Source organism: Pantherophis guttatus, chromosome 7 (assembly GCF_059756535.1).
Source record: "Pantherophis guttatus breed Tessera chromosome 7, ASM5975653v1, whole genome shotgun sequence".
Taxonomy (NCBI): domain Eukaryota; kingdom Metazoa; phylum Chordata; class Lepidosauria; order Squamata; family Colubridae; genus Pantherophis; species Pantherophis guttatus.
The window spans coordinates 74615090-74687178 of record NC_142069.1 but is presented as its reverse complement, the minus strand read 5'-3'; the positions used below and the strand labels follow the sequence as shown (position 1 = coordinate 74687178).

General features: G+C 39.1%; 1 protein-coding gene across 1 annotated transcript; it reads right to left on the bottom strand.

Moving 5' to 3' along the window:
• Positions 1–65850: 65850 nt before the first annotated feature.
• Positions 65851–70421, bottom strand: LOC132709689 (uncharacterized). Its single transcript, XM_087874258.1, has 10 exons — positions 70327–70421; positions 69866–70044; positions 69246–69406; positions 68630–68694; positions 68348–68453; positions 68150–68245; positions 67942–68022; positions 67613–67694; positions 66810–67120; positions 65851–66693 (listed from the first exon to the last, which is right to left on the bottom strand). Exons 1-9 carry the CDS (start codon positions 70338–70340, stop codon positions 67095–67097), a joined length of 810 nt encoding a protein of 269 aa, XP_087730384.1. The 5' UTR covers positions 70341–70421; the 3' UTR covers positions 65851–66693; positions 66810–67094.
• Positions 70422–72089: the final 1668 nt, after the last annotated feature.

Below are 72089 nucleotides of genomic sequence, written 5' to 3'. Positions count from 1 at the left end.
GTGTCTTAAATACAAAAATATTGTTCAGAGAGGAAATTGGAATATGCCTGCATCAGGCATATTGTGTTGTGGGAAATAAAGCACAAGAAAACATAAAAATCAGATACTCAACAATCTGCTTAATTTCAGCCAGGAATAAGTGTCACTATCTCAAGGTTTCTGGTTCAGTATTAATGAGTCTTCATCCAGTAAATGGAATTTTGATCCATATTCATATTTGTTGTTTTAAATGGAAAAGGTATTATTAAAAATAGAATTCTGCAAACCACAGAAGAGCCTTTACTAAATATTGGAAGCTATAATAATGTGCATACTGGACAGAAATTAAAAGAAAAGGTTGTACACAAAGACCTTTCCCATTAGGGGAAAGAAACCTAGAATAATAGCATTGGAAGGGACCTTGGAGATCTTCTGGTCCAACTTTCCACTCGAGCAGGAGATCCTATATCATTTCAGACAAAATGGTTGTCAAGTCTCTTTTTGAAAACCTTCAGTGATGGAGAACCCACAACTTATGAAGGCAAGCCATTCCATTGGTTGATTGCTCTCATATTAGGAAATTTCTTCTTAGTTCTAGGTTGCCTCTCTTCTTGGTTAGTTTCCAACCATTGTTTCTTATTTTGCTTTTTGATGCATTAGAAAATAGCTTGACCCCCCCCCGTCTTTGTAGGAGTCTCTCAAATATTGGAACAGTGCTATAATGTCACCCCTAGTCCTCTTTAAAGCTGCTGCATTTTTTCTCAATGTTTATATCTTCCAAAGTAGTTTTTCAAAGCACAGACTAAGAAGTGGAGTTCCATGCATCAAGTTATGTTGACATTTGCGGCAAAGCATATAAAACCAAAAGCTACTTCCTCGTTGTGTAACAGTGTCGTAAAATTTACAATACTTTAAGATCAGACAAAAATAATAAAAACAAACTACAGAAAAATTAAATTATACAAAATAATGCACAGCTAATATTAATTGAAAATAAATAATATTTTAACATGTTTTGAATATCTATTATGCATTCCTACTTGGTAAAACTGTGCTGCAACTAAATTAGTGTGTTTTTCAGCTTGCAAATAAATCTCACTGAAATCGATATAATTTCATTATAATCAAACACATCTCTTTTGTATATGTTTGGGATTCAAAAATTAATAAAGCCGAGGTTGTATCTTGAAGTACAATTTATAAAAATGATTGGGGGGGAAGGGGGGAAATTGTATCATTTGTCAATGTTTTAAAGTGTATTGGATTGGTGTCAGCACTTCAAGCTGCATTTACTCTAGTGCTGACATAAGAAGAAGAAGCGGAGGCGTCTGGAAAGGGACGTTTGACTTTTCACCTACTTATTTTCCCTGGAGATAACATCCCCTAGGAGATGGGATGAGAGGAGGGAAATTCCTTTGAGCTGGAGCAGTAGATTAGGGGTAGAGTGACTTGGAGGATGGCCAATGAGTGCAGGGGAGTGGGGAATGGAAAGGGAGGGTTTTGGGTCTGGAAGTCAGTGTTGGCTGCGATGGAGTCGAATTAGAATGTCGTGCTTAATAAATTGGAGTTTTTCTTCAAAGACTTTGTTTGAAATGCAATTTATTTGAGACGACCTCGAAACCTGACAATTGATTTGTTTAGAAATGGAATTTGTAGAGATTGGGTGATTTCTGTGTATTCCTATTACTAACTCAGGCCAAAATGACTGAACAAAATTTTTAAGTTACTGAAAAAAAATTAAGTTATTAGTAGAATCAAAACTGACCCCCAAAATATCCACAAAAAGCTGAGCATTTTAGAATACTTAAGCAAGATTCTATTTGTCTGCACTATGATGTTTTATATTGATATTGATATAAACGATATAAATAAATATATAGAGATGACATACATATGGATATAGTTCAGTGATGGGTTTCACTTACCTTTTCTACCAGTTCGCTGTGCATGCGCAGAGCGTATTTGATGACATCCGGGCAGGTGGGCAGAGCCTCCCGCTGCTGCTACTACTGGTTCACCTGAACTGGGGCGAACCGGTAGCAACCCACCACTGATACGGTTATGATATGGTTTCTTTCTCTTTCTTTCTTTCTTTCTTTCTTTCTTTCTTTCTTTCTTTCTTTCTTTCTTTCTTTCTTTCTTTCTCTTTTTTTCCTTCCTTCCTTCCTTCCTCAAATTTGTATAAGAATAATTCTTATAAGTTACACTTATAAATGTTGTAATATAAAGTCAGAATTCCTTCCTTCCTTCCTTCCTTCTTTCCTTCCTTCCTTCCTTCCTTCCTTCCTTCCTTCCTTCCTTCCTTCCTTCCTTCCCTCCCTCTTTCTCAGATTCAGATAAGGATAATTCTTAACAATTGTGGAATTAAAAATGGAATTCCAGCAAAACTATCAATCAGAGAAAACATTAGGTGAGTCCATCCACCTCCTAGAAAGGGGAACTTAGGTGAGGTGGGTTTGAATACTAAAGGCCTTGAGTTCTAAGCATCTGGGCTAGACAGTAGCTGCCTGCAGCTATTCTGTTAAATGGGTTTTGAGACAGAAGGATGGAAAAGATTATCTTATTCAGTTCCTGGGTTTCTTTATGCCCTGAGAGACTTGCAGACCATCTTAGTATAATTCAGAGAATGCATTTTTTGCTCATCTTCGCATTTCATTCTATGCCTCATCTCAAAGGACTCTTTTCAGTATTTGACTGCTGTGAATAGTTATATTATCAGCTCCAGGAGTTGAAGCAGGTAACTTAATAAGCGCAGATGTTGCCTTGTGAAATCAGGTTTTACCTAGCTCAACCAGATGTAAAGTATTCATGAGTGCCTTTGGGTAATGTAATATTGATTTTTCAGGAAGGAAATATACTATGAACTTCAAACTTGAGTTTTTTAACATTGAGAGATCAACTTAATTTTGCTAAGGCACCTGGTGATTACACCGTACACTTATGAATGTTATTCAGTTACTTATTTTGTTGCTTAATACTACTTTTTCTTTTGTATTATTCAGGTTTGAGAAGGGTGATTTATTGGCACCAGATTCAGAACTGATAAAATGTGGTAAGCTAATAATTGTTAAGAACAAACTAATACTAAGTTAAAATGACATCAATTGTATTACCTTTGAAATTGTCATTCTTTTTTTCCCTTTTCTTTCTTTTTTTCTTTCTTTTGATTTTTTTTGGGATTGTTGGCATTTTTTTAAGGATAAGATGCTGTATAGGCAGGAAATTATTATGGGTGGTTGCACAATTACCCAGATGTTTAGATTGGATTTGACATTTCTGTGTACTTCTAAGGACCTGGGATAAGTAGATGTTGCTTGATGGTGTTAAAGGAATTGTCACAGGGTATAAGCTAATTGTCAGGTTTCGTTGCTATCTTAAATAAACTTCATTCTCAAACGCAAGGTCTCTAATTAATCTTTTTTTTATTTAAGAATAGGAGAACGACATCCCTGAACTCTTTATGCAGCCAAAACTGGCCCCTCCTTCCAAACCCCTCCCTTTCCGTTCTTCAACCCCAATGTCTCATTGGCCATCGTGCAGATCCATCTCTTCGTCCCAAGCACTTTCTTTTCACAGGAATTTCCCCCCTCCCTCTGTCACCCAGGTAATGCTATCTACTAAAGAGCAGGGAACTAGGTAAAAGTTCATCTCAGCATTAAAGCAAAGCTTCTCCCTCTGTCATTCATGTCAGCGCTGGAGGAGAACATAATTTGAAACGCTGACATCAATCCAAATAAAGCTACCTTTTGCAATGGACTGATGGTGTTTTATCAATGCCACTGGTATTCAAGTAGTGCTCCTGTTATTTTAGGATTGCATCCAAGGAGTCTGTTACTATTGGTACTATCTTTGTCACCAGTGGTGGGATTCAAATTTATTTTACTACTGGTTCCTTGGGCGTGGCTTGGTGGTCGTGGCATGGCTTGGTGGGCATTGCTTGGTGGCATTGCAGGGGAAGGATACTGTAAAATCTCCATTCCCACCCCACTCCAGAGGAAGGATACTGCAAAATCTCCATTCCATCCCCACTCCAGGGGAAGGTTACTGCAAAATCCCCATTTCCTCCCGATCAGCTAGAATTCGGGAGGCAGATAATAGATGGGGGCGGGGCCAGCCAGAGGTGGTATTTACCAATTCTCCGAACTACTCAAAATTTTCACTACCAATTCTCCAGAACTAGTCAGAACCTGGTGAATACCACCTCTGTTTGTCACAGTCATTCTACTTCTACTATGTTTCCCCGAAAATAAGACCCTGTCTTATATTTTTTTGAATCCTGAAATAAGCACTTGGCCTTATTGCCATGCACTCAAAAGCCCGATTGGGCTTATTATCGGGGGATGTCTTATTTTGGGGGAAACAGGGTATTTGCAAGTCTTTGAATATTGTGATTTTTCCAGTTCGTTCTCTTTTCTCCTGCTTTCTCTGGAAAGCTATCTACTATCCAGGCTTTTTTTTTGTCTTTCTTACTGACAAGTATTAAGTTTGGGTGTTTATGGGGCAGGTATTTGCCTTTTGAATATTAAAGTTCCAAAGCACTTTAGCTTCCTAATTTTCTATTACTTTGTCTATTTTGTGGTCCCACAAGTTTTTGATTGCAGGAAAATGGTATTTCTTGCAGCTAGTCCAATGCACCATTGTAGCTATTTTGTCATGCTGCTGTTTGTAGACAGACTGTAGCAGCAGCTAACTAGGCAACCCACTATTTCTTCATCTTCTTTACAGAGGGGCATTTATTGTCCATTGCTGTCTTCTCAATTCTGGCTTCGTATGCATTTGTTCTTAAGGCTTAATCTTTTCCTGCCGGAATTAGCTTCTCTATCTCTTTCTTCAACTTTCCTGTTCTTCTCTGTATTCTTTCTCTGTATTTTTTTTTTTTTTTTTTTTTTTGATCATGACAAGCACAAATGGATGCAATATTCCAAGTGTGGTCTTACCAAGGCATTATAAAGTGGTATGAACACTTCATGCATTCTTGATTCTATCTAGTGGTGAAATTCAATTTTTTTTACTACCGGTTCTGTGGGCGTGGCTTGGTGGGCATGGCGTGGCTTGATGGGCGTGGCTTGGTGGGTGTGGTAAGGAAAGGATACTGCAAAATCTCCATTCCTACCCAACTCCAGGGGAAGAATACTGCAAAATCCCCATTCCCTCCCCACTCCTGGGGGAAGGATATTGCAAAATCTCCATTCCCACCCAACTCCAGGGGAAGGATACTGCAAAATCCCCATCCCCTCCCCACTCCAGGGAAAGAATACTGCAAAATCCACATTCCCTCCCCACTCCTGGGGGAAGGATATTGCAAAATCTCCATTCCCACCCCCATTCTGGGACAACCAGAGGTGGTATTTGCCTGTTCTCCAAACTACTCAAAATTTCCGCTACCGGTTCTCCAGAACCTGTCAGAACCTGCTGGATTTCACCCCTGATTCTATCCCTCTGTTAATGCAGCCTAGAGATTCATTGGCTTTTTTGGCAGCTGCAATACACTGCTGGCTAAATTTTATTGATTGTCCACTAGGGCTCCAAGATTCCTCTCACAGTTACTGCTCTTGAGCCAGGTGTAACCTATTCTGTACCTGTGCATTTGTTTTTCAATTGAGAGAACAGCTATTGAGCCAGTACTCCTTTCAAAATGACATAGAGCTGGGTTTTCAGAGATTACAGAGCAGAAATTTTATACAGAAAAGGCATTTTTAAATGCTTCCTAAGTGTATGAAAACCTAAACCTGAGTAGGAAACAGAACAGCAGACACATAAGCTAAACTCAGCTCAGACTATCCCTGACTTGACAATATTATGTTCAGATGGGAGGGCTGAAGCAGAGAATTGTATTCATTCTAAAATCATAGCTCCCCTTCAAACTTGCTAGTTAAACATATCAAATCTTCATGGTCATTATTCATTCATTCATTCTTCATGCCATTATTTGTTCAGGAAAACTTCTGAATCATTTAGCCATTTTGGCTAAGTAAAACTGCACACACATTGCAAAAAAAAAATGCAATATTGAGACAGAACAATTGGAAAGACTTTGTTGTTGCTAGTTGTGAAGTCATGTCCGACCATTGTGACCCCATGGACAACATTCCTCCATGCCTTCTTGTCCTCTACCATCTTGTGGAGTCCATTTAAACTCACGCCGACTGCTTCAGTGACTCTATTCAGCCACCTCATTCTCTGTCGTCCTGTTCTTCTTTTGCCCGCAATCTTTCCCAGCATTAGGCTCTTCTCCAGTGAGTCCTTCCTTCTCATTAGGTGGCCAAAGTATTTGAATTTTATCTTCAGGATCCGGCCTTCTAAAGAGCAGTCAGGGTTGATCTCCTCTAGAAGTTCCCTTTTCTCAATCACCCAGCCATCCTTATTAAGACAATCAGGGATGGTCCAATAAATAAGGTGGTACTTGTTAAGGATATTCTTGGATCATAACCAATGTTGTGGGTTATTGAGCAGAGTATCCCTTGAGTTTATGCACGAAAGTGACTGAGAATGATTGTGGATAATAATAGTTAACATACAAACAAACTGGGTTTTGATAATATTTTACTTTTAGGGAAAAAGCAAAATCATAGTCCAAAAACAATCCAGGTCATACACATATAAAGTGAGATAAAGATCAGTCCAGGGATATTTTCCAATATAAAGTCTTCTTACCAGTTGTAGAAAAATACAATAAAACAGATCTCCTTTAGTTTCATTCAGGAACAAAGTTCAATATATAAACAGTCAATAAATATTAGTAAAGCAATAAATAGCCATGATCAAGCAATGATCATGCAGAGAGATCAAATATAGAGTTACAGCATATCAGCAGGTAAAATGGTGTAGTGTCCACACAAACCATAATTCAGCTTTCCTTAAGTATGTTGGCTACAGAGCTCAGCCAATCAGGATGCATGATGATGCAACACAGTTTTTAAAGCTACATAATACTTTTAGCTACAAACACACAATGTTGGTTTATATATTTCCTGACCAACCAGTTGGGTAATAACAATTTCCTAACAGTACTGATATGAAGAAAGACTTGTCAATCACTCAGTACAAGGTACTGTATGTCTTCCTTCCCTGTTTATATGCTTCACATAGATAGTCAAAACTTTTACTTCTCTTTTTGGCACGGATGTCATTGTATCACAATCTGCAGTATGCCAGAGCTTTGAAAAAGAGATCAGAAATTCACGGAATGTTTAGAATTGAATAAAAATGTATTTCAAATCATCTAGGCTGTTTTGTAATTCAAGCTTCATCTAGATCCGTAACACATGCTTAATGACAAATATAGGAAGACAAAATAGGAGCATATACCATCTTCATAGAATATGAGTGGTAAAAGCAACAAACAGTCTTGACTATAGAAATGAGAAGAAAAGAAATACCTCAGTTTAGGACTAGATCATGGTCTGGATTCCAATATGTTCCATTGTTTGATAGATTCCATTGTTTGTATGAACAAGAAACTTCCATTGTGTTTATTTGACATATTTTTATGGAAGGCTGGGCATGAATAGATTGCACAGCTCCTAATTTTTTTTTTTTTTGGCTTATTATATACCTTTCTTCATATTACAAATACAAGAACACAACAATGTGTTTGTAGAGCACTCTAGGAAAAGGATGTTTATTTTTCAAAGAAGCTGGTATTTTGAAAAGTATGCCAAATGTTTTAAATGATAAAAAGAGTAAGTAGAAGAGAAAACTTGACTACTTTGCAAAGCCTGTAAAATAAGTGCAATCATATTTATTTATTTATTTATTTATTTATTTATTTATTTATTTATTTATTTAGTTAGTTAGTTAGTTAGTTAGTTAGTTAGTTAGTTAGTTAGTTAGTTAGTATTTCTATGCCGCCCACTCTCCGAGGACTCTGGGCAGCTTACACCAAAGACAGTATACTAAATAGCATATTGCCCCCAACAATCTAGGTCCTCATATTACCCACCTCGGAAGGATGGAAGGCTGAGTCAACCTTGAGCCGGTGAGATTTGATCCGCTGATCTGCTGAACTAGCAGTCAGTTGCACCACCTCGGCACCGATCTCTTGACAAATTCTGTTTAGTTAGTATTTAACCATCATGAGATCTCCTGAAGGGGAATAACCAGGTTTTATTCACCAGGATTCCAAGTGGAATTTATTATAATTAGTATGATCAATGTTAAGATACTGAATAAAAATTAGAATCAATATATTTTTCTCTATTTCTCACATTCCTTTAAACCTGTTTTGCCAGTGTGTGTATGTTTGTGTGGGTAATGAAGAATGCACTTCTATCAACTTATTTAAGACAAAATTCACTACCAAAATGGTTACCTACAAAATCATAGAATGTATGAGTTGGAAAGAATTTTAGAGCTCAACTCATCCAACTCCTGGTTCAGTAGAGGAAGTTACTAAAGTATTTCTGATAGATTATTTTGAGATCCCATTTGAAAACCTTCAATGAGGAGGAACTCGCCTGTATTCTGTATTCTACTGTTCCAGATTATGATCTGCAAAATCCTTCTAATATTTTCCTTTCATTTGCTTTCTTTTAGATTCAATCCATGGATCCTTATCCTGGCTTTCATGTCAAGAAAGAACAAATCCATTTCCTCTTGTATGTGACAGCCTTTTAAATATTTGTAGATCAATGTCATTTCTTGTAAGTCCTCTCTATGCCCAGCTCCTTTAATTCATGTGGCTTAGCTTCCATACAATACAGTCTTTGAATCTGGTCCAGTTTTTCATGTCCATTTAAAGTGTGCTGCCTAGAACAGGCCACAGTAATCAGAGGTTTAAATAAAGCCATTTCCTTCCATTATCCAGATATAGTACTTTTGATAATATAGCCAAGAGTGCCTTGGTCTTCCCAAATTGGTACCCAGATGCAAAAAAATGCTTCAAATCAAAAATTAATTTTAAAAATTCAATTTGTGTACAAGAATATTATTGAGGCACCAGAAAGTAATTGCACACAATTGACAAAATAATGTGAGTAACATACTTTTGGGTCATGTTTAAATTTCAGATTTTTTCATATGTTTTCTTAGCTCCTAGAATGATCTAAGGACCACTCTACTTATACAAAGTAGAATCTAGTTAGAAGCAAAACAATTTTAAAAATTTGTACTATTCCTTTGCATATAATATCAAGCTAATTATAAGTAAATATCTTGGTTACAATTTAATGAAAACAATATTGCAAATACTGATTAATTTAGAAAATGTCCCAAATTAGGTTAAATCTGTGCCCTTAAGGCCAAATTGTTTGAAGCAGATATTATAGTTGTTGCTTAAGATTTGCATTGATAATGTACAAAAACAACAGGAAGGTCTAATCCTTTTTTCAGATATTTGTTAGTAATATTATTATCTTAAACAAACATACCTGCTTCAGTGATCCTTAAGGCAAACTCTTCTACTGTAACTTAAATTATGGCCTTAGTGGTCTCTTCTCACTACTCTTCTCACTACTTCTCCTTATTAGCAAAATGTTTACTATAGGACAGAATCTTACTTCTCTCTCTCTCTCTCTCTCTCTCTCTCTCTCTCTCTCTCTCTCTCTGTGTGTGTGTGTGTGTGTGTGTGTGTGTGTGTGTGTGTGTATTCCTATAGTGTTCTCAGCTGTCCTTACCACTCTCTGTATGGACTTTCTATCTGAGGCACTGCTACCACCAAACCAAACAATGATTGTTGTTGTTGTTAGTTGCGAAGTCGTGTCCGACCCATCACGGCCCCATGGACAACGTTCCTCCAGGCCTTCCTGTCCTCTACCATCCTCTGGAGTCCATTTAAGCTCACGCCTACTGCTTCGGTGACTCCATTCAGCCATCTTGTTCTCTGCCATCCCCTTCTTCTTTTGCCCTCAATCTTTCCCAGCATTAGGCTCTTCTCCAGTGAGTCCTTCCTTCTCATTAGATAGCCAAAGTATTTGAGTTTCATCTTCAGGATCTGGCCTTCTAAAGAGCAGTCAGAGTTGATCTCTTCTAGGACTGACCGGTTTGATCATCTTGCAGTCCAAAGGACTCGCACCAAACAATGATGCAGTTTGTTAAAATGTGAATTTGTGCATTGTTCAGGGTCTGGGCTCCTTTAGCTGCTGAGGCCCTTTTGCTGGAGTACTCCAATAAAATAAGCTGAAAATGCCATTCCTCATGTCTGATGGCCTTTATTGGCCTTTACACCAGGCTAGGACTTGTTTTGGGAACAACACACCAAAGTGATACCTATTAATCTACTTGCATTTACATGTTTTTGAACTGCTAAGTATGCAGGAACTGGGGCCAGAAACAGGAGCTCACTTCATTGCACAGTGCTCAGGCCTCAAACCCAGGCTTTCAGCTTTCCAGCTGACAAGTTTAGCATCTTTAAACACTGAGCCATCACATTTAGGAGTTTAGTGTTTAGGAGTTTAATGTTTAGGAGCCTTTCTGAAACTGGACAACAACCATAGATCCATCCAATTAGTACAGCAGATCTCAATTTAAAATCATAGTTTGATTCCTGATCTTAACATTATGCAAGAAAGGTAAAAGCATAGTTCCATGTATACTGTTTCAAACATTATACCCTTCCTTAAACAGTGAAAGTTGGTTGTAAGAAGTGGTTGTAAGAAGTCTTTGGTATAGGATACTGCATCTAACTCAGGAATGAGAACATTTTTTCTGATAAAAATATTTCTCTTTATTCGCAGTTACTTCTCTGCAAAGTAACTGAATAGAAGTGGTAGATGGGACTTAAGCAACAAAAGATCAAAAGGGATCAAAACCATTCATTTTTCTGTTTCTGTTTCTGGCATTTTAATTTTGTCTTTCTTTTCCTTATGTTAATTTTTCATCTCCTCCTTCTCCTTAAGGAAAAAGCTAAAACTCAAAGAGTCATGCCAAAGTTCTCAATTATTTGCATGGGGAAAATGAGCTGTTAAAATTAGCCCAAAGGCTGGTTATGACTTCAGACCACAGTTGCTGACCCCTGAGCTAAGCAGAAAGTGACACATTGCAGTCCATACAAACAATTTCTCAAGTTCATTACCATCAGCAACATTTACATTTGTGTGGGAAGTGAATGCATCTTCATAATCTTCTTGCTCTGCCAACAGATGTTTGCCAAATTTCTGTCTCTTATTACCCTGGCTACATAATAAACTAGTTCTGTCTGACTCCATCGGACAAGCAAGGCAAAGCTTGATGTGGAAGATTTTTCTTCCCCACAGAAGGCACTTGTTTGAGTCTCTGTCCATAATGTTTCAAATAACCTACTTGTTTAATTGGCTCTATTTCTATTTGATTCCTTACTCCAAGGGTATCTTTTGAAAAAGGCAATATGATATGACATTTTCTGCAGGATTACTGGATTACTGATGAAAGGCGGTCTTGTAAATCTCTGGAGAAATAAAGAAATAAAATAAGAAGAAATACATTAAAAATGGATGGGTTATTCTAAACAGCACAGGCAGAGGCTAACTGAGGCACTGATGTATCCTCTGGGCAGACAAAGCCAAGTCACAGTCATGCTTTGTGTTCAGCAGGAGTACTCACATTGATCTCGTGAATGCTATAAAACAAGGTTGACCATGGAGATAAATGCTACATGAATATAAGAAATCTGGAGATCAAAGCCTTCTCTGGAATGATGTAGTCTGTGATCATCTCTCTAGACAGCAACAGTTGAGCATTTTTCTCCAGCTGAGCATTATCAGCTAGCTCCTATCTGGATATCCATTAGCTGTTTCCACATAATGACTAATTTCTGTAGAAATTTCTATAGAATATTACATTCATATCTACATCCATAACAGTGGTGGGTTGCCTCCGGTTCAGACCGGTTCGCAAGACCCGGTAGTAAAACCGGCGAGAGGCCCCACCCACTGTCCCGGATGTCATCATCAGTGATCTGCACATGCGCAGAAGCAAGGTGCGCACGCAATCCTGTTGCGAACCGGTAGTAAAGGTAAGTAGAACCCACCCCTAATCCATATCCATGTACACATATTTACTACATTATATTGACATCATCAATTAATGTGCCTGGCAAGGCATCAATAAAACCAACAATTTGCTGTTTTTTTCTCACTACCATTATTGCCACTCTAAAGATGCCCTTTTTTAGATATTCAAAGGTGATAATGTGACATATCAATTCAGAAAACTAGACATCCATATTCAGAATCCCTTGATTCAGATTGTATGCCTACTTATTATATTCAAAGGGTTTTGTATCTAGCTCCATTTCCCTTAAACATTTTCTGTGAGTTCAAAATAGAGACATAATAATTCTGCCACAAATTCTACTGCGATTAAATACAGGCATTTTATTCCTGGTGAATCTATGCCAGGGCAAACTATAACTACCAGGGGTGCTATTCAGCAGGTTCTGACAGGTTCTGGAGAACCGGTAGCAGAAATTTTGAGTAGTTCGGAGAACTGGCAAATACCACCTCTGGCTGGCCCCAGGAGTGGGGAGGGAATGGGGATTTTGCAGTATCTTTCCCCCAGGAGTGGGTTGGGAATGAAGATTTTGCAGTATCCTTCCCTTGCCATGCCCACCAAGCCATGCCCACCAAGCCACAGCACACCCACTAAGCCACGCCCACAGAACCGGTAGTAAAAGAAATTTAATTCCACCTCTGATAACTACAAGCCAAATCTAGCTAGTGTTCATATTTCTCCGTGGCATCTGGAATGAGGTAGGGAAGGCAAGACCATTAGACTTAAATATCAGGTGGCACCAAAAGATATAATTTATTTTCTTGAATTTAAAATGTGAAGCAATCATTCTGAAAGAAATCCTCATTTTCTACATTTCTTCCTTATCTGTATGAATCATAGGATTGGAAGGGATCTTAGTGATTTTCTACTTCAGTCCCCTGCCTAAGACAGGAATCTCCATACCATTTCAAACAAATTGTTGACTAGTTTTGCTTTAAAACCTCCAGTCATGCAGAACCATCGGTGCTATTCAGCAGGTTCTGACCAGTTCTGGAGAACTGGTAGCGGAAATTTTGAGTTGTTTGGAGAACTGGTAAATACCACCTCTGACTGGCCCCGCCCCCATCTATTCTCTGCCTCCCGAGTCCCAGCTGATCGGGAAGAAATGAGGATTTTTCAGTAACCTTCCCCTGGAGTGGGGAGGGAATGGAGATTTTGTAGTATCCTTGCCTTGGAATGAGAAGGGAGATTTTGGAGTATCCTTGCCCTGGAATGGGAAGGGAATAGAAAGTTTGCAGTATCCTTGCCCTGGAGTGGAGAGGGAATGGAGATTTTGCAGTAACCTTGCCCTGCCATGCCCACCAAGCCACGCCCATCAAGCCATGCCACACCCACCACCAGTAGTAAATTTTTTTGAATCCCACCACTGTGCACAACCCACAGTTTCAGGAGGCAGCCTGTTTCATTGCTTAGTACCTCTCATGAACAGGAAATTCCTCTTCATTTCTGAAAAATGTCTATCCATGGTTCTTATCCTACACTCTATTGTTGTGGTGATATAAATTATTCTTTCTTCTGTGACAGCCCTTAAGTATTGGAAGAGTAGTCTCATGTCATGCCTTGACTTTCTCTTCTTTAGGCTAAGCATACCTACTTCCTTTAACCATTCTTCATAGGATTTAATCCTCCACTACTTTTGTCACTCTTCTCTGCATTTTTCCTAGGACTGCAGGAGGAAGGATCCAGATACAATTCAAACTCGGTTGTCAAGATAATGAAAGCTTATCGTCTGCAGCATTCATGTGCAGCAGAGTATAACAGGGAAAGTCGATTTTAAAGGTATGCAATTGACATCAGTCATAGAATAAATGGAGTTATAGTCCGTCATTTTGGTAATTGACCAGCAAAATTTACATTCTTTGGTAACATTGATGCCAATAATTTAACCAATATTCTATAAGAATAACTTATAGAATGTTAAGGTGAGATTGTCCTTTTTGAGGTCTTCTAATTCGTGGTACTGCTGGGACAAGATTTTGGGGTGGGGAAAGAAGGATGAACAATTGCTTAACTTTGTTTTTAAAATCAGGGAGGAAAGCTCCTTACCAATGATTGCCTGTAGTGCTGTGTTTATATTAGCCCATGGCAATTCATTGTATTCAATTTAGTCCCGATTTATTAGGCATTTGGAATCCTGGGAGTCTCTCTGACCAGGGGTGAAATGCTCCCGGTTCGAACCGGATCAAGCGATCCGGTAGCGATTTTGGCAGGTGGTTCGGAGAACCGGTAGCGATGCTCTGCCCGGGTGTCGTTACTTCCTGGTTAAAACCTTCCTGTTTTTTCCCCCTTCCACTTTTTAACTGAAGAGAATTTTTAGGAGGAAGTATATTCTTCAGTCCTTCACTTTTACATAGAGGATTTATTATGCATTTTGAGTGAGCCAGAAAATAATATCTTAAGTACCTTTGCCCCTCTATTTAGCTGAGGTTCTGGAAGGCATATTCTGTTTCCTCTAGAAAACAGGCACCTTTGTCTTGATTTATAAGACTTTGATGTTATCTTCTCAAAGATAATTTGATTCCTGTCTTAGTTGGGAGGTGTAGTCATTAAAATCGTTGTTTCCCCTCTCCTCTTCTGCTTCAGATTTGACCTCTTAGTAAGTTTCTGCAAACCACAAGACTTTCTGCAGAATTAGATGGAGATGGCAAAGAGATGTCTTAGACATTCTTTCTCCTATCATCTGGATCAAAGCACTAAACAGATTCTGAAGCTCATTTCCAGCACTGATGCAAAATTGACTTAAGTTTTATCTCACAAAAGGAATCTCAGCCTGTATTCTATCTTTATAGAACATGGTCCAACTGCTGAGATAATGCTTTGGTCTTTGATGATTAATTTTGCAATGGAAATGGAAGGAGTTAATGGCCAGCCAAAAATGATAGCCATTAAACTTCTCCATTGAGTTCTAGCTACCTAAGAGCCAAATACCATAAAGCTGGCAGGAAAGCATTGGTATTTTGGAACCAATATCAGCCTTCTATCTTCCTGAAAGTCTTTATCCCTAAAATGTTACAATGCAAATAAGGGAGAGAAAATATTGGCAACCAGGGAGATTCAAAGCATTCGTCACTGCTGAACTTAATTATGAAAATTTCTAATTTTGGCCCTGCTAAATAAATTCACTGGCTTGCAACACATACCCAAACGTGTCCTTTTCAGTATATTGTGACATTTTTTATGATGCAAAAATATGCAATCAGGTGAGGGTAATTGGAGAAATTACACAAATAAATCTATACAGTGATGAATAGTGTACACCAGGATGCATTTTTCCTGTTCTTGAAGAGATGTAAAGAAGTGTTAAAAATTCTGAGGAATGAATTTGTAAATCTTCCATTTTTTGCTAAGTCTTTTCTCTTGGACATAAATAACAGAACTGAATAATTATCAGAGTTGTGAAAACCATAGAACCATTTCACATTTGAAAAGCTCTGAGTCCTTCAGGAAGTAGAAAGAAACCTTAATGAAGATTTTATGAATAGAAAGTAATATTTAGAATAAAGAAAAGAAGGAAGGAAGGAAGGAAGGAAGGAAGGAAGGAAGGAAGGAAGGAAGGAAGGAAGGAAGGAAGGAAAAACATGGCCAACAATGAAGAGGAGAGGAGAGGAGAGGAGAAGAGAAGAGAAGAGAGGAAGAAAGGAAGAAAGAAGGAAGGAAGGAAGGAAGGAAGGAAGGAAGGAAGGAAGGAAGGAAGGAAGGAAGGAATTCTGACTTTATATTACACCAGTTATAAGTGTAAGCTAATCTCTTATACGAATGAAGGCAAATATATGTGTCCCAGCATAATGATGCAAGGTCGAATCTGGGTCAGTCACTGCAACCAGAGATTTACTCTTCCGAGCTTTCAGACTCATGCTGGAGCCCATCTTCAGGGAACTTCTCTCTACTGAAATGCATGCTTTGGGCTATTCTGTGATTTATGTGGGACCTTCCTATAGGAAGTACTTACGGCAGGAGTGAAATTCACCAGGTTCTGACAGGTTCTGGAGAACCGGTAGTGGAAATTTTGAGCAGTTCGGAGAACCGGCAAATGGCACCTCTGAAAGGCCCCGGAATGGGGTGGGAATGGAGATTTTGCAATATCCTTCTCCTGCCATGCCCACCAAGCCACACCACGCCCACCAAGCCACGCCCACAGAACCAGTAGTAAAAAAAATTGGATTTCACACTGACTTAGGGGCCAAGGGCTTGGCAGCACAAGGAAACAACAGCCAATCGCCAGCCATCAATACACCATCTCTTACACTATGGATGCAGCCTAGCTTTTCTTTTTTTCTATAATGCATAAAAGATTTTATAGATTATAAAAGTATATATTATATAATTTTCCATGCATGAAGTTTATAAGGGGTTTCTAGTCAGCATTAAACTTAGATAATGTCTTTGCTTTTCAGTACGATTGGCTTTACCCTTCTCCTCTCCAGGCTAGTCAAATAAAAATCTATTGTGAATTCATCCATCAGCTTTATGTTTCAGGTCTGAACTCAATCCAATGCATAGACAGATATATAACATCTATAAATTATGTAGTCATTTAAGGAAGAAAGACAGCAAAAACAAAATGGCTCTTGGCGACCATCAGTTAATTCTAATTGCAGGGGTCCATCAGAATGGTTTAGTTCACTAATAAATAGAGTTCCATTCTTTTTCTCTACTCCCAGAATAGCAGGTGGTGATCTGCCATTTTAATATGAAAAATGATAATTTTATATGAAGCTTGTTCATGTTGTTCCTGAACTCTAATTGGTTTTAGTCAGTGACAGGGAAGAAAAAAAAATATCATAACCAGCATGAAGGCCATATAAAGCAACACTTTCTGAATAATAATAGAACAATGAAGGGAAATGCTGGCAGAGTATACAAACTGTATAGTAATTGCCATTGATGTTGACATTGATAATTTATTTATGCTGAGATCCCAGTGTATTCCAAATGCTTGAATACAATACTATAGATAATTATGCACTTCTACTAAATGTGCTTGTTAGTAACATTGGAATTAATCTATATATTAATTATAGATGCTTTACCTTTGAGGAAATCCATCAGACTACTATAAAACACCTGTCTTCAGGCAATTTAATGGTGCATCAACCTCATTGACAAAATTTTCCCTAGAGCTTTGCAAAAGTAATTATAACCCTGGGAAGTAAATGCAAATCTTTCTGGAATGAAGCTCTGCATGTATATGGTTAATTTAAGCAACCATCGCTAATTCCTCTTACAATGAGAAATCATATTGTTTTCTAGTTACTAACACCATTTAAAAAGTCCTCAGGACAGAAAAAGGTAATATAACCTGTATGTAATTTAAAGCATATAAGAGAGAAAGTTGGCCTACAGGTTGTCCTTGGCTTATGACCATTTATATAATGACCATTAAAAGTTACAATGGTGCTGAAAAAAATCACCTACAAGTTAACCTCATATTTACAATCATCACAGTATCAAGCAAGCAAGCAATCAGAATAGAGCTGGAAGGAACATTGGACCTCTTCTAGATGTCTCCTCCTGCTCAAGCAGGGGATCCTATATCCTGTACTAGGGGTCATCCTGGACTACCCAATGAGAAGAGGAAAGATCAGGCCAATGTAGTTTCGGCCCTGTCTACCTAATGCAAAGAGGAAACAGGCCAGCAGTTTAGGGAGTGGAGTCTACCCAATGCGAAGAGGAAAGATCAGGCCAGCATAGCTTCAGCCCGGCCTACCCAATGCGAAGAGGAAAGATCAGGCCAGCATAGCTTCAGCCCAATCTACCCAATGCGAAGAGGAAAGATCAGGCCAGCATAGCTTCAGCCCGGCCTACCCAATGTGAAGAGGAAAGATCAGGCCAGCATAGCTTCAGCCCGGCCTACCCAATGTGAAGAGGAAAGATCAGGCCAGCATAGCTTCAGCCCGATCTACCCAATGTGAAGAGGAAAGATCAGGCCAGCATAGCTTCAGCCCAGTCTACCCAATGCGAAGAGGAAAGATCAGGCTGACATAACTTCAGCCCGGTCTATCCAATGTGAAGAAGAAACAAGCCAGCAGTTTATGGAGTGGTGTGAAGCAGCATCCCAGGGTCACATGCAGAGGTGGTATTCAGCCGGTTTGGATCAGTTCAGGCAGACCCCCATAGAAGCACCTAATGGCTCTGCAGTGAATTTGCTAAACTGTATTGATGAATTTCTTCTGGGGTAGGTACCATAATACCTATAGCTGCAGCACAGTCACAGACTACCTGAGCATCCGTGTGTTTAGGATACCCTCCACTTTAGGTTGTAAAACAATACTTTCCTCTAATTTATACTGACTTTTGAGATGGACAAATTCCACATGTAACTTCAGCCCGTTAAAAACTTGTTTTTAATAGTGGGGGGTGGGGAGCAAGTAACAATTCCCTGCTGTTTCAAGATGCCCGCATCAAATACCCTGTTTCCCCGAAAATAAGACATCTGCTGATAATAAGCCCAATCGGGCTTTTGAGTGCATGCGCTAAAATAAGCCTCCCAAAAAAAATAAGCCCTCCCTGAAAATATTTAAATGCAGAGCTGGAAATCAGGTAAGACGGCAAGAGGAGCTCCATCTTGCTCCACGCACCCCAAAGTAATAAGACCTCCCCGAAAATAAGACCAAGAGCTTATTTCAGGGTTCAAAAAAATATAAGACAGGGTCTTATTTTTGGGAAAACACAGTAGATGTTCCACTCCTACATCAAGCTTCGCTTGCTTGTCTATACATATAAGTGAAGCATGGTATTATGCTTGAACAGTAAATCTGAAACTACTACATTAGTTCTTATTTATAGGGTGTATAAAAAGAAGTATAAGGATGGCATGCATATGTAGGATATTTCTTAGGATAAATGCTCTTTTTTTTTTAGCAGTAACATATCATTTGTGGTTTCTTATTTTTTAACTCTGTAGTTTATGCTAGAATTCAATTTTAAAAATAATAATATAGCAATAGCAGTTAGACTTATATATCGCTTCATAGTGCTTTACAGCCCTCTCTAAGCAATTTACAGAGTCAGCATATTGCCCCCAACAATCATTTTACTGACCTCGGAAAGATGGAAGGCTGAGTCAACCTTGAGCCTGGTGAGATTTGAACTGCTAAATTGCAGGCAGCTGGCAGGCAGCAGAAGTAGCCTGCAATACTGCATTCTAACCACTGTGTCACCACACAGTAAGACAGAAATTAAATAATGAAATAAAGTATTTCCTCCGAAAACATTTTCCTACAAACTGTTCTTAAAATACGTGCAAATAACATCACAAGCAATTTTTTGAAAGCATGTACTACCTGATACCTATAAATAAAACAAAATATTGTTTGTTTTCAATATTTGGAGAGAATTACTTAATATTGTCCTTGTAAACCGGCTCTTATATAAAAATTTATTTGCAGTGCCAGCAAAGTTTGTTTACGGACTTCTACATTAAAATTCTGCTTCAGCTGAAGCTTCTTTCTTTGACTCCATAAATTTCCACTGTCCAAATAGCTAATCCCTTTTCATCTCTTCTTTTTGATTGATTAGGAGGCAAACAGCCCCAAATCACAAGGAAATCAACAGTTCAAATATATGCCTTACAGCCACAAACTTCTTTTTTGTCTCCTGAGGATATTATAATTCCTTTAGGAAGGTGTAGGACAGGAGAGGACTCAGACAAATTTTCCTTTGGCATGTCAACCAGAAACTTTTATGTCCTGCAACTTGAGATATTGTTGTTCATAAACTGCAGTTGAAAGGGGTCGAAAAGCTGATTGAATGATTGATGGGACTCAGGTCAAATAAGTCCTGCAGATGAATCTGGGGAATCTTGAAAGTATATGATACTTCATATTCCTGTCAAGAAGCTCTAGAAAATGAAAGTTGAAGGGTATAGGAAGAAATGAGATAAATTTAATTCAGTGGGGAAAGTTAAAAAAAAAAAAATAACTGAGGCTACCATCCTACATTCCCCTTGGACAGTGTCCCAGAGGCTATAAAATGAGTAAGATCTTTCTATAAAATCAGAAACATGGTTTCAACTTCAGAGAGGAAAGGATAATATTGAATTTTGCCTTTCTACCAGGCATAACATCTGCTGTTTTTTGGCATCTGGAAATTTAGAAAATAGAAAGCCTCAAGCACTGATGGGAATAAGGGGGATGTTAATTGAGAAGTCCACATGTTGCCTTGTGCTGATACTAAGGTGTCCAAGGTAAGCATTTTTATTGTTTAATTGAGAAAACAGATGGGTGTTAGCACTATTGCAACCTTTCCCTGATATGCCTAATAGAAAGGATTATAGACATTGAGGTCTTTTTTTTTTTTTAATCATCTCCCTCCGGTCAACAATGGCAAAGTTGTCCAGAGATTTTCTCATGGAGGCCCAAACATCAACATACAATCTGTCTCTCACATAAAACCATGCAGGCTTTCTTGAGAAAAATGAGGTTTTTAGAAAATGGGGAGGAGATGGGCTGTGCTCACAAGATTGCAGGGAAGGATTGTTGTTCTTCTCAATAGCCCAGCAATAATACCAATTCCAGTTTGCAGCTTTTCTTATCTGACACTTGTACTTCCTGACTTGGATTTTTCACAGCTTTTTGAGGGCATGATGGAGATCAAAGCTTAAGATGTTTCCACTGCAGTTTTGCTACTGTTTATTCAAAAGGCAACACCAAATGTTTGTTTTTTTCCCCCTTGGTGGTCTCAACACAATTTCCAGATAAGCTGACTGGCCATACTTGTCTGGATTCAGAAGATAAGTACAGTTAGACCTGATATTGGGAAATTGAGAAAAAAATCCTAGAAGACAATGGGAAACCAGTTCTGTATTGTTGCCAAGAAAAAAAACCCCACATGTATATGTCCATGAAATCAGTAGGTTTTGAGCTTAACTTGTGAGAGAATTCACTTTATATCCCCATCCCTATGAATTTCTATGTTGTTGTCTCCCTCACTACTATATTACTTTGGAGGCATAATTCTTCTTCTCAAATATTGGATCTGAGCTGACTTTGGCTAAGAAGCTAGTAGCCAAACATACTGTTCAAAAACTGAAACGATATGAATTGAATCAGATGCTTTATTTAAATATTTAAATACTATTATATAATCAGTGCAGCAAATCTTTAGAGAAGAAGCAGGAAAAGTGTTAAATTAGGGCTAACAAATACTTGGTTCTGGAACGCAAGAACTGCAGCGTATTTTTAGCATGAGCTATTCACCTATAATTAATTCTAGACTGTTCCATATGACCAACAGTGCATAAAAAAATTATCATTTGTTAAGAATTGTGATGTAAAGTTTTGACATAAAAAGCCCAAGATCTATTATACTTCTATGCCCCCCAGATCTTTTGAATGTTTATGAATCTTGAAAATGGATTGTGCAAATCAAAATATTCATTTTCAAAAAGATGAAAAATCAAACCATGTAACCATACCACTGAATGATGCTTTATGAAGCAGAATTAAAAGCACAGCATGTGGGTTTGTAGATTTTAGGCTTTTTAAAAAAACAACAACAAAAAGCAGGTGATGTTTCCCATGTAGAAAGCACAAACTTCCAATCCATATAAGTTGAAAAGTTCTGTTTTTTTAAAGGAGAAATGTCATGTTCAACCAAGCATATGATATCCTCCGTACATTATTCTAAAAGATATATGCTTAATTGAACAATCTTTTAAATTCTCAAAAAACCTGTAACAACATACAATATTGACCTGAATAGTACTGATTAAACTGTTTACAGTAAACAACACACATGCTCAGCATAATAAATTGTACACTCCCAATTCACAATAAACTGATTTTCAACAAAATACGTTAAGATATAACTGAGCAGTTTTTTAGTGAAATTCACAATGGTCATCAATATTCTGCAGAAGCATAATAACATTGATCTGGCATTATACACTTCAAAACATCATCAAGCGATATGAATTTCCTACCTAATGAGTAATTTACATAATTTGTGTGATGATATCATGACATATATTATATCATTTTCCCAATCACCATGATAACTCCTTCTTTAGAATGTGAAGAACCCAAATGAGATTCAGAGAGCCTGGATAGCTCAGCAGACTAATGCATTGTAATTTAACTCCAGCTGTCTGCAATTAGTAAGTTCGAATCTTGCCAGGATCAAGGTTGACTCAGCCTTCCATCCTTTCTAAGGTAGGTAAATTGAGGACCCAGTTTGTGGGGACAATAAGCTGACTTTGTAAAAATATACAAAAGTATGAAGGCTATTGCTTAACGCATTGTAAGCCGCCCTGAGTCTCTGGAGAAGGGCAGCATATAAATCAAATTTTTTAAAAAAGAGAGAGATGGAGACAATTTACTGTGAGTAAAGATACCATACCTAAAGCTACAGCAGAGGGTAATAATGGGATTACATGCAATGCATCATAAAAATTTCTATAGCTCTGTCTGTCTGTCTGTCTGTATATGTATAATATGGCTATGTTTCTTTTATAAATGGATTTTCCCAATTGTTGAGGCAAATTCCATTGAAAGGGGCACTAAATTTCTCTAATGCCTAAGCACTTTATTGATCTTAATAGTGAGTCAGTTAATGATGGCTTGGAAAAATAAGAGGTTTATCAGGCTGTACGAAAATAGCTAGAACTAAACAAAGTACAGTAGATCTTTAAAAGTCGAAATAATCACTGCTTATTACTGTAGATCTGGAAACAAAGAGGCAACCATTACAGCTAGTACAAACTTTATAATGGTATGTCTAGTTTAATGAAAAGAAGGGGAGACATGATAGCAGTGTTCCAATATCTCAGGGGCTGCCACAAAGAAGAGGGAGTCAAGCTATTCTCCAAAGCACCTGAGGGCAGGACAAGAAGCAATGGGTGGAAAGTAATCAAGGAGAGAAGCAACTTAGAACTAAGGAGAAATTTCCTGACAGAATAATTAATCAGTGGAACCACTTGCCTCCAGAAGTTGTGAATGGTCCAATACTGGAAGTTTTTAAGAAGATGTTGGATAACCATTTGACAGAAGTGGTGTAGGGTTTCCTGCCTAAGCAGGGGGTTGGACTAGAAAACCTCCAAGGTCCCTTCCAACTCTGTTATTCTATTCTATTCTATTCTATTCTATTCTATTCTATTCTATTCTATTCTATTCTATTCTATTCTATTTATTATTCGTATTTCTATGCCGCCCAACTCTCCGAGGACTCTGGGCGGCTTACAACAAAAACAGTATAAACAATATACAATAAAACACGTTAAAAAACCCCATACACACTGCTCATGGCCGGATCTCGCAAGATCACAGTGGCGAGTTCAATGGCCCAAGCCTGCCGGAAAAGCCAGGTTTTCACCATTTTCTGGAAGGCCAGTAGGGTGGGAGCGATCCAGGCCTCAGGAAGCAGCTGATTCCAGAGAACCGGGGCAGTCACAGAGAAGGCCCTCCCCTGTGGACCCGCCATCCGACATTGTTTAGCTGACGGGACCCGGAGGACGCCAACTCTGTGGGATCTTACCGGTTGTTGGGAGCCATATAGGGCTTTAAAGGTAATAATCAACACCTTGAATTGTGACTGGAGACTGATAGGAAGCCAGTGCAGCTCACGGAGGATTGGTGTAATGTGGGAATACCTAGGTGCACCCATGACCACTCGAGTGGCTGCATTCTGGACCAACTATAGTCTCCGAACACTTTTCAGGGGTAGCCCCATGTAGAGTGTGTTACAATAATCCAACCATGAGGTGACAAGGGCATGAGTGACTGTGAGAAGAGCCTGGTGTACAAGGCGAACCTGTACAAAGGTCCCCTTAGCCACAGCTGCCAGGTGTTGCTCTAATCTCAGGTGTGGGTCAAGGAGGACACCGAAATTACGAACCTGTTCTGAGAGGGACAGCTTCTCCCACCCCAGGACTAAGGATGGACAATCGACATGGTCCTTGGGAGGTGATACCCACAGCCACTCGGTCTTGTCTGGGTTAAGTCTGAGCCTGTTGACTCCCATCCAGATTCTCACAGCCTCCAGGCACTGGCACATCACATCCACTGCTTCACTGAAATGATGCGGGATGGAGATATACAGCTGGGCATCATCGGCATACTGCTGATATCCCACCCTGTATCATTGGATGATCTCACCCAGTGGTTTCATGTAGATGTTGAATAGAAGGGGAGAGAGGACCGAGCCCTGAGGCACCCCACAAATGAGGGGCCCAGAGGTCGACTTCTGTCCTCCTATTAACACCGACTGTGACTGACCAGAGAGATAAGAGGAGAACCACCATAATGCAGTGCCTCCCACTCCCAACTCCCTTAGTCGGCCTAGTAGGATACCGTGGTTGATTGTGTCGAAAGCTGCTGAGAGGTCAAGTAGCACCACGATAGAGGAATGACCCCCATCACTGGCTCGCCAGAGATCATCCATCAGAGCGACCAAAGCAGTTTCCGTGCTGTAGCCAGGTCTGAAGTCAGATTGAAAAGGGTCCAGATAATCCATTTCATCCAATGTCCATAGGAGCTGAAGTGCCACCACTTTCTCTACAACCTTCCCCACAAAGGGTAAGTTGGAGACGGGATGAAAGTTCTTTAATTCTGCTGGGTCCAAGAAACACTTCTTGAGGAGGGGGCCTTACAATCACTTCCTTTAATAGTTGCGGAAAAGACCCCTCCCTTAAGGAAGCATTAACTAAAGTCAGGAGCCAGCCTCGTGTCACCTCCCTGCTGGCCGAAACCAGCCAGGAGGGGCACGGGTCCAACAAACAAGTGGAGGAACTCATCGCACCCACAGCCTTGTCCACTTCCTCAGGAGTCACAGGCTCAAACTCATCCCACACAATATGACTAAGACCTGCCCTGGTCATCTCAGTTGGAATTGCCCAATCAGAGTCCAGGTCCATCTGAATCTGAGCAACTTTATCCAACAGAAACTGCACAAATTCCTCAGCTCTACCCTGTAAGAGCTCCTCCGCTCCCCCTACATTAAGAGAGAGCGAGTCACCCTAAACAGTGTGGCTGGGCGAGAATCAGCGGATGCAATTAATTCTATTCTATTCTATTCTATTCTATTCTATTCTATTCTATTCTATTCTATCCTATCCTATCCTATCCTATCCTATCCTATCCTATCCTATCCTATCCTATAGAGCTGATAAACCTGGGAATTTGCAAGGATAGATATATCTCCCCAGACAGTAACCAGGTTCCACTTAAAACAAAACAATTTGAGTATGGTCTTTCTAGAAGCAGACATATGTAGGCATTATTCTGTTCCTTTTGTGAAAAATGATTTTCAGTGTTTCTAGTCATGCTAACTATGACAGACATACAGGCTATGTACAGACAATTATTATCTCTGAAAAACAATTCAAAACATCAAGGTTTTGCTATAACATGAAGGAGGTATGTCAAAAAGGAGTGGCTGGTGTTGAAGAAAGAAGACATTTCTCAATCTTTCCATGAGGGTTAGCCAGCTGACTCCAGAGGGATAATTTCACAATCCTAAATCTACCTACTTTGGACCACCGAAGAATCTATCAGGCATGCTGGCCGAGGAATTGTGGGAACTGAAGTGTAATCATCTTAAAGTTAACAAGTTTGAAAAACTTTGTTCTAGATGAATAGGATTCCATTCCCAAATTTTTCAGTGTCTATGCTGCCTAGGTAAGTCCACCTATCTCGAACACGTCCAGATTGCAGAAAGCTACACAAGTTTATGAAATGTGAAGGCAAAGAACTTTATGTTGTAAGGCTGTAACTTTAATCAATAATACACCTATAGTTCCTAAACATAACTCCTAAAAGAGAGATGAAATAATAGGACAAAATGGTGAAGGCAAAAATAATATGAAAATGAATTAGATGCAAAAGCAAGAAACAGTGATATGCACTTAGTTTAAAGGTAAAAGTAAAGGTAAAGATTCCCCTCACACATATGTGCTAGTCCAGGGGTGAAATCTACTTACCTTCCTTACCAGTTCGGAAGTGCACACGCTGTGCAAAACCTTCTGCGTATGCGCAGAGGGTAAAAAACACATTACTTCCTGGTTAAAACCAGGAAGTAATGACACCTGGGTGGGTGGGCAAAGCCTTGCGCCCCCATCGCTACCGGTTCTCCAAACCACTTGCCACAATCACTACCCAATCACCCAATCTGGTCCGAACCGGGAGCATTTCACCCTTGTGTAGTCATTCCCGACTCTAGAGGGTGGTGCTCATCTCTGTTTCAAAGCTGAAGAGCCAGTGCTGTCTGAAGATGTCTCCGTGGTCATGTGGCCGATATGACTAAACGCCAAAGGCACAAGGAACGCTGTTACCTTCCCACCAAAGGTGGTCCCTATTTTTCTACTTGCATTTTTTATGTGCTTTCAAACTGCTAGGTTGGCAGAAGCTGGGATAAGTAACGGGAGCTCACCCCGTTACACGGCACTAGGGATTCAAACTGCTGAACTGCCGATCTTTCGATCGACAAGCTCAGCCTCTTAGCCACTGAGCCACCGCATCCCTTTTGCACTTAGTTTATGGATATGCTATTTTAGAATAAATCCAGTCCTATTATTGATAATAACAATAACATACTGTTGTCCTCTCAACATACAAGGTAGAAGAATACATTTCTTATTAATTTATATTCATTAATTGCAATAAATAAAGCATCTGCTTACCTTTACTACCAGTTCACGATGGGATCACATGCGCAGATTGCTTCTGATGACATCAGGGTCAGTGGGCGGAGCCTCCCGCCGGTTTTACTGAACCGGGGGCAACCCACCACTGCATCTGCAGTTAAAACATCAGTCTTATTATAGATACTGATAATTTATCATCAAGAAAATATCAGACAGCTATGGTAGAGGGGAAATGGGGGGGGGATCTCACCACAAAATCCCTGGTTCATTAAAATTGCATTGGTCATCTCTTCCATTCATGTTTTACAGTTTTTCCATTCATTTCTTAGTAGGTTTCTTGTTTTAACTGCTGCTGTTCACATGGACAACATGGCAAAAAAATGATTCATTACACCAGAGGACCAGGCCATCTGTCTATTTTCAGCAAGAGCACAGTGCACTGGTTTTGGAGACATGCCAACAATGGACTCAACAGAAAAAGAACAAGAAGATCCCTTGGTGTGGGCTGTTGTTTGATGTAAACATATTTTAGGTGTTCTATTTATTACTGTTAGTTTTTGCTCTCTGCTGAGTACTAGAATCACTGCTCTGCTGCATTCATCCTGAAACTGAGAATTCATCTTGAGTATGTTAGGAGAGCCAGTTCCACCTCTATGTAACACAAATTCAGGTAGTGAAGCTACTTTGTGGAAGACTTTATTATTTGCCCTGCTCCAGATTTCTTCCCTTTGTTCCTTTAGCATTTCTTGTGCCAAAGAGAGCTCCATAATCTAACAGAATTTTACAAGATTAACAGAGTTGGAAGGGACCTTGGAGGTCTTCTAGTCCAACCCCCTGCTTAGGCAGGAAACCCTACACCACTTCAGACAAATGGTTACCCAATCTCTTCTTAAAAACCTCCAGTGTTGGAGCATTCACAACCTCTGGAGGCAAATTGTTCCACTGATTAATTGTTCTAACTGTTAGGAAATTTCTCCTTAGCTGTAAGTTGTTTCTCTCCTTGATTAGTTTCCACCCATTGCTTCTTGTCCTGCCTTCAGGTGCTTTGGAGAATAGCTTCACTCCCTCTTCTTTATGGCAGCCCCTGAGATATTGGAACACTGCTATCATGTCTTCCCTAGTCCTTCTTTTCATTAAACTAGACATACCCAGTTCCTGCAACCATCCTTCATATGTTTTAGCCTCCAGTCCCCTAATCATCTTTGTTGCTTTTCTCTGGACTCTTTCTAGAGTCTCCACATCTTTTTTACATCATGGCGACCAAAACTGAATGCATAATATATCTACATATTATGGGGCCATTCATCCCATGTTTGTTACTGGAAGAATTAGCTTTCTAGTTTTCTGAATGGTGAATGAGCAAAACTTTAGACAGGAATGCCATAATACTAAAAATGGTACTCATTGTTGGATAATAAATACGGGCTAATAAAATCTAAATGAGTAGAATAACCCAATTACTTATCAGTATGGTATGTTATATAGTAAATGTACAATAGTCTTTGAAGAATTTGTATTACTCAGACACAGAATATACATTATATCAAAAAGGACTGAAAAAATGTATCCGTCCTGACAAAAAAGAAAAAAAAAATTCCCTGGAAGAAAGACCAAACTATTTTCACAATATTATACATTATTTTATGCTTGTCTAGGGAAGCCATAGCTTGAACATTACACAATTCCATCGTTAAAGAGCTGGGGTAAGGAGACAAAGAGAGAGCATCAATTTGTCAATTAACAGGAAAAAACAATTAAGCTAAAACTCTCTATACTTACTTGTGGGTGTGTTACAATTGCAGCTAACCCCAATGTGATTTTGAAATCTTGAACTGATTATGCAAGAAGCAGACAACTGAATAGACCATTTTTAATTAAGCCACAGACTTTGTGTAGCCTTAATTAAACCACGGAAATTGTTCGTTGCTTTGTCTAATAAAATATTTGGGAGAAGTGGGGTCCGGATACAGAGGGAGGCAGCAGCTCTGTTTCAGACCTGTCAAACTTTCAGCAATCAACAGATTTGTATCAAGGGCTGTGCAGGCTTGAGTTGACAAAGCCTTAATACAGGCAGAAAAGTTTGAATTTGAAATATACCAGCTCAAGATAAAGATGATGAAAGAGCTACCTTGTCTATAGAAGCATCACACATCAGAGACCACCTGACAGGATATTTGCATCCCTTCACAGATAATGGAAAGGCAGAGTGCTTCAATTTGGACATCTTTCTTTCTCTCTTTTCCCGAGGACATTTGGGTCATTATTAATAAAGATCTATTAGACATATTGATTCCCACTGTCTGCTTTTGGCAGCTGGTTTGATGATCCTTTTTCCCTCGCTCCCATAAATAGCTGCTTGAGACCTTTGGTATGAATAACCAACAGGCACATTATTTAGGAGCTGGCTTTGTTAAGCGGTGTCATCTCTTATTAAAAGCAAGTCCCAGCAAATGAATTTTGAGGTTTCTGCTCTGCCAACGATTCAATCGCTGACGCCAATCATCATCAAAGTGACCTGTGGCTCCTCATCACATTTTTCCTCATCAGAGGCCTGCTTGATTGGTAGGTTTTATAAAAGTGACTTACATTTTCTTTCCTAATCCACTTACAATAAAAAAGTCCATAGGTATGTATCTGCTTGACCAGAAATGAGCGGTGAGCTAATTCTCTGGTGATGTGGATAATTAATAAGATGGAAAAAAAATGTTCCATAGGCTTCTTTTGAACTTTGAGGCAAAAGTTTTCATTTTCAAGGATTCTCTGGGTGACCTCCATCATTGTAGTTCAATATTGAGAGGAAGACTAATTAGATTTGACATTGTAATTGGAGAATGATAAATATCCCCCAAACTTTCTCTAAACTGTTCACAAATGACTGATTATATAGGATTATTAATCTACTATAGCCTCTAGGTATCCGGTGAATATTGTCTTAGCTGCAAGTTAAGCAAGGTTAAAAAAAAAATCTCTATTTTTATTCACATTATCGTTGCTACTAATCAGAATAATTTATTTAGAAGTGGAAATGGATTTTTTTTTCTACCCCTGGAAAACAGGAGAAATGGTTGGGGTGAGGAATAAATGAATGTGAATAATTGCAGGAAAATATCCACTTGTACTTGATGTGGTGGATGTCTTTCAACAACAGTTTCAGTTTTTGTGTGATTCTTTCATGTGTGCAGCATAGCCAACAGGTCCTGAACAACGTACATTGCCATTGTGTAAAAACAGAAAATGTCTATAAAATGGTAAGTAGTAAGTTAAATTACAGATAATTTTTGTGATTAGAAGCCAAAAATCTATAAGTCACAGCCAAGTATTCAGGAAGCAAAAACCTTGTTATCCAATGTATTCCTTGATGGGAATGAGTAAGCCAAACAATAGACTCTTATCCAAGTAATAAGTAATTTTTATACACAGGGTTTATATTGATATAATTGATCATGGCATCTGGCCCTCTCAATTCCTGGCAAATAGATGGGGAAGAAATGGAGGTAGTGACAGATTTTATTTTCCTGGGCTCCAAGATTACCACAGATGGGGACTACAGCCAAGAAATTAAAAGATGCTTGATCCTGTGGAGGAAAGCTATGGCAAATATAGACAGCATACCAAAAAGCAGAGACATCACCCTGCCAACAAAAGTGCATATAGTCAAGGCTATGGTTTTTCCAGTTGCAAAGTATGGCTGTAAAAGTTGGACCATAAGAAAAGCTGAGTGCCAAAGAATTGAGGCCTTTGAACTATGGTGCTGGAGAAGACTCCTGCGAGTCCCTTAGACTGCAAGGCGATCAAACCGGTCAGTCCTAGAGGAGATCAATCCCGACTGCTCTTTAGAAAGCCAGATCCTGAAGATGAAACTCAAATACTTTGGCCACCTAATGAGAAGGAAGGACTCACTGGGGAAGAGCCTAATGCTGGGAAAGATTGAGGGCAAAAGAAGAACGGGGTGACAGAGAACGAGGTGGCTGAATGGAGTCACCAAAACAGTAAATGTGAACTTAAATGGACTCCAGAGGATGGTAGAGGACAGGAAGGCCTGGAGGAACATTGTCCATGGGGTCACGATGGGTCAGAAACGACTTTGCAACTAACAACAACAACAACAAAAATTAATTATTGGATGTTCTTAATAACATGAAGCTACCTTTGTAAAATCAAATGGAGTGGTTAGTGGACTAACAATTTGTACCCGTGTCAGAAACTCTATAGACAAGTGGACCAAAAATTCTGGTTTGTTTGTTTTAAATTCTTTTAGAATTAAATGGTCTGTAACTGATCAAACGAAATGCACTTGACTGAGACTGACTATAGCAATTATACTGTTTACTAGTTAAATGTGAGACTTGGAAGCTATGGAGTGAAGTACAACATGCATACAAGAACCTTTAATTGTGGAATACTCAGGAGTTATTAGAAATTATTAGAGAAGTTATACAGCTTGCTATAAATCTTCAATAAATATTATATCAAACTTAATTTATTCATAAATTAATGTCTTCAAAAACTAAGATAACAAATTTGAACACATTAAAAATAAATACATTTAAAAAGGGGAGCAAAGACTTTTCAAGTGAGTTGGTGTTACACTTGAGTATCAAAAAGGCTATTTGTAAAATATGCCAGTATTGCATTCTATTCATTGCTTTTGAATAATGATTTCATCAGGAAACAAAAATAAATGAAAAATGAAAGATTAGTGAGATACAAGGGATCAATTTAACAGAAGATGAGTTGTAATTCCAGATGGCCACAGTAGTAGCTATTGGCAGTTGCTGTTTCAGGGATTCTACAAGTTGATTTGTACTGAAATATTTTAGCCTTTTCATGAATGTAGGTTTTATTTTTGTATTTTTAAGGTTTGATAGATGCTTCAAAGAAGAGGTTGACACTTTCAAGAGTGAGCTTGATTGTAAATATAATATATTAGACCTTAAAGAGAACTTTATTTTACATTCCATCAGATAGTTGCAACCCAAGTATGGTCATAGAATGACTGATGGACTGTGAACAAGCAGAACACACAAAACACAAATAAACACCACACAAACACATATACACACACAGCACACACATACCACCAAAGCATAGAAGTTCCATTATTCACACTTTATGAAAACCATTGATTTTTCTAGTAGTGTTCTAACTAATGGGGTATATGTTTTTCTAGGGTGGATAAAGCTCAGGGAAGACAGCATCAGATAATGTAAAAGACTGAATCTGCAAAAGTGACAAGATTCAGGCTTTCAAAAATAAGCAATCTTCCACTGGATTTCACAGCTCATGGGGGGATTGCATAAATCTGGGGCCTGAGGGTCATTCTTAGCCTGTCAGTAGTACACCAAAGAGTATTTCTTAAAGTGAAAGGAAATAGGGCAAAAATTAAATGTTCTTGAATTTCAGTGTAATAAATATTAATGGTGGTGTGATGGCTCAGTGGTTAAAGACACTGACCTGTCAGCTGGACAGCTGATAACCTGAGTTTGAGACCTGAGCACTGTGCAGTTGGGTATGCTCCCGTTACTTCCCTCAGCTCCTGCCCACCTAGCAGTTTGAAAGCATGCAAATGCAAGTAGATTAATAGGTACCACTTCGGTGGGAAAGTAACAGTGTTCCATATAGCCATGCTGACCACATGACCACAGAAATTGTCTTTGGACAACACTGGCTCCCTTGGCCAAAAAAAACATAAATGAGCACCGTATTTTTGAATTGGGCACAACTGGACACTGAAAACTTTACCTTAAATGCCAATTAATTGAATCAAGCCAAAACAAAAACAAAACCTTCCCTGTGTAGTTAAAGGTTTCCTTCTTTTCATACCTAACATTATTTATTCTCCATCTACTTTTGAAGGAGCTCCTTCCCTGGAGTTGACTGGCAACTGTCTGTGGACTACAGATACTACTACTTAATGCCTTCCCACATGATTTCTTTGGGTGGCTTGATTTCTCACGAGTATCATCTCTAATTGTCTCATGTTTTAATTAAAAGCTAGTTTGCACCCTTCTGACAATCTTAATTAAACTTTTGATCAGAAAAAAAAAGATAGGGATGGAACTTTTAGTAAATGCATTTAGTAATCTTCTGGCAATTGTCAATGGTTTCCAAACAATGGGTGTTCATAACCTTGTTTGAGAAAGAGCTCACAGGACAGGACATTACATGAAATAGGAAAATAGCAATTAGATTACATCTTTGTTGTGGTGGATTAGTTTTTTAGAGATTTGTTTTATTTTGTCTTTTTTTGTTGTTGTTGTTTTTTTACAGTTATGGAATCTTAGCAGTCTACCAAGTATAACAGGGTATTGATTAGCAATAATAATAGCAAGAAAAACCTATTAAGATGGGAGTAAAGGAACTGAGTGTGTTGTTAAACTCCCAACCCAGCCATAATTTCACACAAAGGATCTAGTTAAATAGCTATGATTTATTTAAACAATGGTGATTTATTATTGTAGTCAATAAGGTTGCCCAGACCGTGTTATGGAGGCAAAGAAATCTATCCCTCAACCCCCTCCCAAAATCATCTACAGTGAAATTGCATATACTTTGCATTAAAACTCCTACCAGAAAAAGTTGTTTTTCATACAGAAATACTTTATCTTTACGTTTTTCAAAAGTCATTTGATTAAGGATGTATAAGTGAACATAAAAATGGTTTGTCAGCATGCAATGATATTAATCTCACTTTAATGTGGTGATGTAAATCGACCTTAACAAGCTGATGCAGCTTGTTATACAAATTGGCATATAAATGCTTATTCAGAAACTAGAAGGCTTTTTATTATTTTGACTAATGGCTACTAATTTGAGGTAGTTCTCCTCTTGATCTTTGTGTTATACATCAACATGTCAGTTCTGCTCCACTGTATTCATACCTTCAACTCATGTGAATGTTATTATGTCTATTTATAAAGTGCCCTAAAATTTTCTGGCATTTCTATCAATTCATAGCAAATTCACAATATTTATGCTCCTCTTGTGATTATATACATGGGATTCTACTAATGCGTTGCAAAATAGGCTCCTATTGACTTTGCTCACTAAGCTAACAGGAGTTGAAAGCACGGAATACATGGAAGGAATCTCTCAGCAATATCTTACCAGGGGCTGAGAGGTTTTGCATGTCTCTGTGTGAGTGAGTGAGTGAGTGAGTGAGTGAGTGAGTGAGTGAGTGAATGAATGAATGAAAAAATTGCACTATTTTCACCCACTCCTTACCAGGAGACACACACATATACTGTATCTTATAGGGCAGTGATGGCTAACCTTTTCCGGACCGAGTGCCCAAAGTGTGTGCGCGTGATACGCATGCACCCAAACCCCCAAAATCCAACATGCGTGTGGCCCTGCACATGCACCCCATCCCCTGCACATGCCCCATCCCCATGTATGCGCAAGTGAGGGGCCCCACATGCGTCCTGCACATGCATGGCAGGGAGTCCACGATCAGCTGGCCGGTGGGAGGCACTTCAGAGCTGAACTGGGGTGATGGCTCATGTGCCCACAGAGAGGGCGCTGCATGCCACCTTGGCACATGTGCCATAGATTCTCTATCATGGTTATAGGGTGTTACTGAAATTTTACAAATTCATTTTTGTCCACTATTATAAGTCAATAAAATGGGGAAAATAAAACTTGGGAATTTACTCTCAAGCAAACTACATGCGATTATGTTAAGGGGAAAAAGGAGTTTGGACTATATACAACGCCCTCTGATAGCTAGCTCTCATTTGCAAATGTAAATATATTCAAATTTAGAGCTGATATATTCAGCAGTCTAGTTCTATTAAAAGCATTAAATTGTTTGCATTCATAGTAATTCAGATAGATTTTGGTATTTTAAAAGCTTTTTTCCAGTTTTCCAAATGCTATCCTCGTGGGTGTAACCAACCTTGGATGGATTCCAAACACTGGAATTATGTTCAAACTTGCCATTAGCAAAACTAGTTCATAATTTGCAGTTGTGCAAAAAAAAAAAAAAAGCTTTTTTTGCAATTAAACAATTTTACTGCTGAGAATATATTCAGCAATGCAGTGCTATCAATAGGAATGCCAATAACCATATCAACTGATTGTTTCCTACATTCTGCTTTGGAGGGAAAGTTAGATGGTTAAATACAAATTGGACACTAAGTACGGTTGCTCTGAGATTTTAGCATGACATTTACATTTGCCATCAAGTTGTGGTGATATGACATCAAAATTTGGTGGCTAAACTCATGTCAGGCCTAACCCAAGACATAACACAATCCAGCCAAAGTTCGGCTCTTACATTATATAGACAGAATCTTGCCAGAGTAAATCTATACTACCCTAACTTAACAGATACACCCTGGCAGATATATAGGGCCGTGATGGCGAACCTATGGCACACGCACCAGAGGTGGCACATAGCGCCCTCTCTGTGGGCACACAAGCTGTTGCCCCAGTTCAGCTCTGCTGTGCATGTGCGCGCAGCTCCCACTGGCCACCTGGTCTTCGGGTCTCTGCTGCACGTATGCACGGGGGCAGGGTGAATGTGTGGGGCAGCGTGCACATGCACAGGAGTGCATTCAAGGGGCCCACTCATGCATGTGTGAGGTGGGACACATGCACAGGGGTTCGTACCAGTGGTGGGTTCCTCCGGGTTCGGTCCGGTTTGGCCGAGCCGGTAGCGGTGACGATATGACGCCACCGAACCGGTTCCCCCCCGCCCTCCCACCCACCCCACGTTATTCTTACCTTTTATTTGGCCCCACCCCCAATCTATTGCTGCCTCCTGAGCCCCAGCTGATGACTAGAGGGAAAAAAACTGTTTAAACTCTTGCTGCGGGGCTTCAAAGGGCCGTCCTACAGCTGATCAGTGTTAAAAGCAAACAAATGAGTCGGGTCGTAAATGCGAGGACTGGTCGTAAGTGCAAGGACCTTCCAGAAATGACTCTGACCAGCTAGCCATGCCCACCTAGTCACATGACCTCCAAGCCACACCCACAAAATAAGCCACGCCCACAGAACCGGTAGTAAAAAAATTTAGAACCCACTCCTGGTGCGCACACATTGCATTTTGGGGGTTCGGGCGCACATTCGCATGGGCACACGCACACTTTGGGCACTTGGTCTGGAAAAGGTTAGCCATCACTGTTCTAGGAAATGTCTATGTAAATCTCTTCTTCCCATTATCCAGTTCTGGACTTTATTACCTCTTGTCATTCCCTCCTCCTCGGACCGTGCTCCCTCCTTCCTGGGAACCTGCTACATTACATCACATTCATTCATAGACACACTCCATCAGAGCTCAGTCCCATATTTTTATGACAAGGCACCTTGAAACAGTCTCAATACCTGAAAGGTTAAGACAAGGAAGATGATCTTGCCAAGATGATATGGATTCAGGGATGAACAAAGGTGAACTGCTGAAATATTTTGGGTTTATACCTTAATCAGTGGCGGAATTCAAATCATTTAACAACCAGTTCTCTACCCTAATGACCGGCTGGGGGGGCGTGGCCATGGTGGGCGTGGCCAGGGGGTGTGACAGGCAACATTCAGCCTCCTGCACTTCCTTGGGAGCAAACATGGGCCACGGGGGGGGGACATGCTGTTCCTCGTGCCCCATTTTGGGCCTAGTAGGCTTCCCTGCAGCCTCATGAAAGCAAACACGGGCCACAGGGGGGCTGCGCTACACATCCCCATGCCCCATTTTGGGCCTAGTAGGCCTCCCTGCACTTATCTGAGAGCCAAAATGGGGTGCATGGGGACTCCTGGAAAGGGCGGAGCGGGAAGGGGAGGGACCAGCCAGCAATTTAACTATTGGTTTACCTGAACCAGCCTGAACTGACTGAATCCCACCACTGACCCTAATATATAAAGGATATGGTAGATACATTTCATATTATTAATGACATTTCCTGTTCTGCCCCACTCATTTCCCCTTTTTTGTATCCTTTCTCCCAACCTTACCCATTCATCTTAGGAGTTATTGATACATCAGAAAAGATTGAATGTGGTCCTAAGACTCAAAAGAGCTGCCCTCCCAGGTGTCCATAAGAGCAGAAGAAATGGAGGAGAATAATGTAACATAATATGACCTATCCCAAAGGTGCTTTTTCAAGAGGCAACTGGACTTCCTTGTTTTTTTTCTTTTAAGACATTTCACTTCTCATCCAAGAAGCTTCTTCAGCTCTGACAGGATAGTGGGGAATGGAAGGGTTTATATTCAAAGAAAATTATCCTTTTTCGTTTTGAAAGAAAAAAACAAGAAAGTGCTCCTGAAAAAGCACCTTTGGGACAACCATGACCTGGATGACTGAGAATCTCTTCAGATTTATAATATGACCTAATTACTAAAGGGTGGAGTTTGCATCATGATGTCACAATGCAATGGTGGCTCAGCAGACTAATACCATTGTGATTAACACCAGCTGTCTACAATTACTATAAGTTTGAATCTCACCAGGCTCAAGGTTGACTCAGCCTTCCATCCTTTCTAAGGTAGGTAAATTGAGGACCCAGTTTGTGGGGGCAATAAGCTGACTTTGTATAAATATACAAAAGTATGAAGGCTGTTGCTTAACGCATTGTAAGCCGCCCTGAGTCTCCGGAGAAGGGCAGCATATAAATCAAATGTAAAAAAAAAAAAATTCAACATTTAGACTTTCATTGCTCTGTCATGATTATTTACCAGTAATTTAGAAATAAATTGTTTTAATAATAACCATTGAACTAACCAAGATTACCGATTCATGGATCAAGTAACCATATAAGCACTAGGTCTCCAAGTCTGTTTTAGGCTCATTCTTGACCTAACCATGATGTACTTTTGCTGGGTAATACACAAACTGTAATAAACAGAAATTCTCTGTATAAACCACTTTCCATGCTGCTGAATGAAAATTGAAATTTCTGTCTGGATCCATCATTACATACTTCTTGTGGTAAAGCCAATGCTTTGAATCCATTAACCTTTCATTGTGTGGTGCTACCATCCAGTGCTAAAGATTAGCTACTGACACATTTACCAAAGGATGATAAATGAGCTGTCCTTTTAGATGTCTGATTATTTGACCTTTATTCAGTTAAAAGCAAAGGGAGCTGATGATGTTAAGTGGCTGCCACTTTAGAATGAAATTGAAACTCAGGAAATGAATCTTTGGAATTGTCTCCAACACTGTGAAGTTAGGATGTCAATTTAAGTTTAAATTAAACAAAACAAAATCAGATGTAAACAGTTATTTCATTAATGTGGTTGTTATGGGGAAAAAAAGAAATTACTATTTTTATTTTTTTAAAAAAAGAAGGCCTTTCTGTTCCACATAGGGCCACACCCGTTGGTGTTTTCTCTATGTTCTTAATGGGAGCTGAAGAATTAAAGGAATATTAAGAACGTTGAGAGAAGACTGGTGTACTCCTTTAAGGTGTCAGACTGCCATTGGGGGCACTGAGGTTCAATTTATTCTCAACCACAGAAGGTGAATTTGGGGCAGTTGCTGTCTGACAGTCAAATCTATTTTATAAGACTCTTATTATGGAGGGAAAAAAATGGAGAATGCCACATAAGCCTTTCTTACAGAAAGGAGTGATATAAATCGAATAAGCTAACCAATACATAACAGAATGGTTCATAGGTCCTAACTAGTTTGGAAAACATAGATTCGCATTGCGATTGACACACACACTCATATATATGTGTATATATATATATGTATAGTTAATATTTCGGGTTTCTTCCCATGTAATTGTGGATATATCCCTAAAAGGGTAGAAGCGACGTTTCGGCAGAATCCCATCTGCCATCATCAGGCTTATGCCAGTAGTCATTTTGCGATGGGATTCTGCCGAAACGTCGCTTCTACCCTTTTAGGGATATATCCACAATTACACGGGAAGAAACCCGAAATATTAACTATACACACATACATACCCGTGAAAACTTACATAAACATATATATATATATGTGTGTGTGTGTGTGTGTGTGTGTGTGTGTGTGTGTATGTGTATATGTATATTATTTAAAAAGGTGGCCCCATTTAGACAGAACTAATCAATTTCATCCTTTGAACCTTTGAACAAGGTTCAAAGTTAATTCTTAGTAGTGCAGGTTAATACAGATATTGTATCTATCGTAATAGAAATAGAATAATTATAAACAGTACGTATTTCTTTTCTTTTTAAATTGATTTGTGTGTTTGTGTGAATGCATCTTCAAGTCAGATATGACCCATGGCAAACAGTGGTGGTATTCAACCAATTCAGACCGGTTCGGGCGAATCGGTAGTAGCGATCTGTGAGTGGGTATGGACCTATCCACCCGCCCCGGCACTATGCCATCCTATTTAGCCATATTTTCTAAGCCGTGTGCATGCATGCAAGCCGCGCACATGAGCAAAGCATGTGCACAGAAGGCTGTAGACATGCACGGAAGGTACGCAAGCACATTTTCAGTGCGCAGCGAACCAGTGGTAAAATTATGTGGAACCAACTTCTGATGGCAAATATATAGACAATTCTTTGCATTTTTTTTAGTATGGTTTAATTTTGCTTCTTCCTAGGACCAAGAAAGAATGGCTGGCCCAAGGTCACTTAGCTGGTTTCTGTGCCAAAAGCAAGGCTAGAATTTAATGTACCAGCTTCTAATCCAGTGTATTTAATATTGGTTTGGCCAGTGGTGAAATCCAAATTTTTTTACTACCGGTTCTGTGGGGGTGGCTTGGTGGGGGTGGTGTGGCTAGATGGGCGTGGCAGGGGAAGGATACTGCAAAATCTCCATTCCCACCCCACTCTGGGGCCAGTCAGAGGTGGCATTTACCAGTTCTCTGAACTGCTCAAAATTTCTGCTACCGGTTCTCCAGAACCTGTCAGAATCTGCTGGATTTCACCCCTGGTTTTGGCTATGCCAACCTTGCCCTCTGTTTAGAGATTTTAAAAAGAAAAGCATTTATCTATGCATATCATAGTTATTTTTGTGTGTAAGTCTTAATGAGGTGTATCAATTTGTCATTCAATGTAATGTTATCATTCTGTCACATTTCTAAAATATAAATGGATGGCATTTAACTAACATCTTTGAATATTGGCACAGTAGTTATAAAACTGCAGTTTTCATAATTTATAGTATATATTCCCTGCAGGGGTGAAATGTAAAATTTGTTACTACCAGTTCTGTGGGTGTGGTTTAGTGTGTGGGGATAATGTAACTGGGTGGGCGTGGCCAATTTTTTTTTTTTTAACTTTTCAAAGCATTTTTTCTAATGCTTTGAAAAGCCTCTGCCGATCAGGCAACTCAGCTGGGATCATCAGAGGCTTTTTAAAAAATGCTTTGAAAAGCCTCTCTGGCGATCAGGCAACTCAGCAGGGATCGTCAGAGACTTTTCAAAGCATTTTTTTTACCACCTCTTCGGCCAAGAGGTTACAGAAAAAAATGCTTTGAAAAGCCTCTGATGATCCCAGCTGAGCCGTGCCATCATCAGAGGCTTTTTAAAAAAAAACTTTTAAAAGCATTTTTTCGTCGGAAGAGGTTGTAGAAAAAATGCTTTTAAAAGTTAAAAAAAAAGCCTCTGATGATCATGCGGCTCAGCTGGGCATGGTGGGGGGGCAGGGATTTTTGCTACCGGGTCTCCGAACCACCCACCACCATCGCTACCGGATCGGGCGGTCCGGTCCGAACCGGAAGCATTTCACCCCAATTCCCTGCCCAAATATACTTTTTATTTAAAAGAAACATAGTTCATTTATTAGTTCAACTTAAAATGCTACTATGAAAACAGTGTGCAATATTCTTATCAACACAATCAATTAATCAAACTATAATATTTATTTATTTATTAAACATTTACACTACTATTAATACATTTCTCAAAGGATAGTATCAATGCATTTTTTGTTTAATTCAAAGAAAAAAAAGCAGAAATAGCATTTATTAAATGGTAACATATCAAAGTAAATCCAGTTTCACCTAAATATTTTCATAAGAGTCTAAACTGGACAAAAAGTATCTCCACTGAGATACTTGTATGTAATTACAAGCTACATACTAAGGTTAGTAAAGATCTGTTACAAATATTGTAATTAGAAATGTATCATTTCTTGAGGATACTATATACAGTATACAAGCAATGCATATACACAACTGTATAATCATCATCATCATCATCATCCATACTGTGCAAAATTTGGAGGTATTTAATTGAATGGTGTTTTATTTCAAGGGCTCAGGTTAAAACAATGTTTCCCTTCAAAATGCCAAATCAGAATAGATATGCCACTTTTAAATAAGTCCTAAAATAGATTTATCTACAATGCAGTTGTCTTCCTTTACATCAGAAGGAACTGACTGGTAAAACTGAGTTTGCTCATTTCAGAGTTTCAGTCTGAAGTCTTGAAACAAAGCAAGAATAAATAAATTAGAAAGGATCTTCTGATCTACAAACTTGCTGAAAAATCTTTGTGGGATTTTATTTATTTATTTGTTTAAATTTCTATACCGCCCTTCTCCAATATAGGACTCAGGGCGGTGAACAGCCAAAGTAAAAACAAGACATACATACAAAACATACAAAATCTAAAAACTGATTAAAATAATTAAATATCTTGGCCGTAATTAAAACTGTTCCAATTTAAAATCAATTTAAAATTTGACTCAAGCCAGCCCAGCTAGATTTGATAAAGAAGTAAAGAGGTATTTATGTGACAGAAAGTGGAATTCAACCTGTAAGGGAAAAAAAAATAATGGTCAGTTCAAACTTGAGTATTTTGGAGGTTTTTTAAAGCATCTATTTCTTAATCTTTTTAATTTTATTTCTTAAAACGGGAGCTCACCCCGTTACGTGGCACTAGGGATTCGAACTGCTGAACTGCCGACCTTTCGATCGACAAGCTCAGCGTCTTAGCCACTGAGCCTCCGTGTCCCTTTCTTAATCCTTATGAATGCTAATTAAAATGATTGAACTTGTGCTGAGTTTCTCCTGTCCTTATTTCATAATAAAAACCGAAAATATGACAACTTGAATAATTTTTCCATTCATTCTGAGGTGGAGTAAGCATCCATTATTTACTTGCTTTGGTTGATTTTAGCATTACTTTCTAATTCTATTTCTGTCTATTTTTCTATTTACTTCTTTACATTAATATGCAACATTCTATATTTTGTAACAACGCCAACAATCAAACCTTTCTTTCATCAGTATGTTTTACAATTCTGAAGCTTCCTGTCCAACAAATAATTAATGAAATACATTCCAAGATCTCTGGAATCAGTTCTCTCTTGATTCTGAATAAGTTTTGATCTGAACACCTCATAATATGTATTAGAAGCTCCTAATACTTCCAATAAAAAAATAAATTTGTGCAGGATTATTTTAGCAATTAATGAACACAGGGTTTTTACTATGATTGAGTTCAGCTTTCCTATTTTTAGTAGCAAATTGTATTGGATAACATGAATTAAATGGAATTCTCTATGCATTGGCTGAAATTTATTTTTAAAAGCATAGTTAGCTTAGCAACATAATGGACTTCGATAGAGTGAAACTATCCTGAAAGTTAGTGGAATGACCCTGTGACCATATAAATGGGCCTGAGAACTTCCAATGGAAAATATCTCTTACATATAATTTCCCTGTCTATTGTCATAATGATATAAAGACACTGCTACTTCTGAACTCTCACAACTGAAGCTTTTTCAATCAGGAAGGGGGAAAAAAAATAAGAGTTTCAGATATAGACAACAAAGCATTGTAGCCCATAGCAAAAGACTAATATAAATAATCAATCATGAGGAAGCTGGAAAAGATGTTACAGAAGACAGATGAAAGGAATCAACTGTCAGAAACAGTAAAGGTGATTTGAAAATCTACTGCACTCTTTAGCCCTGAGACAAAGGAATAAACATGTAAATTGATGGTTTTCAGACTGATTTATGAGTATTGTAACTGACATTCCGTAACAGTGTATTAAAAAATAAAAAAGTTAACCCAAGGTGCTGCTTTGCAAATTCCAATTCTGACATACCGGTAATATTCTTCGTTGTTTTAAAATCTTTGTTGAATGGAAGTCTTCACTTTTATGAAATATAAATGGGTTTCTTTGGCAATCCTAAAACAATTTTGCTCTTTTGTTTAGCTAGTTTGGCATAAACAAATGGTACTATGTCTTCCGTGATCAAGATGGCAATCTATAACATCAGCTCCAGGCGCAACCTTTTCTCATGGAAGAAATATATAATCAGAAATGATTCAGTATCATAACCAGAGGGAGTTATGTCTGTCTCTGCATTGTTTATTTCTTTTTCTCAATTAGAACCTTATTGCAGGCAAAAGAAAACAAACTAAAAAAAATTCTTAAGAAGTTAAAATACCAAAAAAAAAAAAAAGTTATTTTAATTGGGAGAGAAAACAATGAGAAAGTCCTTTGAAGAGGATCATTGTAATAAATCATAGAATGTATTAGAATGATCTTAAATCCTAAGGATTCCCATCATTAGGGAATTCCCATCATTAGGTGTAAAATTGGGAAATTGGGAAATGGACAGAAGGTTGAAAAAGTGGACACAGGGTTTTTACTTTCTGACCAAAATTTGGTGAGATAATGGTCATATTCCATGATTTCATCTCAGTTTTTCTAAAATTCTCAAGAGGTCACAAGATAGGTGCTGGTGAGATTTACCTCTGAGAGTCATGTTCATTCTTTAAATATATGCATGGAGAAACTGTGGTGGCTGTACCGCCAAAATCTTGTTGCTCTTCTCACTTCTATTAGAATAATGACTCCACCATTATGGACCTCAGTATTCATGAATGTTCATGCAGAGTTTAGAACCCTACATCATCAGAGTCCTAAACCATGCAATCATCCGGAACACCTGATTTAGAATCCTACATCATCAGGGTTCCATGACTCCTATAGACTTCTCAGATCAGAAATAATTTGCAATAATATAAGAATTGGCTATTGCAAATTATTTCTGATCTGAGAAGTCTGCAGGAGTCATGGAACCCTGATGATGTAGGATTTGCAATAATATAAGAACCAACAAGGGATGTGGTGGCTCAGTGGCTAAGACACTGAGTTTGTCGATCGAAAGATCGACAGTTCAGTGCTTCGACTCCTGAGTGCCGCATAACGGGGTGAGCTCGCATTACTTGTCCCAGCTTCTGCCAACCTAGCAGTTCGAAAGCACATAAAAAATGCAAGTAGAAAACTAGGGACCACCTTTGGTGGGAAGGTAACAGCGTTCCGTGCGCCTTTGGCATTTAGTCATGCCGGCCACATGACCACGGAGACGTCTTCGGACAGCACTGGCTCTTTGGCTTTGAAGTGGAGATGAGACCACCCCCTAGAGTTGGGCATGACTAGCACATATGTGTTAGTCCTTTTTGTCCCTTCCATGATGCATCTGTATTAATGCAAATACAGGGCATTTTTTGCAGCAGGGAAACAATTTAACTATTGAATGGAGTAAAATCTTTGGTGGCTGATTTTTCTCTTACAGCTATCACTTGGGGGTCATTTTCAATGTGATAATATATACACCTTAGAGCACTCTGTCAAGATGCCCACTGGAGTCAGAATGAACCTATTGGTCAGTATGCACCAATTGGCAATGGCTCTTGGGATCTCTTTATGAAGGCTGTGAGAAACAGCATTCAAATATTCCTGAATACCTGGGCAGCTGTGCCAAGCTCCTGTTGGAAAATCTGATCAGTTCTCAAGACAGGGTTTTTTTTAATACAGTCCTGAAGGTGAATCTCCTCCAGTTTTGGAAAAGGCTTAGCTGGGAAAACATTTTGGCAGTCGGACAAGCCAAGACACACTTAGGAGGAGATGTGCAAAACTGTATATGTGGCTGCTTTTAAAAGCGTACATTTTAGGAATCAGGACTCACCAGAGGGTGATGAATTCTGTCATCAATGAACCGAATAATCAATTCAATCCTAGTCAGTTTCAATGTAGATGCTGCAAAATATACTGCAAACAATGTCAAGAAGTCAACCTTATTAAAACAAACGAGCACCTTTCGTTTTCTTTTCCTGACCCAAGTCAGAAAACAGATCATCTTTTTGCTTCCAAAATCCACCATCCTGGTTTCTAGCCTGCTGCCTCAGCCTCTATCCTTTCAGAATATATGAATCCAATTAGCTGTTTGGGACACTATTAGGAAGAAATTCATTTAAGGCAGGGATGCTATTCAGCAGGTTCTGGAGAACCCGTAGCGGAAATTTTGAGTAGTTCGGAGAACTGGCAAATACCATCTCTGGCTGGCTTCAGAGTGGAATGGGAATAGAGATTTTGCAATATCCTTCCCCTGGAGCGGGGTGGGAATGGAGATTTTGTAGTTTCCTTCCCCTGCTACGCCCACCAAACCACACCCACCAAGCCATACCATGTCAACCAAGCCACGCCCACAGAATCGGTAGTAAAAAAATTTGAATTCCACCACTGATTTAAGGCAAAACATACACATCATTTAAGTTGTTGTTTTTAAGTGATAAATAAATATATTCCCTGATTATAATTCTAGTGGAAATTTTTCAGTTCATGTGTACAATTTAGCTCAAGTCTTAATAATTTTTGGAAAAAGAGTGATGTTCCCTAGATCTAGAGTTCTTCACCAAAATTATAAAATGGGCTAGTTGTGAAATAGTTGTGAAAAGAGGAAGAGATTTACAGCCAGCCGCTAAGGATAGTATCAAACTATCTTTTACTTTTTTTACTTTAAAAATGTAAGCATATTGTAATTAAGGTATATAGTTTGATACTATCCTTAGGGGCTGGTTGTAAATCTCTTCTTCTTATAAAAGTCACAGTGCCTATTTTAGACATGTCTTAGTTTTGTTTTGTTGTTCAAATTTCAAATTAATGCTTGGGTAGATGATGCCCTTGGCTTCTTCTGATGTAGATCACGACAATCAAATTCAACCATTTTTTTCCCCTTTAAAAAGTTATTGGAGAAGAGATATTATTCATTTTGGATTCTGTCAATAATTCCAAAATGTAACATTTTCTGCTACTGATGGCTCCGTAGCGTATTAAGCTTTTATGAAAGTAAAAGTTAATTGCACATGATCACTAAACCCCAGGGATCATAATTAGCCAGAGTGAATGACTGCACATTAGTAATTAAATGTCATTCCACTTCATCGTACCAATCTTGAAACCCTGCCCTTAAAATGTCATAGGTGCTGGCTTCAGCTTGATCCATAAGGCTGCCTCCAAAAAAATCACAAATGTTAAATGCTGGGCAGAACTTTGTTAAGTGGAAGCAATAATTAATAATTATGTGTCAGGAACATCACTTCGTTTAGAGAGTTGAGAGGTGAGAAACTTTTCTAAAATTGTATTGGAAATAGTAGCATTTTTGTCTTGGGAGGAATTTCTTTTTTCATTAATATTTCTTTATTGTTTTATATCATACATTTCCTTTCTATGTTGAGCAGTGTGCTCTCTATGTGTCTAAAATGTTAACATGCGAACGTACAAACATTATCATCATCGTCATTGTAGTCATATATACATTAACAATTATGTAGTAACATATAAACAGATATGCGATAACATCAGTGGTGGGTTTCAAAATATTTTACTACTGGTTCTGTGGGTGTGACTTGGTGGGCAGGGCATGGCTTGGTGGGTGTAGCTTGGTGAACATGGCAGGGGAAGAATACTGTAAAATCTCCATTCCCACCCCACTCCAGGGAAAGGATACTGTAAAATATCCATTCTCTTCCCAATCCAGAGGAAGTTTACTGCAAAATCCCCATTTCCTCCCAATCAGCTGGGACTTGGGAGGCAGAGAATAGATGGGGGTTGGGCCAGTCAGAATTTTTACTACCGGTTCTCCGAACTACTCAAAATTTCCACTACCGGTTCTCCAGAACTGGTCAGAACCTGCTGAAACCCACCTCTGGATAACATCCATCATATTATAACATATATTGTCTTCCATTATGGTGTCAATTATATAACCATCAAGTAAAAAAAAAATTCCCATTTTCCTTTCTCATATACACCATATTTCACCCAATTTTACGACAACAGTCCATCTTTTTCCATCTTTCTTTTTTCTTCCCTTCTCCCCTCCAGTTCTCTCTCCTTCCCTCTTTCTTTCTCCTCTCTCCTCTCTACTTCCCTCACCTCCATTTTCCTCTCCTCCTCTCCTTTCTCCTCTGTCTTCTTCTTCGCTTCCCTCTCCTTCCCCTTCTCCTACTCCTCTCCTTGGGTGGAATTTCTTTATACCTTGTGTCGTGTGTGTGTGTGTGTGTGTGTGTGTGTGTGTGTGTGTATGACACTATTATTTTCTGCCTGATGGAATGGTTGAATTGCTGCTTCAGCATTTGACCACACTATCTTTAAAATAATTCACATTATAAAGTCCTGCCAGAGGGCACGTGGGATTGAGCAATCCATAGAAAAAAGGAGAGGTGGGGGATTTGCAATGATCCACTTAGGATTAGCCTCAGGGAACCAAACATGGTCATTGTGGATTCATTTATTGGACTTTGCCTATAGAACGATTGAGCCAGGCTCTATTGGACGCTTGAAAAATAAAGCAAAAAGAGAAGCATGAAGGACACTGCAGCTTAAGATCGTATCTTCTCCAGCTGGACAATCTTTAGATGGCATTGCTAGAAAAAACAGTTTACTGAGCTAACCAGAAAGGCTTAGTTCAAAAGCTAATGGTGGTTGAACAAGGGGAAATGCATTGCATGATGGGTCCAATAATCAGTATATGACATTCTGAAATGCTATTGGATATGGTTCATTGAAAACTAATTTGCATAAAGAGCAGGGAGGTTTGTTCTTAGATTGTACCTATTGAAAATGTAGGCGGAGAAAATCTTAACAAAAATCCAAATCTGTATGTAGTAAACAAGAATCTATAAATGACTTTTGGCTAGCTTTCTTGCTGGTCAGCTAGTTTTCTGTATGCAGGAATGTTCTTAAATAGAAGCATGCACACTCATCCAAAATGTTTAGCCTTAAATGAGGGGAGTCAAACTCAAGGCCCGGGAGGCAGATCAGGCCTGAGGAGTGTTTAGATCTGGCCCATGGGGCCACCCTAGAAACAGAAAGGACTGGCTCGTGGTGCCTCTGCCAGAGAAAATGGAACTCACGAGGCCCTCCCAAGCTCTGTTTTCGCTGGCAGAAAGTTGGAGGCCATCACACCCAAAAATGGAGCTCAGTAACCCGTTTTTGCTGGCAAAGCACTTGGCCCCCCACAGGCACCCCTGAGACAAGTGATGTTGAGCTGGCCATGCCCACCCTAGACCCCCGAGGTCAAACACAACCTTGATGTGACCCTCAATGAAATAGAGTTTGACACCCCTGCCTTAAATGATACACTCAAAGTAGGTGTCATAGTGCAACCTGCTTACTTGTCCAGGCAATATTCTCTAACGTAGATCATTCAGTCTACATTGTATTATTTATTCAATTTGTGTTGTGTTGAAGATTGTGTTTTGCTTAATTTTACCTCCAAGCAAAGCACCCATCTGAAACTTTGCACAGTCTCATGGTAAATAAGTAACTGGGTATGTCTAGTCTAACAAAGAGAAGGACTAGTGATGACGTGATAGCAGTCTTCAAATATTAGAGGGGCTGTCGCTCTCGATAGGTTTGGTGGTAGCAGTGCCTCAGATAGAAACTCCATACAGAGAGTGGTAAGGACAACTGAGAAGACTATAGGAAGCTCACTTCCCATTATTCAGGATACTGTTTATAAGCACATCCACTTTATGGTCTGTTTCTCTTGCTCCCTTCTAGGCAGTGGTGGGATTCAGCCAGTTCTCACCACTTTGGGAGAACCGGTTATTAACTTTCTGAGCAGTTTGGCAAACTGATTGTTGGAAGAAATCATTAGGGCAGAGAACCGGTTGTTAAATTACTTGAATCCCACCACTGCTTCTACAGAGAGGTTTCAAAGTTTCTATAGTAGGACTACTAGATTCTGTAGCAGCTTTGTTCCTTATGCCATCCATCTTGTAACCTTGCAGGATTCCTTTTCTTTTCAACACGTACATGATCGAACTAGATTGTGATATTTCACTGTGTCATATATGTTGTATATATATGCATAATGGTTATCCTCTGAATGCAGAGGATTCAGAGAGCTGAATGCAACAAAATTTCATTTTAATGTATGCTGATTAGTGTTCATTTAAAGTAATAATAAAATTCTATTCTGTTCTATTCTATTCTATTCTATTCTATTCTATTCTATTCTATTCTATTCTACTCTACTCTACTCTATTCTATTCTACCCTATCCTACGCTACGCTACGCTACGCTACGCTACGCTACGCTACCCTACCCTACCCTACCCTATCCTATCCTATCCTATCCTATCCTATCCTATCCTATCCTATCCTATCCTAAACACCTGATAGCAGGACAAGAAATAACGGATGGAAAGTTATCAAGGAGAAATCCAACCTGGAACTAAAGAGAGATTTCCTGACAGTGAGAACAATTAATTGGTGGAACGGCTTGCCTTCAGAAATTGTGGGAGCTCCATCACTTCAGGTTTTTAAGAAGAGATTGGATCAGGGGTGAAATCCAGCAGGTTCTGGAGAACCGGTAGCGGAAATTTTGAATGGTTCAGAGAACCGGCAAATACTACATCTGGCTGGCCCCAGAGTGGGGTGGGAATGGAGATTTGCAGTATCCTTCCCCTGGAGTGGGGTGGGAATGGAGATTTTGCAGTATCCTTCCTCTGGGGTGGGAATGAAGATTTTGCAGTTTCCTTCCCCTGCCACACCCATCAAGCCACACCACCCCCACCAAGCCATGCCCACAGAACTGGTAGTAAAAAAAATTTGGATTTCACCACTGGATTGGATAGCTACTTGTCTGTAATGGTATAGGGTCTCCTTGAGATCACCTACTTTGTATTGACCTTAGAAGACATATTCTGGTTTTCGTAGAGCTTGAGCTCTACCAACTATCTAGAATTGAATGAAAAAAATAAATAAATTACAATGTTAAATAATGGTAATTAATGTTTAAATGATGTGAAACCATTTATTTTTGTTTTGAGTGCCATAAATAAATGGATCTCAAAGACCTTCAAGACTTAACATCTGTTCTTAGTTCCATCACCTTGTATTATTTCAGATACAGGTTTGGTTTTCAGCCCAGGAGAAATAGAGATTGGCCAAGAAGTCCACTTCTGCTTTCTGCCCATCATTGTCTTAACATGTATATGTTTCATATATTTCAATACTATTCTTGTCCGATATCTTTAAATGTAATGTTCCATGTTGATTAAAGAAAATTTTAATTCATTGATGAAATGTATTTTGCTGCCATTCTACTGAATTAAATAGCCTACCTCCATATGTCATAATTTCTTCCTTCTCACTCACCACCTGAGACAATATTGTCCAGTGCCAATAGAGGATGGAACTGAAGCCCAACAAAAGCAGATGGTGATTCTGTAGTGAAGCCAAGCAGGGAGGTCTTGTTGAAGGAGACTTTTAATTCTTGCTTGACATTTCTGAAGTCCCAGCAGCCAATGCCAATGAGAAACAAGAACAACTAAAAATTCTGAACAGAGTAGATATCCATCTTTCTACAGAGCAAAGAGAGAGAGAGAGAGAGAGAGAGAGAGAGAGAGAGAGAGAGAGAAGGAGGGAGGGAGAGAGAGAGAGAGTAAAAGATAGAATGGTGGGCCAGCATAACCTTTGAGAAAATAAATAATATGGCCTATCTGAGCAATAACTGCATTTAAAAACTCTAAATTGAGTTGATATAAAAAGGCTCCTAATACGTTGAAAGAATCAAATTTCACACTCAGAATGTAGGCTGCTTAGCTGAATACATGATGCTACAAATCAGACTGACTTTCATTTTGAACCACATATGTTATTTATGTTAATTTAGTAGTCAGCAAAATTAATTAACCCAAGTTCTTCAGGGTTAGGGAATTAGATATATTTTTATGTTTTCTTTAAAAAATAATAATAACAGGGATGGGGGTAGTCTGGATATGCAAGATTAATCTATTATGTAGAAGGGAAGCCATCACTAAAATAAAAGTGGTAACCTTAACTAAAACTTAGAATTCCATTTTGGCAAAAGATAATCAACATGGCAAACTCAAGAACCTATCTAAAGAATGAGTCAGAAACCAAACATATATTTTTTAAAAACGCATGCTTTCCAAAAACGACTCAGTGCTGAGAAAGTCCTGTAATGCATGTTTTGGAAGACAGATCCTCTCTTGAAATTTTGATATATAAAGATCCAAGATGTCATATTGCTACTTGGCTTTTCTAAGTGCATGGGGTACATCATAGATATCCTTTCACTTACATGGGTTCTAGAAAGCTACGTGTGTATCTATTGGTTGCTCATAGTGAATTGCAGCTGACTTTGTTTTAGTGTAGAATTTGGATGTTTAACTTGACGCCAAATGTATAGAGAGCACTCAGATAAAACACTTCCATTTTTTCATTGAAGTTAAAGATGGTTTACTGGTTGTAAAGGGAAAGAAGAAAATCATCTTCAACCATCTAATATCTTAAACTGCCAAAAATCGATAACTTTATTTTGTTGCTAGATAATTTTCAGGGTAAAGAGTGTGATGAGCAGGTGGAACTATTATCTTTGAAACCTGATGATTTCAAAGTCTCTTTTCTCACCGACCTAACACCTAGATTTTACGGCATGACAATTCAAAGAATGCAAGATTGGAAGCGTATTTCTAGAAGGATTTCCAGATTCTGTAACAGCTTTGTTCCCTATGCCATCCGTCTGGTAAACTCGCAAGATTTGTTTCTCATGCCATGTACATGTATACATCTGAACTAGACTGTTTTGTGTCTCTGGGTCATATAACATATGTGTGGGTACATGCATAATTTTGTATTTATTTATTTATCTTGCCATGTTTATGTTCATATTAGAGGTGGAGACCCTTTGAGAGCTGATTGCAACTTAATTTCATTTTAATGTATGCCGATTAGTGTACATTCAAAGTGACAATAAAGTATATTCTATTCTAAGCATACAACACACACACACACACACACACACACACACAGGGGTGGGCTGCTGGGAGTTCGCAGGAGTTTGGGAGAACCTCTAGCTAAGATTCTGTGCAGTTCAGAGAACCCCCAAATCCCACTCATGGCTGGCCCCACCCACCCCTTCCCTCCCAGGAGTTCCCACGCAGCCCGTTTTGGATGCAGATAAGTGCAGGGAGTGTGGAGGCTTGGGGAGGGTGAAAAATAGATTTACTGGAAGTTCGGGTCCATTTTTGGCCTCCAGAGGACCTCCAGAGCCTGGGGAAGATGTTTTCACCTTCCTGCAGGCTTGAGGAAAGCCTCCAGAGCCTGGGGAGGGCAAAAACACCCCCACACACACTATGGTGCAGGAGGCCAACTAGGTGACACCTACCATGGCCACGCCTACCCAGCAACCAGCAGAGAACCCCTTGCTAAAATTTTTGAAGCCCACCCCTGCACACACATGCACAAAGACAGAAAACATTGAGTGATCCTGGCTTTTAGATAAAAGAGAAAGTCTTCCCACAGTGACAGGGGAAAATAGCTATATCCTTAAAGTAAAAAAAGGAAATGTAGAGATGACTTCTACTGCTGAGCAAAGGCTTACATCTCAAGGTCAGTTTCTTTAAAATACTTAGATCAGTAACGACAATGCTACTTGCTGATAGTGATTCAACGTTGTGCACAAAATGATTTAGGAGCATTATTCCAGTTTTCTGGACAAATATGTACATGGCAACTGACCTTGATTGTTGGTGAATGTTACAAGAAGGCAGCCTCAATTGACTAAGACACATTTTGAAAACAGTCCCAAGCTACTTATCTCTTGGGGTTCACTCCTTCACATATGGTTTTCACACATTATATGGAGACTTTCTGCTTTCCTAACATATTTGCTCTCAGAAGCAAATCTGGATGTTGCACACAGGCAGGAATTTATTAAATAGAAATCACTTGAGATTCTCGGTTTCTGATGTACAAAGATAGATCAATGTATGCTACCCAGCTGAGATCCATGTTCTCCAGGGTTCACCTTGACATTACAAATAATGAATGAGAAACACAAGTGAAGTATCATTTCTGTTTTTAAAGTAACAACTGCTCTTTGCTTTGAAAAGCCACTGTGTGAGTTTTTTAAAAAAAAAAAATTCCTCAGAGGCAACCACTTTGAAAGCATTAGAACTAATCATTGTAATATGAATGAGTAAAATATTTTGAAAGGTTAATAGTTGAAATATTTCTGTTGAGCCTAATAGTTTTGGAAAAATCTGCAGGATGGGTTGGAAATGTTGGTTGGCTGTCAGCTTCTAATACAATAATTCTGAGATATTCTTATATGGAAAAGCATGCACTTGAATTAAGACCCATCTTCAGACTATTCTGGAAACAAATTGACTATTATTTTATTAGGGCTCTGGAAGCATGCAATAATTTGTTCTAACGATGCTGTTTCTGGAAGAAACGTGACCATCTCTCTTCTAAGAGTGAAGTAAGGAAGCCATTTTGTTTTGTTTTTCTCAATTTGAAATCCCTACCCTACCTCTGACAGCACCAGCTAACAAGATGCTTCTCTAGTAAAGGTAAAGTTTCCCCTTGCACATATGTGCTAGTCGTTCCCGACTCTAGGGGGCGGTGCTCATCTCTGTTTCAAAGCCACAGAGCCAGCGCTGTCCGAAGATGTCTCCATGGTCATGTGGCCAGCATGACTAAATGCCAAAGGCACACGGAATGCTGTTACCTTCCCACCAAAGGTGGTCCCTATTTTTCTACTTGCACTTTTTTTTTGGAATTTTTTTAAAATTTTCAAATGAACAATTCATCATTAATCAATCAGTGTAACATCTGGGTACAAAAAAATTATCTCATCGTATTCAACGTTTATCATTTTCTTAGTATATATTTATCTTTCCTCTTACATTTAAATTTAATGTATTACAACATATTTTTCCATATTTCTTATTTTTACATTGCCTATTGTCCATATTCAGTCTCTATCCATTGATAAAAAAGCTCCCATATGTTGTAATACTCAGATTCTTCCTTCCCTCTAATTGCTAATGTTAATCTACTCATTTCTGCACATTGTAATATTTTCTTAATTAGTTCTCCCTTTGTAGGATTTTTTTCTGCTTTCCAATTTTGTGCAAATGCCATTCTTGCTGCCATTAGTACATGTATAATCAAATATGTATATTTGATTATACATGTATAATCAAATATTTTCTTTACTAAATTTCTCCAATAAGATACCCAACAGGAATAGCTCTGGTTTAAGATCAATGTGTTGCTGTGTCATTTTCTCTAGCCATATTCGAATTTTTGCCCAATAATTTCTCACTTCAGGACATGTCTACCACATGTGATAGTGCGATCCCGATGTCTGGTGGCATTTCCAACATTTAGTTGATTTATCTTTAAACATTTTTGCCAATATTTCTGGTGACATGTGCCAGTGGTCTTCCGGGTGCGATTCAAGGTGTTGGTTACCACCTTTAAAGCGCTCCATGGCATGGGACCCGGGTACCTTCAAGACTGACTTCTGCCACCAATAGCCTCCCACCGGCCAGTTCGCTCCCACAGAGAGAGTCTCCTCAGGGTGCCATCAGCCAAGTTATGTCGGCTGGCGACACCCAGGGGGAGGGCCTTCTCTGTGGGAGCCCCAGCCCTGTGGAATGAACTGCCCCCGGAAATACGTAAGATCTCCGACCTCCGGATGTTTCGTTGTGCAGTCAAGACCCTGTTGTTCCACCAGGCTGGGCTATCAACATAACAATTTTAAATTGGGTTTTAAATTCTTGGGGTTTTAAATTGAGCTGAATTCATTTAATAATTTTAAATTATTTTAATTGATGTTGTCTTGTGTTTTTAATAGGCTGTACACTGCCCTGAGTCCTTCGGGAGATAGAAATAAAATTATTTATTTATTTATTTATTTATTTATTTATTTATTTATTTATTTATTTATCTATAAAACATTTTATACAAATTCTCTTTATATGCTATAGCCACTGTTAATTTGTAATTTATTTCCCATAATTGCTGCCATTTATCTAATTCGATTGTATATCCAAGAAATTTTGCCCATGCTATCATTGTTTCTTGTACTTCTTGTTCTTCTAGTTTAACACCAAGTAAATAACTATAGAATTTTTTAAACATTTTCTCATCTGTTCCTGTGAGTATCTCATCCTCTTCTTGCATTTTTTACATGCTTTCGAACTGCTAGGTTGACAGAAACTGGGACAAATAACGGCAGCACTAGGGATTTGAACCGCTGAACTGCTGACCTTTTGATCGACAAGGTCAGCGTCTTAGCCACTGAACCACCGCATCCCTTTTATTCTCTACTTTCTCCCAAATATTCCCTAGCTTGGGCAGATGATGAAGTATACATGTGGCTGGTCATCTTTCATTCCAAGCTTTGAGGAGATATTTTGGTGAAATTGCTTCTACCTTCTCCAGCATTCCCTTGGCAAAATATGAAGAGTTTCTGCTCTGGTACATTGTCTTCTCACAAACATCTTTTGCCTTTGGCAGATGACAACTAGGAGAAAGGGAGAAGCTTTGACGCAATACAAAATGCTTTGTCCAAATTCATTGAACTGAATTGCACAAGCAATTATGACAAATTGCACAAATCTCCCATATTATATTATCTCTTATAACTTTAGTCATCTATTGTCTTTCATTGATTTCTAAGCTACAGGTATGGAGTGCAAAACTATAAAGTGGAAAGAAGCCCCACTGGGTACATTAAACTTTTGAGTAAATTTTTCATCGTAGTAAGTGAATAAAACAGAATACACTGGCAACAGTTTGTCAAATTTAAGTGCTTAGAACTTCTTTATTTGATCAAGTCCACACTAAACATTTGGTATAGATGATTAAATGCATTCATTTAACCAATAATGCCATGATTGACAGCTTCCATAAAATCATCTATTACCTGTGCTCTGTCAGTCTCTCTCACAGCATCTTTATAGTTTATTCTGATTAAGAGGGTTTTTGCTGCCTATGTGAGTTGGTTAACTTATGCTCCATTATGAAACCAGGCAAAATGTTAGAACTATATCAGGCAGCTTTAGCAGATGCCACATCTGATTAAACTGTACTGCAGTTAAACAGATTCCTCTGTGGTGCTCCATTAGAAGGCCGGTTATAAAGAAATTGTTGATCCATGAAGAACTGTCTACACTCAGCTAAAATGGCTCTCTCTCTCTCTCTCTCTCTTTTTTTTTTTACTGCCTGTCTTCTGCAATCAAGAAATGTCATCTGTGCAGATTTTTGCCTTCCCCTCAGTGCTTAACTTAAAGCAACAAAGATATAAAATAAATGTTTATATCTACGAGATATGGATAATTTTGGATTGCAGTAATCAGGGTGCTATACATGCACAGTCCCATAGAATTAAATGATACAATGACTAAATGAGCATCACTTGATGACTGAAATTTAACATAATTATCTGAATGTGTAAATGGGAGAGTCAGATTTCACAACAAAAGTTGCTGTCTGGAATGCTAATGTTGCACAGTCTCTTCTCTTCTGTGTTTTGATCCCTCTATCTCAACCATAAATTAGCATGTTCAATGCTCCCTGGGATTTTCATAGAGAGCAGAATTTAGTGCGTGTGTGTGTGTGTTGCATAATTTGGGGATTACATATCTACATATTGTGCATGAATATTGCCATTTTGGCTACCTCCAGATCACCAGTTGGCGAACTTAAATCCATATCAATATATGTGATACCTTGTTACATACCTAAAATGAAACACTTCACAAAGTTTACAGACACTTATTAGAGATTATTCACTAGCAGGTGTCCTTATATTTCTATCAAGAGATTCCAGTGTAGTCTGCTTAAAACCTGAGTGAACATTGCATATAAACAATCATATACCTCTCAGGAGCTGAATCATATAGTTACCCAGAATGACACCAAAATAATAGCATTGACATAAAAAAATCTAAGGCTTCCCATCATGCATGAGTAACCTATCAACTGTGTCAGGTATTGTTGAACTGTATGAACCCTAACACCATTGTTGGGATTCAAATAATTTAACAACCGGTTCTCTGCCCTAATGACCAGCTGGGTAGGCGTGGCTCAGTGGTCATGTGACTGTGTGGGCGTGGCCAATTCAATGTTACTCACGTCGATGGGCGCTTCGCCTTAGCTGTTACAATGTAATAAGGGTTAACCAGAGAGGCAGTTTCTGTAAGCAGGGCAATAAAGATTAGGCTAGAAACAACACCTTCCTGTCTTCCTTACAGGATTAGTCCTGTAAAGTGGAAAAAAACAAAATAAGATTTCTTCCAACAACCAGTTCTCTGAACAGCTTAGAAAATTAGCAACCGGTTCTCCGGAATAGGTGCGAACTGGCTGAATCCCACCACTGCCTAACACATATAACCAATGTGAGGGATTGTGACACAGGAAGTATGTCCTACATTAAATTCATTAGAATCTTACTGGATCAACATAGCAAATTTCCACAAAGCTGAGTATTGTTACATAGGCTAATGAAATACAGTGTTAGAAAGAAATCTTACCAGGTTCATTTCTGAGCCAGTCCCAAAGGTGCTTTTTCAGGAGGCAACTGGACTTCCTTTTTTTCTTTTGAAGAAGTTTGGCTTCTCATCCAAGAGGCTTCTTCAGCTCTGACAGGATAGTGGGGAATGGAAGGATTTATATTCCTTGCAGACCATTTGCATCTTTTTAAAAAGTGGTTGAAGCTCTTGGAGGTTTTATCTATGTCCTCAGGGTCACCTGAGTAGTGCTCCTGGTTCCTGTAATCTGCAATTTTTTCTCTAGAAATCCATTCCTATTCACACACCATTCAAAGGGTGTTCATCCCAAATTGTATAGCTAAAAGTCTGTAGAGATTCTCAGTCATCAGGTCATAGTTGTCCCAAAGGTGTTTTTTCAGGAGGCAACTGGACTTTCTGCCTGCAAAGAATATAAATCCTTCCATTCCCCACTATCCTGTCAGAGCTGAAGAAGCTTCTTGGATGAGTAGCAAAACGTCTTCAAAGGAAAAAAAAAAACAAGAAAGTCCAGTTGCCTTCTGAAAAAGCATCTTTGGGACAACCATGACCTGGTTGACTGAGAATCTCTACTGACTTTCTGAGCCAGGAATAAGGAATGCAGACAGTTGCTTGAAACAGAAGTGAAGTTTATTCCAAGACTACAATACACAATCAGCTATGGGAAGCATGAGGGAGAGCCCTCCCACACAAGCCCTCTATATAAGAAATCATACTCTTTGTTCCTCAAAAGGGCACCTTCTAGGAATTCTAAGAAAGTGCACTTTACAGTCAGGCACACTGCTGAGTTGTGGGTTTTTTGTGTTGATTAAAAATGGTAATCTCTTTGAGGAAAGCACCTTTTTTTCCTTATTTGATCAAAGAAATTTCAAGGCTGAGTTTCAAACAGGGAGGAATATTCACCTGATTACATTGGTATTTTCCACTGCCTTTTGATCTTTGTCTAGAAATTGTTTTAATTTGTGATTTTTAAACTTTTTGTCCTGATTGCGAAGAATGTATGGTGAGAGGACTTTGATTTCCTTCTCACAACAGGAAAGGTTTTCTGGTAAGGATAAAAAATCAAAATAAAACCCTGATTAGCTACTGTGATTAAAAAAAAAAAAAAAGCTCCACATTCCTGACCCTAACACTGAAAACTGGTGGCATCATATCAATGGAATTCAAGTTGGAAAGACCATAAAATAAAGGACATTAGAGTTATATCTTTGATTCTTAGATTAATAGACTTTCCTGTTATAACATCCTCCCCTCAGTACTCCTCCAGGGCAGGTATAACAAGACCCCAATAGCAAAATGACTAAGTATATGTGGTAAAGGGCAAGAGTCACACTGTTTAATACCATGTATTTTATTATTATGGATGTTATTACTCACTATTATTGGTAGTAATATCTTTTAACACTATTGTAAACAGTGATAATTCTTGCTGGTCTGTGACTATAATAAAGATTATTATTGTTATTATTATCTTTATTCATTAAATAGGAAACTCAGTCAACTGAACATTCAAAAATGCATATTGACTGGTGCTAATGGTTGATATGGGTTGCTGCCAGCATCCTACCAAGTACCTTCTTAAGATGTACGATGTTCCAAATAGCACAGTTTTTTGCAGTTCCACCGGTGTTATTGCAGGAAGCTGCAATTTGCTGATGTATCTAAAATTTGCTGATGTACTACTATTATTAATAGTAATATCTTTTAACACTATTGTAAACAGTGATAATTCTTGCTGGTCTGTGACTATAATATAGATTCTGATGATGATGATGATGATGATGATGATGATGATGATGATGATTAGACTTTACTGTTTAAAGGGCAAAAAAAAATTAAGACATTACACAAATATTCCACATTTTAGGAAAATAAAATTTCTTATATAAATCTAGCTCAAATGCATTGATTCAATATACACAGTATACAACACAGTATTTTCTAGTCGGGGGTTGAAAATGCTGTTCTCTCAAGATGTCTATTCATCAATGTCTCTCTGATATGAGAGGTGAATTACATTACAGATTAGGAGGAACATAATCAAAAGGTGAACTCATTCTAAAGCCATTCAGCTATTAGTTGCCTCAGATTTTGTGTGGGTTCCAATTTATTTTTGATGTAAAAATCTGTTTCAAATTTGCTAATCCCGCTGTCCATCCCACAGGTTTCTTCTCCTCTGGAAAGCAAACAGCAGGCTAGTTGTCTTGGGATACATCACAATGCAAAATCCAATCCAGTCTTTCACAGCTGCCTCTTGTTCTGTATCCAATATTCTTTCTCCAAAAAACAAAACAACACAAAACAAAACAAACCTCCGGTGTCAGGTACTCCCTAAATGCTCCAAAATTCTAGACAAATCAGTTCACTCACTCAAAGACAATAGCAGGAGGAATATGACTGTCCCTTTTTCTGTACTGGCTGAGACTGGGAAGACAACACAACATACCAGTAACAAGAAACAAGACAATGTCCAACCATAAGGACTTTAGCAGAATGATGCCACCAACACCCCCATTTTTCCCTCTTGTCCCAAGAAGTTAAATCTAGTGCAATGCATATAGTAGATATGGATTTCATTTATTCATTTATTAGATTAGAATAACAGAGTTGGAAGGGACCTTGGAGGTCTTCTAGTCCAACCCCCTGCTTAGGCAGAAAACCCTACACCACTTCAGACAAATAATTATCCAATCTCTTCTTAAAAACTTCCAGTGTTGGAGCATTCACAACTTCTGGAGGCAAGTTGTTCCACTGATTAATTGTTCTGTCAGGAAATTTCTCCTTAGTTCTAAGTTGCTTCTCTCCTTAATTAGTTTCCACTCATTGCTTCTTGTTCTACCCTCAGGTGCTTTGGAGAATAGTTTGACTCCTTCTTTGTGGCCACCACTGAGATATTGGAACACTGCTATCATGTCTTCCCTAGTCCTTCCTTTCATTAAACTAGACATACCCAGTTCCTGCAACCGTTCTTCATATGTTTTAGCCTCCAGTCCCCTAATCATCTTTGTTGCTCTTCTCTGCACACTTTCTAGAGTCTCAACATCTTTTTTACATCGTGGCGACCAAAACTGAATGCAATATTCCAAGTGTGGCCTTACCAAGGCATTATAAAGTGGTATTAACACTTTATGTGATCTTGATTTAAAAGAGTTAATTAGGTTGCCCAATTAGCAAACAACTCTGGGTGCTTATCAACAGGGATAAAAACACAAACAATAAAACCAAAATTGAAAGTGGGAAGGGAAGGGGAGGGGTGGGGTGGGAAGGGAAGGGACCAGATGTCCAATCCATAATTATTCCCATTCATTTCTTCAATTCCCCAGGTCTTACTTTCTCAGTGCCTAGAGGAAAAATTAGCTCTTCACTTATTTATGGAAGGCTAAAAGCTTAGTGGGACATGGTGGCTCAGTGGCTAAGACACTGAGCTTGTCGATCAGAAGTTTGGCAGTTCAGCGGTTCGAATCCCTAGTGCCGTGTAATGGAGTGAACTCCCATTACTTGTCCCAGCTTCTGCCAACCTAGCAGTTCGAAAACACATAAAAAATGCAAGTAGAAAAATAGGGACCACCTTTGGTGGGAAGGTAACAGTGTTCCATGAGCTTTTGGTGTTTAGTCATGCCGGTCACATGACCACAAAGACATCTTCGGGCAGCGCTCGCTCTTCTGCTTTGAAATGGAGATGAGCACCGCCCCTAGAGTCAGGAACGACTAGCAGAAATGTGCGAGGGGAACCTTTATCTTTATCTTTAAAAGCTTAGTACTTTCCAGATTTCAAGGGGAAATGGGTTCCCAAGGTCAGAGGCTGCTGTGAAAAAGGGATACGTCCTAATTCCTACCAGATGGCAAAGGAAGGGACCTGGGGTATGCTTGCTCTGATGCTGTATGCAAACTAGAAGAACAGGCAGATGCCTTAATGAAGAAACAACCTGATAGATGATCTGGCCCTGTGCCATGTTAAGTACATAACAAGTACTGGGAAGAAACTAGGATACACAACAGCTTGAGCAGCAACGTGGTCCACATGTTGTCTGAAAGCAGTCTTTCTCTATATGAAACACAGAAAGAGCAGTTTGCAGAACTCAGTGGTGTCAATTTATAATATTTATTTTGTACATTTTTGAATGATATTTTTAAAGATGTGAATATCGCACGACCGAAGTTATAAAATAAAATAATACAGTATGGAATGGAATGGAAGGGAAGGGAAGGGAAGGGAAGGGAAGGGAAGTAATGTTTTATTTTATTTTTCAAATCAGGCACAGAACTATTGAATGTCAATTTTTTATCATATACAACATATAGCAAAAGGGGGGCGTTCGCCCAGGTTCGCCTGGTGCGCCAGTTGTGCCCCTATCTGGACCGAGATGCCCTACGCACGGTTACTCATGCGCTAGTCACCTCCCGTATTGACTACTGTAATGCTCTCTACCTGGGGCTGCCTTTGAAGACCACTCGGAGGCTTCACTGGTACAGAATGCGGCCGCGCGGGTTGTGATGAGAGGGTCCCAATACTCCCATGTTACACCTCTCTTGCATGATTTGCATTGGTTGCCGGTTGCTCTCCGTGTGAGATTCAATGTGCTGGTGATTACCTATAAAGTCCTTCATGGCTTAGGCCCAGGATATTTGTCGGACCATATGCAACCAGCAACAGCCCCCCATCGCCCGGTGCGTTCTCACAGGGAGGGCCTACTCAGGGTGCCGTCGGTTAGACAATGTCAGCTGGCGATCCCCAGAAGTAGAGCTTTCTCTGTGGGGGCTCCCACCCTTTGGAATCAACTCCCCCAGGGGCTCAGGTTGGCCCCTGACCTTCGCACCTTCCGCCGCGAATTAAAAACATGGCTGTTCAAATTGCCCAGCCTGGACTGATGGGGTTTGGATTGTTTTAATATGTTTAATATGTGTTTAATATGTATTTTAACATGTTTTATTTGGTTTGGTTTTAATTGTTGTGAGCCGCCCTGAGTCCTATGGAGATAGGGTGGCATACAAATCAAATAAATAATAATAATAATAATAATAATAATAATAATAATAATAATAATAATAATTCCCTAAATGAAATTATGTTTATTTATGCAATGAAGATAAATTAACTTGTTCCACCAGCTGAACCATCAAAGCAGCTTCTTCTCCATCCAGTTGTTCGAAGTTGAGCCACTTCTCAACTTCGAAGGATGCTTCTCAACTTATTAGAGAAAACTGAATGTCTTCAGTTTTCAAGATTGAAGAAAAATGCTTATCCTTGTTTTACACTGACTTTAAGCATTGGATGAAGAGGAGTCCAGTAATTATAACGGTAATAATAACACCACCATTTTTTTAAAAAGTACAAGATTCATTAGTAGATTTGCTGCAATTGACTAATGTGGTTGTCTTTCTAATACTGTAGTCTGATTGTTCCCATGGCTTTTTAATCAACTTTTCATAAATGTGAAAGCTTCTAAACAGGTTAGCAGAACTTTAAGCATCGTATATTAAAAATGTGATCCATAACATGTATAACATTCAAGGATGCATTAATGCATTAAGAGTAATTACAGCACACAAGCCTGTTTTGTTTATTGAAAAGACGCTGTTTATAAGCTTCTATAAATTACTATTGGATCTGTGTTTTAAGCTTATATAAGCCAACGTGATTTTGAAGGGAATGCAGTGAAAAGATCAAACTGATTTCAGTAAAAGGGATTCAAAATGTCAATTGCAATTTCACCCTTCACACAAGATTATACAGGCTTCTGGAGATAAACACTATTAATGTCAAATTTTAAAATACCAATTTTAAAATGATGTGTCACCAGTATACAACAATCAAGGGGAATGGGGATTCAGAGCTCTTCTTATAAAGCAGGAAGTCATCCTGCTAGAAGCAAATGCAGCCATTTCCCTGGTGGGCTATTGGAATAATTCTCAGTGTCACTTTCTATATCAGTGAATAATTTCAATGGATAATATTCAGTAGTGGCAGCTGTTTCCATGCATACAGCCAGAGAGCAGCCGTTTGTGCTGATCTGGGACAAAAACTGCATTCTTAACACTACAGAGATGAAACTAATGATTAAAAACGGTTGAGAAAGAGAGGAATTTGATGAAGATTTTGACTGTAAAGTGACTCTTACAGATAGCATTTTATGCATGCATAATCTAAGTATATGTTTTGACCTAGGCTCCCTTAGAAAGCATGAAGCAAAGTCTTAGTCCCAGAAAACCTCTTTTATTTATATGACTGTAAATTACTTTCATTTACAGTCCACAAGGTTTGATAAATATCTTTCAGAGGAGGATTATCAATACCCACCTATCTCACGTGGAACGCTGCCAGAGAGCTAATTGCCAAATGCAGGGCAAAGCCAAACTTCGCACAGAATCAAACAGAATTTTTCAAAGCTTGAACTGACCAGATGAACTAATTGCTTCCTGCAAAAGCTCACGTCCTGTTCACTCTTCTTTTGTGACTTATGGGAGGGGCCAATCATCTCCAAGCCTTACTCCCAAGTTGACCCTGTTTTCTTAATTGTACTTATCATCTGGCAGCTCTGCTCATGCACACACTGGGAACAGGCTCCCACTAGTCTTCTGCCTTGCTAATGTCGGACTCCGGAAGCTGTACATACTATCAGATCGCCTTGGCCCCCTCTCTGCCTCTGATACAGAGCCCTTGTCTGAGCTTTCCCCAGCCCCCAGGACTGGCCCAAGTTCCTCCCCAAACTTGGGAGCCAAAATGGGGCATGTAGGGACTCCTGAAAGGGGCGGGAAAGGAAGGGGTGGGGCGATTCAGTAATTAAACTACAGGGTTGCCTGAAGCAGCCCGAACCAGCTGAATTCTACCACTGGGATGGATGAGGTCCTGAACCTGGTCTAATTTTAGGGACTCTATCTTCAGTCTTAAAACCCTCCATCAGAGCTTGCCTTCCCCCCACCCTCGCTACTAACTCTCTCACCCTGTTTAGACCATTTGTGAACCACATTCAAAGAGGATGGATGAGGACCTGTATCTGGCCTAATTTTGGGACCTCTACCTTCAGTCTTAGCACCTTCCTTCAACACTTTCCTTGTCTTTAACTTCCTGCTATACATGGTCTTTCTCTGTCTTTTATCTTAATAGAATAGAATACAATAGAATAGAATAGAATAGAATAGGATAGGATAGAATAGAATAGAATAGAATAGAATAGAATAGAATAGAATAGAATAGAATAGAATAGAATAGAATAGAATTCTTTATTGGCTAAGTGTGATTGGATACACAAGGAATTTGTCTTCGGTGCATAAGTTCTCAGTGTACATAAAAACTATAAGTGATAAATCATCATCATAGTCATCAGAAAAATGCATTTCTCATAAATTGTAAGATACAACACCTAGTGATAGTCATAGGATACAAAATAAGCGATCAACATAAATCAACTAGAAAACTAAATAAACCAATATAAATTGGAAAGCTACAAGCAACAAACTTATAGACGTATGTAGAAGATAGGTAATAAGAAAGATGATGATGATGATGATGATGATGATGATGATGATGATGATGATAATCATAATCATAATCATAATCATAATCATAATAATAATAATAATAATAATAATAATAATAATATAGCCTTAATAAATAGTTTGACAGTGTTGTGGGAATTAGCACCTCCCAACCCCCCAAGAAGAATGAAATATTTTGGGAAATATTAAAAAGGCAGAATTTTATAGTTCCCTAAATGAGAAATGGAGAAACATGTTTATTAGAGGCAAGAAGCATCCCCCCAAGTCTTTCTTAATGGCCCACAGCAGATGCCAGTACTTTACAGCTTATTGAAAGAACAACCCAACTATTTAGATGCCTCTATTCATAAGCAAAGCAATTACTGCAGGCATAAATTTATTTGAGACAGAATATTTCAAAACTGCTTGCAGCAAAGTTTGACAGCTAACAAAGGCAGAGTGATAGGATTAGAAGCAGCTCCTCACCCAAGATCCAACACAGGACAAAAGTCATTAGGCACAATAGGAATTCCCCAACACCCTTTCAGAAGACAAGTCCCTTCATTGCACCATCTCAGAGCAGTCCAATCTTCACCTGGGAGCTCAGATAAACAATAAGCCAGAGGTTGACCAGATTAGCTCAGACAAGCACCTAAGATTTGCATTTCCTCTATAGAGCCAGCTATGACCCCTATCAGGCAGCCTGATAGCAATTGTTTTTGCTCACTTCTAATTCTCCGTTGAAGTCTGTGTCTGTCTTGTTTGGTCACAGAGTCAAACCAGACAGTTATAGAGGTGCAGATGACAGACTCAATACTTCCTCTGTAGAACGGGATCAGCAGCTCCTTGGGCAGTCTAAGCTTTCAGAGTTGGCGCAAAAAGAACATTCTTTGTTGTGCTTTTTCGATGACATTTTTTATGTTAGGTGTCCATTTTAAGTCTTGCGATATGATGGAACCTAGAAACTTGAAGGTCTCTATTGTTGATACTGTGTTGTCTACTATTGTAAGAGGTTGTAGTATAGGAGGCTTAATAATAAACCTAAAGCATTCTTTAGGTTTATTATCATCTTATTCTTTTGGGGGATAGATATACATAGAAAGCTTTGAAAACAAACAAATCAACAAATGTTTGTTTTGGGGGGTCTTTACAACTTTTTATAAAACATTCCTTAGGGTTATTAAGACATTACTTTAAAAAAAAGTAACATTTATCAACGAATCCATGGGCTTATTTTCCCTGACTGTTTAAAACTTCAGTTCAGTTATACTCAAGGTTTTGATGGATGCAATAAAGAATTTTCCACAAAAGACAGACTTATATTGTACCTTTATTTATATTTGGAAATGAAATAACCAAAATACAAATACAGATTTTAAAAAATAATGAAGTTAAAAAAAGAGCAAGGAAAACAAGTGAAGGAAAAATATTCAAAGTATACTTATTTATTTATCCAATTTGTAGAGGGGCCCATGTCAAACAAGGGACAATGGGTAGCAAACAACCATGAAATCAATGATACAATTAACAACAGAATATGACAACCAAAATAAATACATAAACATATACATACATTCTATCTATGGGACATTTATATGCCACCCATTTAAGGAAACATAAGATAAAGAAGATAGAAATTCAGTCAAAAGGGCTACTTTCAGACTTTCAAGGTTCTGTTAATGTAGCCTTAAAATAAGGTCGAATTAGCACTTTTAGGCATGTTTCCTGTCTGTTTACCTGGGAGGCTTCACACACACACACACACACACACACACACACACACACACGGTTCCAACAACCTGCAGACATTGTGTCAGTCCTCCAAGGGAAACGAGACAGGAAATACGACTAAATGGGCTAATTCGACCTTATTGTAAGGCTACATTAACGGAATCTTGAGAGTCTGAAGGTAACACCTTTGACTAAACTTCTGTCTTCTTTGCCTTGTGTTTGCCTTCAATGGTGGCATATAGCTGGAGACATATAAGTGTCCCATAGATACAAGAAATAAACACTGTCATTAAAAACTCAAGTCCATCCATCTTCTGTTTCGTTGTTCTTCTATCCTGGGGAGATGTTGATCCAGCCGGGTGATGGTCCAAGCAAGCAGGTCCGTTACAGGAACCGCGTGGAATTCTGTCCAAGCTGCTACCCAGCCTAAGAAGAGACAAATCACAGGGCAGAAAGCAGAATCAACCATAGGCTTGAGAGAACAAAACCCCACATTTGCAGAAACGGAACCATCTCTTAGTCCAACCCTGCATACTACCAACCTGCTGCAGCATATTAAAAACGATGATGGTCGGTGTCTGCTCCACAGCATCTTCAGCCCCAGTGCCATCTTCCAAACCCCAAGGGAACCTTCAGCAGGAGGGAGTTCTGATCTTCCAGTGATCTACAAACACAGATACCAACAATTATTATACAGTCAGAAGTTTTAACAGATCAAATTCAACTATTATACAAAATTTATGCAATTTATAGAAGGAAGAACCAAAGGGCCATTTCCTGAGATGGTAGCTTTTCTTCATAGGTGGCTCAACGGCGAAGGGTGGAGGTCACAACTCCTCTATTTCTAGGTCTCCTGCATGGAAATAAAAGGTGAGGAAAATGGAAAGAAACAGATGTTGAAATTTGATCTGTTTGCGACACAGCTGGAAAACATATACAGGTTTTCGATCTATGGGAGTTGTCCTCAATTTATGACAACAAGGGAGATCAAACTCTGCATGACCAGTCATTACAGTTTTAAATCAAGTTGCCACATGACCGGATTCTATTTCACAATCGTTTTTACAACAATTGTTAAGTGAATCACGTGGTGGTAAATCCAAATGCAGATTATCCAGTGGCTGGTTTCTTCCTTTTTTTTTTTTTTTTTTGTCTTAAAACAATGAAAATATCTCAAACTGCAATCACGTATCCATTAGATTCTGCAAAGGATTGTAAATTTGAACTTCTTGCCAACTACTCGAAATGTGATGAAATTAGTGTACGGCTGATGTGACTGTCGTAACTAAGAGGACAGGTCATAAGTAACCCTCCCCCCTCCCCTTAGTGTTCTCAAGAAAGTTACCTTCATTGATGTTTTCGTAGGTGGTTCCAGCCTGCCAGATTTCCCTGGAAACATCAGGGAAAGCCTGCTGGACTTGATCGAGCTGTAAGAAAAAGAAATGCCTCACCGTGTTGCCAAGGTTCTTGGAGAGTAATTCTCCTTCCCTTGACCCATCACTCACATATTACTAGCAAGATATCCTTCCCAGAATTTCCTCAGGTGGAATGAGAGGAAAAAGACCCCCCTGCACTCTCTCTGGCACCAAGAGGGAGATTATTTGAGGGTGTGGTCCCAAGAGCTGTGGGGGACTCAAAGGCTACAATTTATGTTAATTTAATTTTGCTACGTACATCTATCCTGGGATGATGGTTTCCACAGGACAGGAGCTGGTTTATCGCCGGCAAAAAGAGTTTTCCACGTGGGTCCAAGTTCTGTGGAATTGACAAAGAAAAGAGATGTTTTCTCATTTCTGAGAATCAAGAATCTTGCTGCCGAAACACACTTGTGCAATCTGTGGTAGTGTTCCTTCGAACTACCATGGAACTTCTGGACCCTTACCTTCAGAATGAAAACAAACTGTTCTGTCGTGGGAGATTGTCGGAGTAGGTTCCTCATTGTTAGGCCAAAGGCCTCCTCCAGCAACTTCTTCTCCACCTGAAAGGAAACATAAGAGATGGTGCTCTTTCTTTTGAAGAACATTTTCCCATCCATGCAACACTAGGAAGGAAATCCCAGAAATGTTGGTTAAAGTGGTACCTCAGAAAGATCTTCCTCCTCTGCATCCAGGGTAGCCGTCCAATAAAAACTGGAAATATCCATCAGCATGGATTCTATTGGTTCATCTCTTTCTGGTGTTATCTTGCTGTGGGATTAAAAGAAGGAAGAGACATTAGTGCCCATATTAATGAGCAAGCCTCCGTTCCATTTTTCCCACAAGAATAGGATAAGCTGGCTCAACTGAATGCCCTCCCCCTTCTTAATGACTGAGTACCCCAAAAAGACTTTTCTCACCCACTATAAAAGAAACAATAGACTGACCTGAGATCATACATTTCCAGCAATGCAGCTAATCCATTGACAAAGCTGTGCTCCTGCAACAGAGCCTGCTAGGAAACAAAAGAGGAGACAATCAGAAAAGTCAAGCTCAACTAAGTTGCTCCAGAACATCTTCTTTGTCCCAGCCTGTTTTAACCTGATATGTTGCTGCAACAGCTCACCTTTCAGTCCAAAGGGTCCTTTTGAGCTTTTGGTAAACTTTCTGAGAATTCACAGTAGCTTTCCTCCTCTCCCTTTCCCTCTCATATCTCCCCATCATCCTTAACTCACCCCCTCCCCATCACATTTTTATTTCTGGGCACTGGGACCCTCATTTGCACATTTTTCTTAAGGTGAAACAGTGCAGTGATCACACTGAGGACCTGGATTAGGCGATGCTCCTGTGCAACTGAAAGGAGTTCGGCTGTCAGTCAGGGCAACGGACTTTCCCAGAATCCCCAGTGCGCTTCCTTTTACAAGGAAAGCTTGAACCCTTCTGAGACTCTGTCCATCCTAAGGAATCTTTTGCCCCACACTGAGATTGGGCCAAAAAAGAGTGGGTTTGAAACCCGGAGGCAAAGCCCAGCGAAAGAAACCTCTATTTCCAAGGGGTACCTACTATTTGCGTCTCTCTCCTCCTCTCAGAGACTACTTGGCGCAAATATTGGCTTATTTCCTGGTCTCTTCTTATACAGGCCAGCTCTGATTGCGCTGCTTGGAAAAGGTCCTTCCTCTCGAAGAGGACCTTCTCTTTCCCTCGGCTGTCCTTTGGAGGGAAACCTGGGAAAGGAGACACAGAGGGTGGAATCAGAGCAAAATTTTAGATCTCCTCCAGATGAAGGAAAGACACTAAAATCAGCCCTTTGCAGCATCCTTCCCTCGGAGACCCAATTCAAAGGCTTTTGTGGTTGCTGGCTATGTCTCTTTTAGGGGAAAGACCTATTGCATTCTTTATATCCTCCCTCCCCAGTTCCCAGGATAGAGATAGGCTCCACTCAGCAAATGTGAAGTTTCCCAGAAGAGTCTCATGGAAGCAGAACAATTTATGGAAAGTTAATGTGGATTCAGAAGCTGCATGAGGAGCAGGAGCAATTTGGTTCTGCCCAGCCCCTAAGTGCAACCTCAAGTATAGGAAGAGGCAGAATTGGCTTCTCTAGATGCCTACAGAGAGGAGTCTACTCCGAAAGGAGCTCCTTCCCTTTCCCTCTCCATCCCCTTCAACCCAAAGTGTGTACTCACCGTGCTGCTCCACTTTATGGAGCTCAATATCTATCGTGATTTTCGTTTTTCTTCGGCCAGACAGATTTGTTGCGTCTTCCAAGGTGGAGGTTGAAGGACTGGCTGGCCTGGCATTCCTTCTCATTCTCCCCCAACAGCATTGGAAGATTTCTCTGCAACATTTTCGAAATCTCAGGAACCTAAGAAAAGGAATGGAAGGGAGTAAAACCCCTTTTCCAGACTCCACTTGCTCTATCTGCTCTGTGTCTGGGACAGAGGGAGCATCTGGACAAAGAGAGAAGCTCCTTCTGTGTAAATCTCTGGGAAGGAGCCCAGTCCTGAGGGCCTCCCTTCCCTCCTCTACCTTCCCCCTCTCCATTTCCCCATCCCAGGGCAAAGGCTCATGGACAAACCTTCCACCTCCCAAACAAGAAAAGACATGGAGAAGCTCTTTAGAGCAGCCCTTCTGAAGACCTACTTACGTCTTCGAAAACATCTTGGCTCTGCTCAGTGACAACTGGCAGTTGGTGACCTTTGACCCTGTATGGATGTCTGGATGACCTCCTACAGCCAATAGAATTCCCAGAGGGCTGAAGGCCTCCTTTGGGATCTACCAAAGGATCTGCTCCACCTTTTCTGCATACACTGTTGGCAGCCAAAGATCTCTAGGAACCTACTAACAAATCTCTCAAGCTGCCTCTTTCTCACCTTTTGCTACAGAAGCCAAAGCTCTTTGTATGTAGCCTGCCTTTTTCTACAGGAGCTCCATTAAGCTCTCTGACTAAGCAAGGCTCACCAATGCAGCTTCTGGTCAACTTCCAGTCAAAATCAGTTGTGTTGCAAGCTTTTTGTGTGTGTGTGTGTGTGTGTCTGTGTGTGTGTGTTTGTGTGTTTGTGTGTATGTTTGTGTGTGTGAACTCTGCTGGGTCTAGAGTCAGCTCCCTCTGTTCTATCTGCTTCGGTGCAGATACCTTTTTCTGCATGCCAATCTATTTTTTTTAAAGTTTTGTTGATTTGCTATTGTTTACATTTTGTTAGTGGTTAATAAACATTGTGTTGTCTGGATGATTTTATTTCCTTAGCCGTACAAATTACATTCTTATTCTCCACCCCATTTTTCCAACCACTGGTAGAATGAGTTCCCTCTTTGATAATATTCTGTATCTTCTTTTTGTTTAATCTTCAATGTAAGTCTGTCCATTTCTGCACAATCCAGTATCTTCCCAATTATTTTTTTGTCTCGTGGTATTTCTTCATTTTTCCAGTATTGTGCAAGTATAATCCTTGCTGCCATTAATAATGCAATATTAAATACAATTTTTATTTATCAAATTTTTCTGGTGTTATACCTAATAGAAAAAGTTCAGGTTTAAAATCTACATGTTTTCCTATCATCTTTTCTACCCACTTATATATATTTTGCCCTCTTTTTTTTTTTTCCTTTAACACAGGTCCACCACATGTGGTAATATGTGCCTGTCTTTTGGTTACATTTCCAATATTTGTTAGACATATTTTTAAACATTATAACTAACTTAGCAGGTGGTAGATACCATCTATAAAACATTTTATATAAGTTTTCCTTAGAAGAAGTTGCCATTGTTAATTGATTGTTTCTTTCTGATAAGTTTTGCCATTTCTCTTATTCTATATTATGTCTAAAGTTTTTTGCCCAGTGCATCATTTTGTCTTTTACTTGTTCATCCTCCATTTTCCGATTTAGTAAAAAAATTAGATATTTTCTTAATTAGTTTTTCATCAGAATTCAACAATATCTGATTGAAGGCTGTCTGTCCTTTATAAAGGCTGTACATTTTCATGTCTTTATCATATCTAGATTGTTTTTGCAATTGAAGCCACCATGATAATTTAATACCCTCAACTTCCAATTCTTGCTTAGATTTTAATTTCCCTTCAGTGTCAAAAATGTCTTTATATGTGACTATTTTTTCAAACTTCACCAGATTTGGATATGTAAATGCTTCCATTTTGCCCCGTTTTACAATCTTTTCTTTTTCTCTCCCCCACCCCCCCAATCATATTGGGAATCACATAGAATAATAGTTGTTAATTCTAATCTAGGCATTTGGTAATATTATTACATCTACCACATTGAAAAAGAAGTTATTTGTCTTAAAACTTTTGTTTTTACCTTTCCTACAAAATCAAGTTCCCAACATGGAAACACCAACTATCTTATTCTGTGTATTTTGTGTTATTCTGTGTATTCTTTTTTGGCTCTTAT

Coding starts and splice junctions, on each gene's coding strand:
- LOC132709689 (XM_087874258.1), bottom strand. Junction 69,407..69,865: donor CCATAAAGTGGAGCAGCACG/GTGAGTACACAC, acceptor CTCCTTTCCCAG/GTTTCCCTCCAAAGGACAGC. Junction 67,695..67,941: donor ACCATCATCCCAGGATAGAT/GTACGTAGCAAA, acceptor TTTTTCTTACAG/CTCGATCAAGTCCAGCAGGC.